We start from the raw sequence: 71,867 nt of genomic DNA, 5'->3' as shown, positions 1-71,867 counted from the left end.
ACAGTCTGGTGACAAACCAGAGCACACATTACACTTAGTAAGTAACTAATTATACTAGTAGATCACAGATCTAAGCATGTTGTTTTGCTGTTCAGTTAACAGGTCCCCAAACAGTATCACGTTTCATCTATCTAGGGTATTAACATTACTTGATACCCTTTTTTTTGTATTTTCTGAACAACTAGGGTTCAGAAAATTATTGGCGGGGCATAATTCAGGTGAAGTACATGTCCGCCATGCATGAGGTCTCAGGTTCAACCTCCAACATGGCAGATTTCTAAGGAAAAACCACGTTGCTGATTAGGAACAGTGTGGGGCTGGAGAGATGGCTCAGTTATAAAGAAATCTTAATGCTCTTGCACAAGATGGGCATTTGGTTCCAAGTACTCACAAAAGGTGCTTACAACCCTGCCAAAGCTCAGCTATTGGGGTCCTGGTGCCCTCTTGTGGTCTTCACGTGGACCTGCAAGCAGGCAGTACACACACAACAACAAGCTATATTAGTTACTTTCCCTCGCTGTGATAAAATACGGAGCAAAAACAACTTAAGGAAGACAGTCTGTCTTGAATGACAGTTCCAGAGGATAGATGTTTGCAATGCTGAGGAGGCACGGGGGCAGGAATAGGAAGCTGAGAGATTGCTTCTCAGCCACATACAGGAAATAGAGAGCAAATTGGGGGTGAGGTAAGGCTATAACCCCCAAACCTGTCCCCTACAATGTGCTTCCTTCAGCAAGGCTTCCATAAGAGAGGTCCCACAGGCCCCAAACAGTCCCACCAATTGGGGGTCACATTTAAATACCAGAGCCTGGAGGGACATTTCTCTTTCAAACCATCACAAAAGTACACAGAGATACACACAAAAGCTTTAAAAGAAACTCTGTGTGTGTGTGTGTGTGTGTGTGTGTGTGCATGGTGTGTGTGTGTGTGTGTGTGCACGCGTGTGCAAGGGGGAGGTGTTGCACACATCGATGAACACCCACATGTGGAAGCCAGAGGAGGGCGTCTTCCCCATAATTCCCCTGAAATGGGGTGGGCTCTCTCACTGACTCTGAAGGTCACTGTTTCAGCTCAGCTGACTGGCCCCTGAGCTCCAAAGATCTGCCTGTCTCTGCCCTTCACCCGCCCCACCCCCCAGCTCTGGGGTTACAGGCTCACACAGCATAACTGTTGCACGAGTGTTGGGAATTCAAATTCAGACCTTGAAATTGTAAATATCTGAAATAATAATCATGTTGTCATTTATTCTCTCAATGAGAAAATTAAAGCACTGAAGATCACATAACTTGTCTAATGTAAAAAGCTGTTGAATGGAGTTCTCAGGTCCTGACAACTGCTCCTCCAAGGACCAGGGGAAAGGTCGGATGAGAGCGCTCACCTGAGAGGCTGCCTTATTGTCTCTGTGTTTCCTTCACCCCTCTGGACATTTTGTGCTGACAGAGCTCTACTTTGCGAGGTACTGGTGATGAGCCCAGGTACATGCTAAGCATTCTGGCCTTTAGTGGGAAGCTGACTTAAAATCATGAGAGTTGGAACTTACACTGCCAAGTCTGTGAAATTGACACATGGCCACTGGTAAGGAAGTACTCATCACGTCCTTGCCACGGTGATATTTGGTAGTGTCTTTTCTTTATTACAATGTATTTCTTTAAGCTTGTGTGCAAAGCAATGAGTTGTATCACGGCCTTTTCATCATACTTTAGTCTCCTCCATTTCCTCCCCAGTGTGTGCTCCTCCCCAGGGTGCTCCCTCCCAGTGTGTGCTCCTCCCCAGTGTGTTCCCTCCCCAGTGTGTTCCCTCCCCAGTGTGCTCCCTCCCAGTGTTTTCCTCCCCAGTGTGCTGCCCTCCCCAGTGTGTTCCCTCCCCAGTGTGCTCCCTCCCCAGTGTGCTCCCTCCTCAGTGTGTGCTCCCTCCCCAGTGTGTGCTCCCCCCCCAGTGTGCCCCCCCCAGTGTGTGCTCCCTCCCCAGTGTGCTCCCTCCCCAGTGTGTGCTCCCTCCCCAGTGTGTGCTCCCTCCCCAGTGTGTGCTCCCTCCCCAGTGTGCTCCCTCCCCAGTGTGTGCTCCCTCCCCAGTGTGCTCCCTCCCCAGTGTGTGCCCCTCCCAGGGTGCTCCCTCCCCAGTGTTTGCTCCCTCCCCAGTGTGTGCTCCCTCCCCAGTGTGTGCTCCCTCCCCAGTGTGCTCCCTCCCCAGTGTGTGCTCCCTCCCCAGTGTGTGCTCCCTCCCCAGTGTGTGCTCCCTCCCCAGTGTGCTCCCTCCCCAGTGTGCTGCCTCCCAGTGTGTGCTCCCTCCCCAGTGTGTGTGCTCCCTCCCCAGTGTGTGCTCCCTCCCCAGTGTGTGCTCCCTCCCCAGTGTGTGCTCCCTCCCCAGTGTGCTCCCAGTGTGCCCCCCTCCCCAGTGTGCTCCCCTCCCCAGTGTGTGCTCCCTCCCCAGTGTGCTCCCTCCCCAGTGTGTGCTCCCTCCCCAGTGTGCTCCCTCCCCAGTGTGTGCTCCCTCCCCAGTGTGTGCTCCCTCCCCAGTGTGCTCCCTCCCCAGTGTGTGCTCCCTCCCCAGTGTGCTCCCTCCCCAGTGTGCTCCCTCCCCAGGGTGCTCCCTCCCAGTGTGCTCCCTCCCCAGTGTGTGCTCCTCCCCAGTGTGTGCTCCCTCCCCAGTGTGTTCCCTCCCCAGTGTGCTCCTCCCCAGTGTGTGCTCCCTCCCCAGTGTGCTCCCTCCCAGTGTGTGCTCCTCCCCAGTGTGTGCTCCCTCCCCAGTGTGCTCCTCCCCAGTGTGTGCTCCCTCCCCAGTGTGTGCTCCCCTCCCCAGTGTTTGCTCCCTCCCCAGTGTGCTCCCTCCCAGTGTGCTCCCTCCCCAGTGTGTGCTCCCTCCCCAGTGTGCTCCCTCCCCAGTGTGTGCTCCCTCCCCAGTGTGCTCCTCCCCAGTGTGCTCCCTCCCCAGTGTGTGCTCCCTCCCCAGTGTGTTCCTCCCCAGTGTGTGCTCCTCCCCAGTGTGTGCTCCCTCCCAGTGTGCTCCCTCCCCAGTGTGCTCCCTCCCCAGTGTGCTCCCTCCCCAGTGTGTGCTCCCTCCCCAGTGTGTTCCCTCCCCAGTGTGTGCTCCCTCCCCAGTGTGTGCTCTCCCCCGCGTGTGCTCCCTCCCCAGTGTGCTCCCTCCCCAGTGTGTGCCCTCCCCAGTGTGTGCTCCCTCCCCAGTGTGTGCTCCCTCCCCAGTGTGCTCCCTCCCCAGTGTGTGCTCCCTCCCCAGTGTGCTCCCTCCCCAGTGTGTGCTCCCTCCCCAGTGTGTGCTCCCCCCAGTGTGTGCTCCCTCCCAGTGTGTGCTCCCTCCCCAGTGTGTGCTCCCTCCCCAGTGTGTGCTCCCTCCCCAGTGTGCTCCCTCCCCAGTGTGCTCCCTCCCCAGTGTGCTCCCTCCCCAGTGTGTCTCCCCCAGTGTGTGCTCCCTCCCCAGTGTGTGCTCCCCCCCCTGTGTGCTCCCTCCCCAGTGTGCTCCCTCCCCAGTGTGTGCTCCCTCCCCAGTGTGTGCTCCCTCCCCTGTGTGTGCTCCCTCCTCTGTGTGCTCCCTCCCCTGTGTGCTCCCTCCCCAGTGTGCTCCCTCCCCAGTGTGTGCTCCCTCCCCAGTGTGCTCCTTCCCCAGTGTGTGCTCCCTCCCCAGTGTGTGCTCCTCCCCAGTGTGTGCTCCTCCCCAGTGTGCTCCCTCCCCAGGGTGCTCCCTCCCAGTGGTGCTCCCTCCCAGTGTGCTCCTCCCCAGTGTGCTCCCTCCCAGTGTGTGCCCCTCCCCAGTGTGCTCCCTCCCCTGTGTGCTCCCTCCCCAGGGTGCTCCCTCCCCAGTGTGTGCTCCCTCCCCTGTGTGTGCTCCCTCCCGTGTGTGCTCCCTCCCCAGTGTGTGCTCCCTCCCCAGTGTGCTCCCTCCCCAGTGTGTGCTCCCTCCCCAGTGTGTGCTCCCTCCCCCCCGTGTGCTCCCTCCCCAGCGTGTGCTCCCTCCCCACTGTGTGCTCCCTCCCCAGTGTGCTCCCTCCCCAGTGTGTGCTCCTTCACCAGTATGTGCTCCCTCCCCAGTGTGTTCCCTCCCCAGTGTGTGCTCCCTCCCCAGTGTGTGCTCCCTCCCCAGTGTGCTCCCTCCCCAGTGTGTTTCCCTCCCCAGTGTGCTCCCCTCCCCAGTGTGCTCCCTCCCCAGTGTGTGCTCCCTCCCAGTGTGTTCCCTCCCCAGTGTGTGTTCCCTCCCCAGTGTGTTCCCTCCCAGTGTGTGCCCCCCTCCCCAGTGTGTTCCCTTCCCAGTATGTGCTCCCTCCCAGTGTGCTCCCCTCCCCAGTGTGCTCCCTCCCCAGGTGCTCCCCTCCCCAGTGTGCTCCCTCCTCAGTGTGTGCTCCCTCCCCAGTGTGCTCCCTCCCCAGTGTGCTCCCTCCTCAGTGTGTGCTCCCTCCCCAGTGTGTGCCCTCCCCAGTGTGTGCTCTCTCCTCAGTGTGCTCCCTCCTCAGTGTGCGTTCCCTCCCCAGTGTGCTCCCTCCCCAGTGTGCTCCCTCCCCAGTGTGTGCTCCCTCCCCAGTGTGCTCCCTCCTCAGTGTGTGCTCCCTCCCCAGTGTGTTCCTTCACCAGTATGTGTTCCCTCCCCAGTGTGCTCCCTCCCCAGTGTGCTCCCTCCTCAGTGTGTGCTCCCTCCCCAATGTGTTTCCTCCCCAGTGTGCTCCCTCCCCAGTGTGTTCCCTCCCCAGTGTGTGCTCCCTCCCCAGTGTGTTCCCTCCCCAGCGTGTGCTCCTCTGTCTGTTCCCTTTCTTCCTTAGTTAATCCTGTAGATTAAATGTTCTGCTTTCTCATCACATGCATTTCATTACCCTACTTCCCTCCTCCCTGAAGACCTCCTTCTCTCCAACCACATCCCCTTTCTGGTTTTGTGACCCATGCACACATACATGTAATTGCACAGAGCAGTGCTGGGGCCCAAACTCAGGGTCCTTATGCTTGTACCACAATCACTTCACTGGCTGAGCCACTCACCAGTCTCTAGCTCACAGTTTTAACCCAGCCATTTTAAGTATACTCATTTAAGTTCAGCTACTTCTCTTGGCTGTATGGTATCTGCTTAAGAAACCCAAAGATACTGAAGCCCGTTTTTTCCCTTAGTTATTCCATGGTGTGAAACAGTAATCACCCTCTGGAGGTTCTTGAGACACAGGATCTTAAACTGACCTTTTAGGAAGTCACCAATACCTCAGCAAACGATGTCAAATGCTGAACATTTCTTATTTGGGTATTTCCTTTAAAATGTCCTGCTGTTTATCAATCTCACATATTTTTCCAAGAACTCAAGGGAGATTTGCAACGGGATAATCCACTTCACATGGTAAAACTGAAACCCCACAGACCTCGTGATGTAATAAGGAGAATGTAATAAAAGTGGCTCTGGAGGAAACCGGAAGATTTGGTATCTTAAAGAGAAAAACCACACTGATACAGCTTTGGCCTGCTGAATTGCTGACCCAGTTTCTCCACGCACAGAGCTGGGGTTTCTATTAGTAACTCTTGCCCTGATGTGTTGAAAGGAAAACCAACCACCATCAACCTATTGTGTTTCTGCATTGGAGAGGTTGAATGGCTTCTCAGTGTGACATTTTAAAACTATAAAATCTACTTTTAAAATATTTAACACTGAAACAGCAAGCGTGCCTGTGAAGTGTCTAGAGCCAGAAGGAAAAATCACTTTACTTTCCCAGAGCACACAGCTAGTGCAAGGCAAGCAAGCATCCACATCCCTGTGTGTGGGCTTCAACAGGATGGGGTGGGGGTGGGGTATCAGGCCGCCTAGATCTTTGGCTGAACTTTTTCTAGCATGTTAGTGGGAATTCCATAGGGGAACATCTTAGTATACCATTCTGTTAGACTGGTGGGATTCCTGCGTCCCAAAGGCTGACTTCTACTGTTCTCTGATTCATTCATTCATTCATTCATTCACTCATTCGTTTTCTCTCTCTCTCTCTCTCTCTCTCCCTTTCTCCCTCCCTCCCTCTTTCTCCCTCTCTCTCTCCCTTCTCTCTCCTCAGTCTCTCCCCCTTTCTTTTCTTCATTCCTCTTTCTCTCTTTCTCTGCACATGTGTGCCTATGTGTGTGCATGCATGTGTAGTGGCCACCAATTGACACCACGTGTCTTTCTTTATGGCTCTCCACTGTACTCTATGAGATAGGGACTATCATTGTACCTGAAGTGCTGTCTTGTCTAAACTGACTGTCTGTTCAGCCCCCAGGATCTACCCATGCTCTCCGTAGCCCTAGGATTTACAAGCACATACCACCTCGTGCAGATTTTGTATGAGTTCTGGAACTCTGAACTCAGGTTCTCATGCTCACCACACACATGACCCATCGAGCCATCATTCCAGCTCCAATCTAGCTGTTCGCAAACCCCCCACCCCATTCCTACTCCCACCCCCAGGCTCAGTTTAATCATGTATAAAATGAAGTTACTGAATTAAGTCATCTCTAGGCCTTTGCAGCCTGTGGGTTTCTCCCTACATCAACTAGTAATGGAACTGACTGCCCTCTTGATGCAGTGACCTTTGACTTAGGTCTTTGACATCTTCATGCCTCTGTGTGAGGGCATCTCAAAAGTTCCCATGACCCAGGAAGCAGAAGCATATCGGTCTCCACCCTTCTCTTTCTTCAAGTCCACATCTCCAGGACACGTGTCTCACAGGACATGCGTCTCATGTTGTAGTCTTATACACTCTCTTTATCTGTCCAGTCTCTCTCTGTCCCTGGTCCAGCTGTAGGCAGTTGAGTTTTGTGCACTGTTGTCCCCAGGAATGGACATGGTGACAAGCTTACAGTTTACACTCTACTCCTCATTGCACACCTGAATAAATGAGCAAGTTGCTTTTAAAGTGGCCCAGTGGGAGCTGGGTTCAAGCACAATTTCTCTATTTGAGAGGCAGAGAGAGACAGGATCAGGAGTTTGAAAGCAGTCTGTTCTCCATATTGAAGTCTAGGTAAGGCAGAGCTACATGTCCAGACCCCACCTCTCTGTCTTGGTTTCTGGGGATCTTTTCTACTTGTGTGTGGATATTTTGCCTTCATGTATACCTGTAGCCCTAGGATTGCTGGTGCTTGAAGGTGTTTGTTTCCCTGGGACAGGAGTCAAAGTCAGTTATTAGCTGCCATGTAGTTTCTGGGAACTGAACTCCAGTACTCTGGAAAAGCACCCAGTGCTCTTAACCCCTGAGCCAATTCTCCAGTCCTAGACCCTGTCTCAAAATAAAACAAAACAAAATTAAATTAAATTAAATAACACACTTGTAATTCTTACTTGCATCATTAATTTTATTTTAATACTTTTATTACATTTATTTGTGTGTGTGTTTATGTTTGTGTGCATACACGCATGCCATAGCACTCTCTGGTGACCAAAAATAGAGAAAAATGTTCAGTGGTCTGCTCTCCCCTTCTTCTATGTGGGTCCCAGGGACTGAACTCAGGTCTCCAGGACTGGTGGCGAGTACCTCTATCTGCTGAGCTATCCTGCCAGCCCAGCAAGGGTAATTTTAGAAGCTATAACTAGGATTGCAGATAGTAAAATGCTAATGTTTGTGCATCGTAAAGAAAATCACAGCGAAGTTAATGAAAAGGGTAAGAGCAGGTTTTGCTGGCCACAGCATAAGGGCTGGGAGTAAGTCAGCATCGTCGCCTTAATTTTCCAGAATGTCTATATAACCACGAACCGTTTTGTAATCAGATTTATATTTCCAAGAAAAGGAGCATGAACTTATGGTGGGCTCCCTAACTTAATGAGGCGCTCCCCTCATTTTCAGTATTTATAAAGTGAGTGTGTTAAGTCACCTCAAAGACCTTTGCTTACGTTGAGGACCTGTCCAAATCAATTCAAAACAAAACTGAACTTCAGAGGGAAATGATGAATCAGCATCTGGGAGTGAGGGGGGAACCTCAGAAATTTCCTCACCTTTAATTAGCTGGAGCCAGGAAGATGCATCTTCTTCAGCCCTGCCCAAACATCTGTGCCCTGTAACTGTGCTCAGGGAATCTTGGCCAGGAGGTTGGTGCTGGGAGGAACAGACCAACAGCTGACTTACCCAGCCAGGGTTCAAGCAGCAGGAGAGGGAGGATGACCTGCTGTGACTGACAGCAGGGATGTGCTCAGATGTGGGGAGGGAGAGCAAGGGTGCCTTCCTGTGCTGCTGTAGTCACTGGTGACTCTTGGCCCTGAATCAAAGCCCAGGGGCCTCACACCTGCTGGAGTCCAAGTTTGATTTTAGTGGCTTCATCATTTTGAGGTCAGTAAACAGGGTTAGAACTTTGGCTTTGTGTGTTATCTGAGACACTCAGATACTTACTACTGCTAAATGTCTAACTACTCAAAGATAAACCAGGGTTAGTGAATTATTATATTATTAATACACTAATTATGTGATTATTAATAACTAACCAGTAAGTGAAAGTGTTTTACTTTTCAAAAGCTCCCTATGAATGTGTACATTGATTTCACTTTCCTCCTGCTGTTAGAACTGATATTAGAAACAGAAAAAAGAAAACAAAATCACTTTTCTTTCTCCCTTTAATGTAAACAAAGAAAGCAAGGTCATAATAGTCCCAGATAATATAAAATACCTCGGTGTGACTTGAACCAAGCAAGTGAAAGATCTGTATGATAAGAACTTCAAGCCTCTGAAGAAAGAAATTGAAGAAGATCTCAGAAGATGGAAAGATCTCCCATGCTCATGGATTGGCAGGATTAATATAGTAAAAATGGCCATTTTATCAAAAGCGATCTACAGATTCAATGCAATCCCCATCAAAATACCAATCCAATTCTTCAGAGAGTTAGACAGAACAATTTGCAAATTCATCTGGAATAACAAAAAACCCAGGATAGCAGGGTTGGGGATTTAGCTCAGTGGTAGAGTGCTTGCCTAGCAAGCACAAGGCCCTGGGTTCAGTCCCCAGCTCCAAAAGAAAAAAAAAAAAAGAAAAAAAGAAAAAACCCAGGATAGCTGAAACTATCCTCAAAAATAAAAGGACTCCTGGGGGAATAACTATCCCTGAACTCAAGCAGTATTACAGAGCAATAATGATAAAAACTGCATGGTATTGGTACAGGGACAGACAGATAGACCAATGGAACAGAATTGAAGACCTAGAAATGAACCCACACACCTATGGTCACTTGATTTTTGACAAAGGAGCCAAAACCATCCAGTGGAAAAAAGATAGCATTTTCAGCAAATGGTGCTGGTTCAACTGGAGGTCAGCATGTAGAAGAATGCAGATCGATCCATGCTTATCACCCTGTACAAAGCTTAAGTCCAAGTGGATCAAGGACCTCCACATCAAACCGGATACACTCAAACTTATAGAAGAAAAACTAGGGAAGCATCTGTAACACATGGGCACTGGAAAAAATTTCCTGAACAAAACACCAATGGCTTATGCTTTAAGATCAAGAATCGACAAATGGGATCTCATAAAACTGCAAAGCTTCTGTAAGGCAAAGAACACTGTTGTTAGGACAAAACGGCAACCAACAGATTGGGAAAAGATCTTTACCAACCCTACAACAGATAGAGGCCTTATATCCAAAATATACAAAGAACTCAAGAAGTTAGACTGCAGGGAGACAAATAGTAAAAAATGGGGTCCAGAGCTAAACAAAGAATTCACAGCTGAGGAATGCCGAATGGCTGAGAAACATCTAAAGAAATGTTCAACATCTTTAGTCATAAGGGAAATGCAAATCAAAACAACCCTGAGATTTCACCTCACACCAGTGAGAATGGCTAAGATCAAAAACTTAGGTGACAGCAGATGCTGGCGAGGATGTGGAGAAAAAGGAATGCTCCTCCATTGTTGGTGGGATTGCAGACTGCTACAACCATTCTGGAAATCAGTCTGGAGGTTTCTCAGAAAATTGGACATTGAACTACCTGAGGACCCAGCTATACCTCTCTTGGGCATATACCCAAAAGATGCCCCATCATATAACAAAGACACATGCTCCACTATGTTCATAGCAGCCTTATTTATAATAGCCAGAAGCTGGAAAGAACCCATATTCCCTTCAACAGAGGAATGGATACAGAAAATGTGGTACATCTACACAATGGAATATTACTCAGTTATCAAAAACAATGACTTTATGAAATTCATAGGCCAATGGACGGAACTGAAAAATATCATCCTGAGTGAGATAACCCAATCAGCCCAAATGCTTGAATTACCCTAGATGCACAGAACACATGAAACTCAAGAATGATGACCAAAATGTGAATGCTTCACTCCTTCTTTAAAAGGGGAATAAGAATACCCTTGGGAGGGAATAGGGAGGCAAAGTTTAGAACAGAGGCAGAAGGAACACCCATTCAGAGCCTGCCCCACATGTGGCCCATACACATACAGCCACCAAACTAGATAAGATGGATGAAGCAAAGAAGTGCAGGCGGACAGGAACCGGATATAGATCTCTCCTGAGAGACAGCCAGAATATGGCAAATACATAGGCGAATGCCGGCAGCAAACCACTGAGCTGAGAACGGGACCCCCGTTGAAGGAATCAGAGAAAGGACTGGAAGAGCTTGAAGGAAGGGGCTTGAGACCCCATATGAACAACAATGCCAGTCAACCAGAGCTTCCAGGGACTAAGCCACTACCCAAAGACTATACATGAACTGACCCTGGGCTCCAACCTCATAGGTAGCAATGAATAGCCTAGTAAGAGCACCAGTGGAAGGGGAAGCCCTTGGTCCTGCCAAGACTGAACCCCCAGTGAACGTGATTGTTGGGGGGAGGGTGGTAATGGGGGGGGAGGATGGGGAGGAGAACACCCATAGAGAAGGGGAGGGGGAGAGGTTAGGGGGATGTTGGCCCGGAAACCGGGAAAGGGAATAACAATCGAAATGTAAATAAGAAATACCCAAGTTAATAAAGATGAAAAGAAAGAAAGAAAGAAAGAAAGAAAGAAAGAAAGAAAGAAAGAAAGAAAAGAAAGAAAGAAAGAAAGAAAGAAAGAAAGGAAGGAAGAAAGGAAGGAAGAAAGAAAGAACGAACGCAAGGTCTGGTGAGATTACGTAATTTGACCAGATTATGGGGCCAGGAAAACAGGCACACTGATGTAGCTTGAACAAATTCCTTCTCTTGGAGAGAAGTTTCTAGTTGCAGGCCCCTCACCCTTTGTAGAACTCATGTTTCATGATCGCAACCCTACACCTTGCTAAAGGAAATGTCGCAGGTGATAATTATTGTCGAAATCCCAGAGCAGCCACTGCTCAAGTCCTGTCCATCTGCAAGGTCTCCAGCTCCATTCTCCGTCCTTAATTCTGGGATCGCTGTTGCTCATGAGAGACAGACACCCTACGGGAACCTGCCAAGTCCACACACAGACTCCCCAAGTATCAAAGGCTGCTGGTTGCAACACAACCTCTCATCCCAACCCTATTATGGGTACCCCTCAATTAGATGTGTGTTACATGTTCCTTCCCCAGAAATCCCTTTGCTTTCCCAGAAGCCTGGAAATCAGAGACAGCATAAAGTGGTTCCTCCAGTGAAACCCACACCCTTCCTCTGAGACCAATTAAGAAAGGAATTCCAGACTCTTCCTCCTGTGCTGCAAATCTCATCACAGCTCCTGTTATGATACTGTCTGTCTGTCTATTCCCTTATTAAGTATTCTTCCTTTTTTTGATTTTTTTATTGGATATCTTTTTATTTATTTACATTTCAAATGTTATCCCCTTTCCCAGTTTCTTGTCCATAAACCCCCTATCACATCCCCTCCTTCTTCTATGAGGGTGTTCCCCCATGCATCGCCTCCCCACCCTGACATTCCTCTACACTTGGCAGCACAAAGGGCTTCTTCTCCCATTAGTGCACAACAAGGCCATGCTCTGCTATGCATGCAGTTGGAGCCCTGGGTGTCCGTGTGTACTCTTTGGATGGTGGTTTAGTTCCTGGGAGCTCTGGTTGGTTGATGTTGTTGTTCTTCCTATGGGGTTGTAAACATCTTCAGCCCCTTCAATCCTTTCTCTAACTCCTCCAATGGGGACACAGTTTTTAGTTCAATGGTTGACTGTGAGCATTTGCCTTTATATTTGTCATGCTCTGGCAGAGCCTCTCAGGAGAAAGCTATTATCAGGCCCCTGTCAGCATGCAATTCTTGGCATTAGCAATGTTGTCTGGGTTTGGTGGCTGTGTGTATATGGGCTGGATCCCCAGGTGGGGCAGGCTGTGAATGGCCATTCCTTCAGTCTCTGCTCCAAACTTTGTCTTTGTATTTCCTCCTATGAACATTTTTGTTCCCCCTTCTAAAAGGACTGAAGCATCCACACTTTGGTTGTCCTCCTTCTTGAGCTTCATATGGTCTGTGGATTGTATCTTGGATAATCTGAACTTTTGCTCTAATATCCACTCATCAGTGAGTGCATACCATGTGTGTGTTTTTGTGACTGAGTTACCTCACTCAGGATGATATTTTCTAGTTCCCTCCATTTGCCTATGAATTTCATGAAGTCATTGTTTTTTATAGCTGAGTAGTACTCCATTGTGTAAATGTACCACATTTTCTGTATCCATTACTCTTTTGAAGGACATCTGGGTTCTTTCCAGCTTCTGGCTATTATAAATAAGGCTACTATGAACATAGTGGAGCATGTGTCCTTGTTGTATGTTAGAGCATCTTTTGAGTATATGATGCCCAGGAGCGGTATAGCTGGGTTCTTAGGTAGTACTATGTCCAATTTTCTGAGGAATTGCCAAACTAATATTCAGAGTGGTTGTACCAGCTTGCAATCCCACCAACAATGGAGGAGTGTTCCTCTTTCTCCACATCCTTGTCAGCATCTGCTGTCACCTGAGTTTTTGATCTTAGCCATTCTGCCTGGTGTGAGGTGGAATTTCAGGGTTGTTTTGATTTGGATTTCCCTGATGACTAAGGATGTTGAGCATTTCTTTAGGTGCTTCTCAGGATTTGATATTCCCCAGTTGAAAATTCTTTGTTTAGCTCTGGACCCCATTTTTTAATAGGATTATTTGGCTCTCTGGAGTATAACTTCTTGAGTTCTTTGTGTATATTGGCTAATAGCCCTCTATCAGGTGTGGGATTGGTAAAGATATTTTTGTTCAATGGTTGCCATTTTGTCCTAATGACAGTGTCCTTTGCCTTACAGAAACTTTGCAATTTTATGAGATCCCATTTGCCGATTCTTGATCTTAGAGCATAAACCATTGGTGTTTTGGTCAGGAAATTTCCCCAGTGCCCATGTGTTCACGGCTCTTCCCCAGGTTTCTTCTATTAGTTTGAGTGTACCTGGTATTTTGTGGAGATCCTGATCCATTTGGATTTGAGCTTTGTACTGGGCAATAAGAATGGATTGATTTGCATTCTTCTACATGCTGACCACCATTTAAACAGCACCACTAGTTGTAAATGCTATCTTTTTTTCACTGATGACTTTAGCTCCTTTGTCAAAGATCAAGTGACTGTAGGTGTGTGGGTTCATTTCTGGGTCTTCCATTCTCTTGTATTGATCTCCTACCTGTCTCTGTATCAATACCACACAGTTTTTACCACTATTGCTCAGTAATAAAGCTTGAAGTCAGGGATTGTGGTTCCCCCAGAAGTTTCTTTATTGTTGATAATAGTTTTCCCTATCCTGGGTTTTTTTGTTATTCCAAATGAAATTGCAAATTGTTCTTTCTAACTTTATGGAAAATCAAGTTAGGATTTTTATAGGTATTGCATTGAATCTGTAGATTGCTTTTGGCAAGATGGCCATTTTTACAATGTTAATCCTGCCCATCCATGAGCATGAGAGATCTTTCCGTTTTCTAAGGTCTTCTTCAATTTCTTTCTTCAGAGACTTGAAGTTCTTGTCATACAGATCTTTCACTTGCTTGGTTAGAGTCACACTGAGGTATTTTATATTATTTGTAACTATTGTAAAGAGTGTTATTTCCCTAATTTCTTTCTCAGCCTGTTTATCCGTAAATAGAGGAAAGCTACTGATTTGTTGGAGTTAATTTTATATCCAGTCACTTTGCTGAAGTTGTTTATCAGTTGAAAGAGTCCTTTGGTGGAATTTTTGGGATCACTTAAGTATACCCTCATATCATCTGCAAATAGTGATATTTTGACTTCTTCCTTTCCAATTTGTATCCCTTTGACCTCCTTTTGTTGTCTAATTGCCCTAGCTAGGACTTCAGCACTATATTGAATAGGTGCTTGAGTGGGCAGCCTTGTCTAGTCCCTGATTTTAGTGGGATTGCTTCAAGTTTCTCTTCAGCAAGTTTGATGTTGACTACTGGTTTGCTTACATTGCTTTTACTGTGTCTAAGTATGGGCTTTGAATTTCTGATCCTTCCAAGACTTTTACCATGAAGGGGTGTTGAATTTGGTCAAATACTTTCTCAGCATCTAATGAGATGATCATGTGGTTTTTTTTCTTTAATTTTTTTTATAGTGAATTATCCTGATGGATTTCTGTATATTGAACCATCCCTGCATCCATGGGATGAAGCCTACTTGATCTTGATGGATGATCGTTTTGATGTGTTCTTGGATTCGGTTTTTGAGAATTTTATGGAATATTTTTGCATCGATATAAGGGAAATTGTTCTGAAGTTCCCCCTTTTTTAATGGGTCTTTGTGTAGTTTAGGTATAAGTGTAATTGTGGCTTCATAGAAGTAATTCAGTAGAATTCGCTCTGTTTCTATTTTGTGAAATGGTTTGAACAGTGTTGGTATTAGGTCTTCTATGAAGGTCTGATAGAATTCTGTACTAAATCCATCTGGTCCTGGGGTTTTTTTCGTTGGGAGACTTTTAACGGCTCCTTCTATTTCCTTAGGAGTTATGGGACTGTTTAAATGTTTTATCTGATCCTGATTTAACTTTGGTACCTGGTATCTGTCTAGAAAAATTTCCATTTCATCCAGATTTTCCACTTTTGTTGTATAGGCTTTTGTAGTAGGATCTGATGATTTTTTTTTTAATTTCCTCAGTTTCTGTTGTTATGTCTTCATTTTCATTTCTGATTTCTGATTTTGTTGATTTGGATACTCTCGCTGTGCCCTCTGGTTAGTCTGGCTAAGGGTTTATCTATCTTGTTGATTTTCTCAAAGAACCAGCTCCTGGTTTTGTTGATTCTTTCTATAGTTCTTTTTGTTTCTACTTGGTTGATTTCAGTCCTGAGTTTGATTATTTCCTGCAGCCTACTCCTCTTGGGTGTATTTGCTTCTTTTGTTCTAGTGACTTTAGGTGTGCTGTCAAACTGATAGTGTGTGCTTTCTCTAGTTTCTTTTTGTAGGCACTCAGAGCTATGAATTATCCTCTTAGTACTGCTTTCATTTTGTCCCATAAGTTTGGGTATGTTGTGCCTTCATGTTCATTAAATTCTAAAATGTCTTTAATTTCTTTATTCTCTCTTTGATCAAGTTATCATTGAGTAGAACATTGTTCAGCTTCCATGAGTATGTGGACTTTTTGTTGTGTTTGTTGTTATTGAAGACCAGCCTTTGTCCATGGTGATCTGATAGGATGCATAAGATTATTTTGATCTTCTTGTATTTGTTGAGGCTGGTTTTTGTCCTATGATATGGTCAGTTTTTTAGAAGGTACCATGAGATGCTAAGAAGAAGGTAGATTCTTTGATTTTAGGATAACATGTTCTATAGATATCTGTTAAATCCATTTGGTTCACAACATCTGTTAGTTTCACTGTGTTTCTGTTTAGTTTCTGTTTCCTTGATCTGTCCATTGTTGAAAGTGGGGTATTGAAGTCTCCCACTATTATTACTTGAGGTGCAATGTGTATTTTGAGCTTCAATAAGATTTCTTTTACAAATGTGGGTGCCCTTGCATTTGGAGCATAGATATTCAGGATTGAGAGTTCATCTTGTTGGATTTTTCCTTTGCTGAATATGCGATGTCCTTCCTTGTCTTTTTTGATAGCTTTTGGTTGAATGTAGATTTTACTTGATATTAGAATAGCTACTCCAGCTTGTTTCTTGGGGCCATTTGCTTGGAAAATTGTTTACCAGTCTTTTCCTCTGAGGTAGTGTCTGTCTTTGTCACTGAGGTGTGTTTCTTCTATGCAGTAAAATGCTGGGACCTCTTTATGTATCCAGTCTGTTAGTCTATGTCTTTTTACTAGGGAATTGAGTCCATTGATGTTGAGAGGCATTAAGAACCAATGATTGTTATTTCCTGTTATATTTGCTGTTAAAGGTGGAGTTATGTTGGTGTGGCTACGTTCTTTTAGGTTATTGAAATTAGATTACTTTCTTGCTTTTTCTAGGATATAGTTTCCCTCCTGGAATATATTGATTTCTCAATCTATGTTAATTGAGAGTTTTGCTGGATATAGTAGCCTGGGCTGGCTTTTTTTGTTCTCTTAGGGTCTTTATGACATCTGCCCAAGATCTTCTGGCTTTTATTGTCTCTGGCAAGAAGTCTGGTGTAATTGTGATAGGTCTGCCTTTATATGTTATTTGACATTTTTCTCTTACTGCTTTTAACATTTTTTCTTTGTTTTGTGCATTTGGTATTTTGATTATTATGTGATGGGAGGAATTTCTTTTCTGGTCCAATCTACTTGGAGTTCAGTAGGCTTCTTGTCTGTTTATGAACATCTCTTTCTTTAGGTTAGGAAATTTTCTCCTATAATTTTTTTAAAGATATTTACTGGCCCTTTAAGTTGGGAATCTTTGCTCTCTTCTTTCTATACCTATTATCCTTAGGGTTGTACCTTGCCCTAAAGGACAGCATATCTCAGTGTATCTTTCTTGAGTCCCGAACCCAAAGCTTTTTTTATAGGTTGATGTCATTATACAGGTAAAGGCAGGCAGAGGAGAAAACGAGGCCTGTTATTGAATGAGAAGGAGGGATGGGTGGGAGAAGAATTATGGAGAGGAGAAGACCAGAGAGAGAGGAGGATTACAGTCGATAAAATGTGGAGACAGATGTTAAGATTTCTGTCTGCACATTTATAGGTTGCCATGACTATTCTTAAGGGATGGATGTGTACAAGATTTTGTGTTCTTTAGATGGGCAATTATAGCTTATCAATTGGATCAGAGGTTATTGTGAAGTGTGTTCTTTCATGTGATAATTTAATTGAATTCAAGAGAGTGTGTGGTGGTGGGACACACTGGGCTGTCATGGAGTTGGGATATATATGTCTGGCATGGTGGCAACCTGCCTTGGGAATTAGATGGGTAGAGGCTGCCGGGCTCAGAAAGTAGTCATCGGCAGTGTGAGATGGGATGGAGCTTATCGGGTGAGATGCTTTGTTGACTGAGATGAAAATATCCCACAGATGCCATGTGGCCCTATGGAGCGAGCACTAGTGTGAGATAAAAGAAACCTTTTTTAAAGTTATACCTCAACATGTTTTGGTTAGGAGGCAAGCCAAAGCAAATTGACTTGATTCATCACTTTCTTGCTGAAACAGAATTATCTGTCGACCAGCTGAAGAATGATCAGGTCTACTTTAGCTCACTGGGTAGAGTCTATTACAGCAGGAAGGCCATGGAGACTGGAGCTGCTAGGTTGGTGATGGCAGGTGTCTTTTGGTACAGCTCCTTCACATCTTGATGGATCAGGTACAGAGCATGTGCTGGGGTGGGAGTGGGGCTAGGCTGCAACCCCTGAAGACCTGACGCCAGTGATCCAGCTGTGCCTCCCACCTAAAAGTTCCACAGTACCTCAGATTGTCCTTTCTCTTCACACAGGCCCAGAAAAAGAAAAGCATGTCTCCTCCTCCTCAAAGACACTCAGGAACCAGTGTTCCTTCAGAATATTTCTTCTTAGCTAGGCACATGACTGAAAGCCATGAGAGGTAGAGGCAAGAGGATCAGAGGAGCCTTAGCACGAAGAGGCTCAGAGCCTTGGAGAGTCCCCCAAGCAATGCAGGGCAGCCCTGTGTTCCTCCCACAGATGGTAAACACCAGCTGTGCAGCGGTGCTTTGTCCCATGTGTCTGTGGATGCAGGAAGTTGTTTGTTTGACTTTAAGGCCAGATGTACATGGTAGTTTCCTTTGGATTCTTCTTTAAATTCTATTAAAAGGAAAGTAGAGATGACAGTTGACGCCTCAGGATTACTGAAAGCTCAGAGGAGGCAAGATTTTCTGTCTAAATTGCTCAGGAGAGTGACTGGGGTGCTCAACTATTCAAAATGTAGTCCAGTTCAAATCTAATGTTACTTTACTGTTTGTTGAGAAAGGGTCTTGATTTTCAGCCCAGGAGATTTATCATTTGCTCTGTGGCTCACCTGTCCTCTCATTCATAATCCTAGTTCTGTCTCCCAAGTGCGGGGACTACAGGCACGAGCTACCACACTTCTGAATGCTATTTTTACCTGTTGGTGTCTGTAAAGACACCTCATAACTATGAAACAGGTAAACTGAAGCTTTTCTGTTCTAACTGGGAAAAATGTTCTGCTGAACATTAAACAATAAAATTTATTTTTAAAAAAATTTATTGGTTTAAAAACTTGCCACTCAAGTGTAAGGACCCAATTTTGGATCTTTCTAAATCTACGTAAATGCCAGGTGGGCATGGTGGTCCACCTCTAATTTCAGTCTCTAAGACCCCCAGAACAAACAGACTAGCAAGACTAGCAAACTCTGGGTTTGATTGAGAGACCCTGCCTCAGTGAATAAGGTGCTCTGAGGTTCTAAGCAGGTGTGGCCATACCTGGGTTTTCACATGGGTATTGGTTGTTTGAACTCAGGTCTTTAGGTTTTGTACAATGTGGTTTCAATGAGGATGGCTTCCATGAGCTCACTTGCTTGACTATTTGGTCCCCAATTGGCAGAACTGTTTGAGAAGGATCAAGAGGTGTAGGCTTGTTGGGAGAGGTGAGTCCCGAGGGGAGGGCTTTGAGGTTTCAAAACATTAATGCCAATGCCAGTGTGTGTCCCTCTCTGCCTCTTGGTTGTGCCCTAGGTTGTGAGCTCTCAGCTACTGCTCCAGTGCCTGCCTGTTTGCCTGCTGCCATGCTCCCTGCCACACAGACTCTGACACTCTGAAACTGTGAGCTCCTGGTCTTTGTTGTTGTTGTTGTTGTTGTTGTTTTGAAACAAAATATCAATGATTAGATTTTTACCAATGAGGACTCCAGAGTCAGATGCTGGGGTGAAAGTCTGTTAGCTCAGAGAGTCAGAGAAACCACTTCCTCCTCCTCAGCGGACATCACAGAAAGAAGGCCCTTCAAACCTCCATCAAACTGAATGCCCCTCCCTCTACTTCCTGTGCATCCTCTTGACTCCCTCTCACTCTCTGTTGTTCTTATTAATAATTCTATATTCACTCCCTGTCAACTGGCTGCTTGCTCTGCCTTTTAACCTATGGTTGATTTTATTTAATCCTGTTTATAATATTCAAGCAGAAAGCTCTTGTATTAAAGGTGCACGCCAAGGCTGAGCCACACAGCTAAAAACAGGTTTTTCCTGTAAACCCACAACACCAGGGTTCACATCGTGATTAAATATCCTGCAACAAGCCCCACATTAAACAGTTTCTTTTATAAGTTGTCTTGATCATGGTATTTTGTTAGAGGAATAGAAAAGTAACCAACACATACAGCAAATCTTCTTTCCCACTAAACCAGTGGCTCTCAACCTTCCACCCTTTAGGACAGACCCTCATGTTGTGGTGACAACCAACCATGAAATTATTTTTATTGCTACTTTGTAACTGCAATTTTGCTGTTATGAGTCATAATGTAAATATTTGTGTCTTCTGATGGAACTCAAGTGACACCCGTGAAAGGGACATTCGATCCCCAGAGTGGTCCCCACCCACAGGTTGAGAAGCACTGCACTGAACCCTCTTCCCAGCAGCAAGGATTTCAGGTGTCTGTTTCCCAGTATCACAGCCTTGGCTCTTTGTGCCTTTCTCCCATGCTTGGTTATACGAGGCATGGGTGTGTGTGTGTGTGTGTGTGTGTGTGTGTGTGTGTGTGTGTGTGTAAGGTTTCCAGTCTCCCTCTTCACTAGCCAGCTAGCTGTTTTTATTTTTATTTTTAATTTAAATGATTTTTGTCACTATTATTGTGTATATGTGTACACAGGTATCATGGCAAGGTTTAGAAGTCAGAGAACACTTGAGGGAATCTGTTCTCTTCTACCATGTTCAGCCCAGGGATTGAAGTCGGGTCTTCAGCTTGTGCTACAAGGCAAGTGCCTTTACCCATTGAGCCATCTTGCTGGACCCCAACTAGTTTCTCTCACCTGCCAGGCTTGCTTTGTTTTAGTCACCAGCCTCACTCTAGGGGAGTGATAGCAGGGGGTGGGGGGTGGGGGTGGCCTTTGAAAAGGGAAGCCATGAGGGTTCCTCACAAGGCTTTACAAAAGTGATGGAGAGGCACCATGCAGTGTTGGGCCTGCTGGCCTCTCTTCCTTCCCCATTTGTAAATGCAGCCTTAGCTCCTTTCAGCAGTAAGAAGGCTCCAAGTTCATTTAGTTCATTTGTGAATGTGCATATACCACAGTGGGCCTGTGGAGTTGGAAGACAGCTTCTGGGAACTTGTTTTCTCTTTGTGAACCCCAGAGATTGAAGTTAGGCTGACAGGCTGGGTGGCAGGGACCCATCTTGCTATCTTGGAAGCAGATATCAGACCCTTAGTAGGCACAGTACCCACACCAGACCCTCAGCAGGCACAGAACCTACATCTTCAGCCACTCAACAGTCAGCTGTGAGGATGTAACAAATTACCCACTCTTCGTGATGGAGCAGAACAAAATGTAAATGGCATAGGGAAGGAATGACAGAACTCTGGAACAAGGGACTGAAGTGCATAGTTTACATATCAAAGTAGACCTGGCCTCCAGGTTCTCCCAGCATCCCTCAGTCCCTTCCTGGCATACCCTGATCGGGGCCAGTGACCGGGCCCCGAGAGCAGTTTCCCAATAACTTGCCTTTGATATAATCTAATCTGGTTTGAATTGGTTTATTTCACCAGTGGAAAAATAACCTATCAATTAAAAAAAAAAAAACCAAAAACAACTCACTCTCTTGATTTAAAACAAAGCACCTAGGGCTGGAGAGATGGCTCAGTGGTTGAGAGAACAGAGTGTTCCTCCAGAGGACCTGGATTTGATTCTCAGAATCCACAGTGCTTCTTGTAACCATGTGTAACCCCAGTTCCATGACCCTGGTGATCTGTTGGCCTCCCTAGGTACTATACATACATGGTGCACAGACAAACATGTAGGCAAAACACCCCATACATAACTTTCTTAAAAAGACAACACCAAAACCCAAAACTTAAAAGGCCAACCAAACCAAACGCTGCATCTGTTGAGAGAGTCTCGAAGCTCGACTCTTGGGTTGCACATAAAGAATGCCAGTTTGATGGAGGTTTCACATCCCGTTGTTTTTGAAGGGCAGAATCAAGTCGTTGTTAGTGTTTTTCCCCTTCACTGACCATTTATGCTTGCATGAACAGAAGTAGGATCAACTTGTACAGTCTTTTCTTAAACAGTTCCTCCCCATACCCAATCCAAACACGGACAGCAGGTCCTTTCCATGGCGAACACCGTTCTCAGTGTGCCTCAGTTGCAGGTGCTGTACGCATGTGGGTAGAGAAGGTTGTGTGGAAGTGTAGGGGAAGAAGCAGTGTGCAGTGTACATGGCTGACGGTACAGAACCTGCACAAATCCAGGACGGGGCTGCTTTATGACACACGGCCCCAGGCTTTGTGGGAAGACAGAGGTTAGGAGGGCCACCACCCACGTTTTCTCCCTCTGTGAAAGCTGAATCTGAGGCTGAAGATGAGCTCTCCCCAGTCATGGGGAGCAGCCTGTCCTCTGTGGTCATTTTAGAAGGCCACGAGTAAGAAGTCTGCAGTTGAGAGGTTGAACGAAAAAGTCCACAGCAATCGTTTCTGTTTTCCAAGTGTGGCACAAGGAGCTCAAATTTGGGGATGTCTCGACAGTCGACTTAAAATGTAAAAAGCCTACGTTTTAGTTCTAGCAGCCAACTGGTGGTCTCTACACACCCACAGCCCAGGTCATAGGCCGATGGCAGCCACAGCTGAACACATTCAGGGGCACACCCCTTCCCTTCCCCTGCAGTTGTCCCTCAGGACTTCCCTTGTAACCTCAAGAGTCATCTCTGCTGGGGCCCTGAGCCCCCTTTCCAGTACGTCTCCCTGCTCTGCACACTGACGGTAAAAGCTGACAGGCTCGTGGAGGAAAGGGCAAAAGTGTCTGCTCTTTGCTACACTCAGTCCCAGGGCAGAGCTGAGGGGATGAGGAAAAGGGGGGTATGGCATACGTTCCCAAATGCACCCATTCTCTCGTCCCCAAAGATGGTCAGGGGGGAGCCCAAGCTCTAGGGTCTTTCACCTTCCAGTGCTATCTGTAGTCTTACTGAGCTGCAGGGGCAGAGCAGAACCTAATGATGTACCTTGTGGTCCTGTGAGTCTGCTGGGCACCCCGATTGCAGACCATGACTGAATAGGTGCTTTACCAACCAGCAGCTGAGGAACACACTTCTTACGTGATGGACAGGCGCACAGTGTGTGCTAGGGGAAAAGTTAATATATTTAGTGCCAGAGGAATAGGGCGAAAACCAAGGGGTGGGATACAGAACAGAAAGCCTTGACTCTTAGCTGGTGCCCACAGGATATCCCACCCTTGGGATTGTTGTGCCTTTTAAGGGTGTCCCAGGCTCTGACAAAATTTATGTGTTCTGCACGCAGGAGCTTTACTACGTCGAAACACTAAAGATAGAGTTTAATCATAGCTTAAATCCACACACAGTCACAAGAAATGTACATGCGTTAACGGAAGAAAAAGAAAGCCTATAGGATTTTTAAAATGCAGGTAAAACTGTTTAAACAATTTTAACAAGGTAATGGTTTTATATTTGTTATGTTTCCTTCAATATCTTGTGTTTTTGTTATAGTCCTAAACAGAATTTTGAATCATTGCTTCCTACCAGAATGCATATAATCATATTTCCTATTTGTCCTAGTTTATTTTTTTCACAAATGTCTATATTTTGTTTTGGTTTTGCCCTTTTGAGACGGGATATGGCTATATAACTGAGGATGGTATTGAGCGTTTAAAAATGATTTTTTTAATTTTAATTATGTGTATGTGTTGGCCTCTGTCTCTGTCTCTCTCTGTGTGTCTGTCTGTCTGTCTTTCTGTGTGTGTGTGTGTGTGTGTGTGTGTGCACGTGTACGTGCATCCATGCATCACATTTGTTGTGTATACAGGTGAAATGCCTATAGAGGCCTGAATAGGGCGCGGTTCATCCTGAAAATGATTGTAAGCCACCCAGTGTGGATGCTGGGAATCAAACTAAGTCCCCTGCAAGAGCAGTAACAGTTCTTAACCGGTAATCTATGCCTCTTGCCCTTGACATTGAACTTTTGATTTTTCCTGCCTCATCCTCCCCATGCCAGGATTACAGATCCTTACCACCTGTAGTGGTTTAAATAGCGTTGGCCCCCATAGACTCATGTGTTCGAATGCTTGGCCCACAGGGAATGACACTATTAGTGGGTGTGTCCTTAATAAAATAGCTGTGGCCTTAGTGGAGGAAGTGTGTCACTGTGGGGCTAGGCTGTGAGGTCCTACACTCAAGCTTTGCCCAGTGCAGAGGAAAGCCTCCTCCTGGCTGCCTTGAGAAGACAGTCTCCTGCTGCTGCCTTTGAATCAAGGTATAGAACTCTCAGCTCCTTCTCCAGCACCATGTCTGCCTGCAGGCTGCCATGCTTCCTGCCATGGTGATAATGGACTGAACCTCTGCACTTTAAGCCAGCCCCATTTAAATGATTATTTTTTTATGAGTTGCTAGGTAATGGTATCTCTTCTTAGCAATAAAACCCTAACTTGGTGTCTTATGCCTGGCTACAGTTTGTACATATGGAGAAGACTGGAAAGCAGTGCCTCAAAATAAATATATTACAATACAGATACATTTTTTATTACATAGATTAGTGGACTGGCAGGTTAGTTGTTGATCATTTTCTCTCTTGAATGAGTAAATAAGGAAACAAATTCAGATTTTCTAACTGCAGAATCACAACCCGAGGAAAAGTCTCCTCCAGGTAACTGCAGCAACTGTCTGCGGCCTGGTTTGTAAGTTTGTTCACTGTAGAGACCTTCACAAGAGCTGTAATCCCAGCACTTGGGCAGTAGAAATGGAAGTATCCCAAAGGAATCCAATGCCAACCTGAGCTGCAATAGCTAGTTACAGGCTAGCTTGGCTACAGAATGAGCCATGGTCTCAACACATACATGTATATGTACATACATGCATAAAATAAAACAGACTCCTCTGAGCCTCAGCCAGTGATCCTCCACACATTTGGAAAATTTAAAAGTCATTTAACCTTGGGTGGTTGTGCACACGTATAGACCCACGACAGGTACACACACACACACACACACACACACACACACACACGAACAATTTTGCAAGCATGGATCTGAAAAGATATGCAGGAAGAACAAGCAAGCTTCCTTCTTTGAGGTCATATTCTCTTTTCAGTCCATTTGAGGTTGCTAATTTCATTGTTTTTTTAGACTTAGAAAAATGTCTGAGTACCCAAATCTTGCCCTGAGAGAGCTGGTCTCCCAGGAGTGAGACCACTATTGCTCCAATAGTTGGCCCAAGAGAGACCCACGAGGAGCCTACAAGGCAAAGGAACCTCAGAGCAGCTGGGGACAGGATCCTTCCAGTTCCCATCAGTGCCTAGGAGATAACCCTGTGACACAGCTCTCCACACCCAAATCCAGCCAGGAGAGAGGTAGCCTCCAAGGAGTGCTGATACACCTAAGATCACAGGCTCACAAGGGACAAGCTGCAGTCAGAGACAGCAAGATAACCAGATGGCAAGAGGCAAGCAGTAGAACCTAAGTAACAGAAACCTAAGTAACTTGGCATCATCAGAACCCAATTCTCCCACCACAGCAAGCCCTGGGTATCCCAACACACCTGAAAGGCAAGATTCTGATTTAAAATCACATCTCATGATGATGACGCAGGACTTTAAGAAGGACATAAATAACTCCCTTAAAGAAATACAAGAGAACACAGGTAAACAGGTAGAAGCCCTTAAAGAGGAAACACTTAAATCCCTTAAAGAAATACAGGAAAACACAACCAAACAGGTGAAGGAATTGAACAAAACCATCCAGGTTATAAAAGTGGAAATAGAAACAATAAAGAAATCACAGAAGGAGACAACTCTAGAGATAGAAAACCTAGGAAAGGGATTAGGAGCCGTAGATGCAAGCATTACCAACAGAATATAAGAGATAGAAGAGAGGATCTCAGGGGCAGAAGATACCATAGAAAACATTGACACAACCGTCAAAGAAAATGCAAAATGCAAAGAGCTTCTAACACAAAACATCCAGGAAATCCAGGACACAATGAGATCAAACCTAAGGAAAACAGGTATAGAATAGAACGAACATTCCCAACTCAAAGGGCCAGTAAATTTCTTCAACAAAATTATAGAAGAAAACTTCCCTAACCTAAAGAAAGAGATGCCCATAAACATACAAGAAGCTTACAGAACCCCAAATAGATTGAACCAGAAAATAAATTCTTCTCGTTACATAATAATCAAAACACCAAATGCACAAAACAAAGGAAGAATATTAAAAGCAGTAAGGGGAAAAGGTCAAGTAACATATAAAGGCAGACCTATCAGAATTAAACCAGATTTCTCACCAGAGACTATGAAAGCCAGAAGATCCTGGACAGATGTCATACAGACCCTAAGAGAACACAAATGCCAGCCCAGGCTACTATATCCAGCAAAACTCTCAATTAATATAGGTAGAGAAAGCAAAATATTCCACAATAAAAGCAAATTTATGCAATATCTTTCACAAATCCAGCCCTACAAAGGATAATAGATGGAAAACTCCAACACAAGGAAGGAAACTACACCCTAGCAAAAGCAAGAAAGTAATCTTCTTTCAACAAACCCAAAAGAAGGGAAACATAATTACACCTCTAACAACAAATATAACAGGAAGCATCAATCACTATTCCTTAATATCTCTTAACATCAATGGACTCAATTCCCAGTAAAAAGACCTAGACTAACAGACTGGATACCTAAACAGGACCCAGCATTTTGCTGCATAAAGGAAATGCACCTCAGTGACAAAGACTGACACTACTTCAGAGAAAAAGGCTGGAAAACAGTTTTCCAAGCAAATGGCCTAAAAAACAAACTGCAATAGCCATTCTAATATTGAATAAAATTGCCTTTCACCCAAAAATTATCAAAAAAGATAAGGAAGGACACTTCATACTCAGCAAAGGAAAAACCTACCAAGTTGAACTCTCAATTCTGAACATCTGTGGTCCAAATGCAAGGGCACCCACATTCATAAAAGAAACTTTACTAAAGCTCAAAGCATATATTGCACCACACACGATAATAGTGGGAGACTTCAACACCCCACTCTCATTAATGGACAGACCATGGAAAAGAAACTAAACAGAGACACAGTGAAACTAACAGAAGTTATGAACCAAATGGAGTTAACAGTTATCTATAGAACATTTCATCCTAAAACAAAAGAATATACCTTCTTCTCAGCACCTCATGGTGCCTTCTCCAAAATTGACCATATACTTGGTCACAAAACAGCCTCAACAGATACAAGAAGATCAAAATAATTTCATGCATCCCATTAGATCACCATGGACTAAGGATGGTCTTCAATAACAACAAAATAACAGAAAGCCCACATAGCCATGGAAGCTGAACAATGCTCTACTCGATGATAACTTGGTCGAGGAAGAAATAAAGAAAGAAATTAAAGACTTTTTAGAATTTAATGAACATGAACACATACCTAAACTTATAGGACACAATGAAAGCAGTGTTAAGAGGAAAACCCATAATAGCTCTGAGTGGCTCCAAAAAGAAACTGGAGAGAGCATACACTAGCAGTTTGACAACACACCTGAAAGCTCTAGAATAAAAAGAAGTAAATACAGCCAAGAGGAGTAGATGGCAGAAAATAATCAAACTCAGGGCTGAAATCAACCAAGTGGAAACAAAAAGAACTATACAAAGAATCAACAAAACCAGGAGCTGGTTCTTTGAGGAAATCAACAAGATATATAAACCTTAGCCAGAATAGCTAGAGGGCACAGAGAGTGTATCCAAATCAACAAAATCAGAAATGAAAATGGAGACATAACAGAAACTAAGGAAGTCCAAAAAACATCAGATCCTATTACAAAAACCTATACTCAACACAACCGGAAAATCTGGATGACATGGAAAATTTCTAGACAGATACCAGGTACTAAAGTTAAATCATGATCAGAAAAGGCATCTAAATACTCCCATAATCTCTAAACAAATAGAAGCAGTCACTAAAAGGCTTCCAACCAAAAAAAGGTCCAGGACCAGATGTGTTTAGTGCAGAATTCTATCAGATCTTCAAAGAAGACCTAATACCAATATTCTTCAAACTATTCCACAGAAGGAACACTACCCAATTCGTTCTATGAAGCCATAATTACACTTATGCATAAACCACACAAAGACCCAACAAAGAAACCAAACTTCAGACCAATTTCTCTTACAAATATCAGTGCAAAAATACTCAGTAATATTCTTGCAAACTGAATCCAAGAACACATCAAAACCATCGTCCACCACAATCATGTAGGCTTCATGCCAGGGATGCAGGGATGGTTCGATATACAGAAATCCATCAATGCAATCCACTATGTAAACAAACTTTAAAAAACATAACCCACATGATCATCTCATTAGATGCCGAGAAAGCATTTGACAAAATTTAGCACCGTTTCATGTTAAAAGTCTTGGAAAGATCAGGAATTCAAGGCCCATACCTAAACATAGTAAAAGCAATATACAGCAAACCAGTAGCTAACTTTAAACTAAATGGAGAGAAACTTGAAGCAATCCCACTAAAATCAGGGACTAGACAAGGCTGCCCTCTCTCTCCCTACTTATTCAATATAGTACTCGAAGTCCTAGCCAGAGCAATCAGACAACAAAAGGAGGTCAAAGGGATACAAATTAGAAAGGAAGAAGTCAAAATATCACATTTTGCAGGTGATATGATAATATACTTAAGTGACCCCAAAAATTCCCCAGGGAACTCCTAAACCTGATAAACAACTTCAGCAAAGTGGCTGGATATAAAATTAACTCAAACAAATCAGTAGCCTTCCTCTACTCAACAGAAAAACAGGCTGAGAAAGAAATTCGGGAAACGACACCCTTCACAATAGTAATAAATAATATAAAATATCTTGGTGTGACTCTAACCAACCAAGCAAGTTAAAGACCTGTATGACAAGAAAGTTGAGTCTCTGAAGAAAGAAATCAAAGATCTCAGAAGATGGAAAGATCTTTCATGCTCATGGACGGGCAGGATTAATATCATAAAAATGGTCATCTGCGGAAAGCAATCCACAGATTCAATGCAATCCCATCAAAATTCTAACTCAATTTTTCATAGAGTTAGAAAGAGCAAATTGCTAATTCATTTAGAATAACCAAAAACCCAAGATCGGGAAAACTATTCTCAACAATAAAAGAACTTCTGGGGGGAATCACCATCCCTGACCTCAAGCAGTATTACAGAGCAATAGTGATAAAAACTGTATGGTATTAGTACAGAGACAGGCAGGTAGATCAGTGGAATAGAATTGAAGACCCAGAAATGAACTCACACACCTATGTTCACCAAAGGAGCTAAAACCATCCAGTGGAAAAAAGATAGCATTTCCAACAAATGGTGCTTATTCAACTGGAGGTCAGCATATAGAAGAATGCAAATTGATCCATTCATTATGGATTTGTAAACAGCTCAAGTCCAAGTGGATCAAGGACCTCCACATAGAACCAGATACACTGAAATTAATAGAAGAGAAAGTGGAGAAGAGCCTCAAACACAGATACAGGGGAAATTTTTCTTGAACAGAACACCAATGACTTATGTTCTAAGATCTACAATTGACAAATGGGACCTCATAAAATTGCAAAGCTTCTTTCTATAAGGCAAAGGACACTGTCAATAGGACAAAACAACAGCCAACCAATTGGGAAAAGATCTTTACCAATCCTATATCAGATAGAGGGCAATATCCAATATATACGACGAGCTCAAGAAGTTAGAGTCCAGAGAACCAAATAACCCTACTAAAAATGGGGTTCAGCACTAAACAAAGAATTCTCAACTGAGGAATATATAATGGCCAAGAAGTACCTAAAGAAATGTTGTTCAACATCCTTAGTCATCAAGGAAATGCAAATCAAAACAACCCTGAGATTCCACTTCACACCAGTCAGAATGGTTAAGATCAAAAACTCAGGTGACAGCAGATGCTGATGAGGATGTGGAGAAAGAACACTCTTCCATTGTTGGTGGGATTGCAAGCTGGTCAAACCACTGTGGAAATCAGTCTAGCAGTTCCTCAGACAATTGGGCATAGAACTACCTGTGGACCCAGCTGTATCACTCCTGGGCATATACCCAAAACATATAACAAAGACACATGTACCACTATATTCACAAGCATCATTTATAATAGCCAGAAGCTGGAAAGAACCCAGATGTCCTTCAACAGAGGAACAGACATATAAAATGTCGTACATTTACACAATGGCCTACCAGCTATTGAAAACAATGACTTTATGAAATTCTTAGGCAAATGGATGGAACTAGAGACTATCATCCTGAGTGAGGTAACCCAGTCACGAAAGAATAAACACGGTATGTAGTCATTGTTATGTGGATATTAGGCAAAAACTTCACAATACCCACGATCCAACTCACAAACCATATGAAGCTCAAGAAGGATGACCAAAGTTCAGATGCTTCAGTCTTTCTTAGAAGGGGGAACAAAATACTCACAGGATGTAGAGGGTGAGAGGAAGGGGGAGGGGGAATAAGGGGGCAGGACCAGGTATGGGAGGAGACAGTGAGAAGTATAAAGAGTTAGGAAATTGAACAGAGATGTGTTGCAATCAGGGATGGGGAGACCCTGATTTCCAGAAAGTCCCAGATGCCAGAAAAGTAAGAAATTCCCAGGGCCCAATGGGAATGAGATTAGCTGAAATGCCCAACAGCTGGGAGGGAGAACCTGTAGACACCGTATCCAGAGGTTAGGCAAGGGCCCCAGTTGGATGATGGGGCCACCTACTTATCTCCAAATTTTTAACCCAGAATTGCTCCCATTTAAAGGAAATAAGGAGACAAAGTGTGGAGCAGAGACTGAAGGAAAGGCCATCCAGAGACTGCCCCACTTAAGGATTCATCCCATATGTAGACACCAAAATCCAGACAATATTGCGGATGCCAAGAAGAGCTTGCTGACAGGAGTCTGATATAGCTGTCTCCAGAGAGGCTCTGCCAGAGCCTGACAAATACAGAAGTGAATGCTTGCAGCCAACCTTTGGACTGAGCTCAGTGACCCCAGTGGAGGAGTTAGGGAAAGGACTGAAGGAGCTGAAGGGGTTTGCAACGCCATAGGAAGAACAACAATACCAACCAACCAGACCTCCCAGAGCTCCCAGGGACTAAACCACCAACCAAAGAGTACACATGGAGGGACCCACGTTTTCAGCTGCATATGTAGCAGAGGATGGCCTTATCTAGCATAATGGGAAGACAGGCCCTAGGTCCTATGAAGGCTAGATGCCCCATTGTAGGGGAATGCTAATGTCCTTAGGTGGGACTGGGGGGTGTGTGTGGAGCACCTTCACAGAAGCAGGGGAAGGAGGGATGGAATAAGGGGTTTGTGGAGGGGTAACTGGGAAAGGGATAACTTTTGAAATGTAAATAAATAAAATTAAAAAGTCTGAAAGTTGCCAGAGGTAGTTTATATATACTTTTAACCCTAGCACTCCGGAAGCAGGTTTCTTAGTTCGAGGCTAGCCTATGCTTCAGAGTAAGTTCCAAGCCCAGCCAGGGTTGCAGAGAAAAACCCTGTCTCAAAAAGACAAAATATAAAATGTCTGAAAGTAAGTTTTCTAGTTCACCCCACAACATAAAGTCCGTGGCTACTTTTGCCTTAAGCAGCCATTAAAGTACAGCTGTACTGAGGAGCCTTCTGCAGGGAACTCAGAAACTCACTTCCCAAAATATGCAGGGTGTAATGAGCTCATCCAACGGGGCGGGTCGGGCGGGGCGGGTCGGGGCGTGGTTTTAAGATTCTATTTTTGAAGTGTTTATAAACCCATCCTTTATTGCCTAAGTCAGCAGACAAGAGAGAGACGAATCTCACACAGCAGTAGCGGCAAACTCATTTCTAATCTGGGGTTCTGCAGAAAATCTAAAGGGTATTTTAGTTTCCACAGAGACTGGACCGATCGGCTCTCTGGCCAGTTCTAAAACCCAAGGAGTGATGTCCCAGGACAGCGAGGTGCAGGATGCTTTTGCAAATTCCTGGGCTGCTTGTTTGGTGCAGGCTATGCTAGCTAGCTCTCTGTGAGAAGAGAAAGGTCATGTTGTCCAGAAGGGGAGCTACAGAGATTCCTGTAACCATCAAAGTATGTCAAGTCACACAATGCTCTCACATTCAAAGTAATTGCAGACGGGCCAGGCAACTTTCCTCGCCAAGTAAATCTAGTCTTGCTTGTATGTACCTTAAGGTTCTATAACGTGGGTGCAGTTCCTCACCCCAGCTTTCTGTCCTACTTCTGCCAGAAATTTTCTTAGGATATTTTTTTTAAGGGCAATTCATTTTGCAGAGGGATCATAGAAAGGTCATCATAAGGGGTTGAACCTGGTGAGGACCATGAGCTTGGACACTGTAAAGGTCAGACTGAACACCTCAGTCAAGGGAGTGCTGGCTTCACACCTTAGCCAGGGTCTCACAGGTCTCACCAGTGGGATGCATATTAGATCAATTAGATCACTCTCTTGTTCTCTGGGATCTTGCAAAGTACCTGGCTGCTAGTAGGTCATCGTTGATGGGTGGGTGGGGGTGGGTATTTGAAGGGAGGAGCAGGAAAAGCGGTGACTGGAGTTTCTTGAAGGCGCTTTCCTTCAGTAAACTTTCTAACAAAGGAGCAAACTCCTAAATTATTACCTGGAGCTAAGGGCCAGAGGGATCCTAGTAGGCAAGCTCTAATAGTGGAACTGTGCCATTGAACAACTGGTTCCAGGAGACTAAAAATCAAAACTAGTTGTGCTAGCAGAGACTACCGCAGGCGACTTTGGCCGAAACTTTTAAGCACAGCCAGTGCACCTGAATTGAATCAGGGCGAGACCAATCCTAGCTGCTCAAAAGACTCCCGCAGAGACTGGGAGAGCGCGTCTTCCGGGCAGGTCCTGGGGAGGATCTGGAACCGCAAACTCCGGTAGCGAGGACGCGCTCCTTACACAGATTTGGAACACAAGCTCAGGGCTGGGTGGATCCGCACGGCCGCGCCGCCCAGTTCCGCCTTCATCTCCACCCCGCGCCCCGGGGCCCAAGGGTGGGAGGACGGAATTTCCCATCGCGGGGGCTCCCGTGTCCTGGGCCAGCCGGCAGGGCCTTTCTGTTTACGGAGAGAAAGGGGAAATGGAAAAGGCGGGGAGGACGCTGGCGTCGGCTGCGCCGCCCCGGGGCCAGTTCAGACGCCGAGAGTCCGGGGTTGCAGCGTACCGCTCCTCCCGCTGCGGATCGCCGGGCCTTTGGTCCGCCGCCGGTCGTCCGGACGCCCGTACGTCTGGCTCCCGCTGGCAAGCCACCCGCTGCCCACCAAGCCCGAGCTCCGGGCGGGCACACGGAACACTCAGGTAACAGGGCTTGGGGTACCCTGAGTGTGTTTCGGGGGCGTTCCACCTGGATGCCTGGGGGTTCCCACTCTAAAACGGTGCGTGCCTCCCACCAGGGGACACTGGGGTGGCCCGCTGCACGCAGGTACATCTGGAAAGCACCTTGCTGAGGGCCGCGGGAGGTGTGGACTCGCGGCTCCTCCCCCTTCCTCCTTCTTCCCGGATTCCGGGTGACCAGTCAGTGTCGGTCTAGGCTGAGGTGGTGGACGGGAGCACACGCACTCACCGCGTCTCCTGCGGGGGACGCTGCCTGGACGGCTGCGTTCTGGTTGCTGAGCCTGGGTGAGTGCAATTTGGAGGCTGTAGGATCCCACTGTGGTTGCCCATCGCTGGGCTTCTTTTACCATAAGCAAAAATTGCTTACCTGAAGGGGCCAAGTGGGTCGAGAAGGAGTTGTAGGAAACATATTTGGGACCAGAAGAAAAACAAAATCCGTTTTTGATAAAATGGAGGTTGGGGGGGTGGTAAAGCTAAACTTGCTTAGCATTATAAGACTTCTGTTGAGGCACCCGACTTTGATGGATTGAGGCTTGTGTGTTCTGGTCCTTAAAGACTTTATCCTAGGAAAATAGGGTCAGGAGACTTGAGGCATCTTGAAGTTTTGTACCAGAGTGAATTTGATTCTGCAAGGCCAGAAAGCATGTTTCTGGGACTTTTTCAAAAGAAAAATATATTAAGAGATTATGTCCTAAGGAGCAATGGGTTGTTTCAGTGGGGGAAAACCCCTCTTTAAAACGGGAACTAACACAAGCATCACCCCCCATTGTAAGGCAGAATATCAAGATGCTAACAGCCCAGAGCCTTACATTCCTGCTTTGGGTTTTTACAGTTGCTTTCTGAAATAATGCTAAGTTAATTTCTAGTTAATGTTTTGAAATTTAATTACCAAAAAGCCAGTCTCTGCATTTGGAATACCGATCTCTAAAACTGCACTAACTCCGTCCTGATGGCCATTTGGGTTTTGGTGAGGATTTTTACCTGACTCCGGGATCAGGCACTTTAAGCTGAGCGTGTTTGTCACTAAACTGAGGTGGCTTCACCATGCACGGAAAGAGGTGCTGGTCTTGTGTAACTCAGAAACCATTAGCTAGTGTGTGGTCTGCTTAGTTGAGCCAGGAGGGTGCAGGGCCTTTTTATGTTCCAGAGGCACCTTTTCATGATGTTGGGGCATCGGGGCATCAGATCTTTGTGACAAGAGCCTCTCAGGAACTGAGCAAGCTCTATAGAAAGTTTCAGAGTTAAATACCCCTCCATCTCCCTGTCCTCCCCCGCCCCCGTCTTGTCCCCATTATAGTCCTGTGTGTGTGTGTCCCTTTGGTGTGTATGTATATATGTGTGTGTCTGATGTCTTAGGCTTTGAGGAAGGCCTATAAAAGCACACATTTTGTTCAAGCCTTTCTGCAGGCTTAAAAACCCAAACTGGTCTCCTTTCCAGAACAGTGCATAACTTGGAATTGTTTGAACCCCCTCCCCATTTTCCTCAAGTCACAGACTTTATTGCTTTCTCCGCTCGTTTATTTGCCAGTTCAGTTTAGAGCCTTTACCCAGGGGGCCTTAACGCCAAATGATTTTTAACTTCTGTTTTCTTAGTAAATTCTACAGTTGAAGAAACTGCAACTAATGGTTGTATGAAACTGAGGTTAAAGGTTCTCTCTCCTATCAGCTTACAAGACTTCCTGTGTAGCTTGACACATAGGGGACTTGAATCACAATCTTCCTCAGCGATGTCTAAGACATCTGGGAAGGGATCGTGTGGACCATAGTCTCGATTTAAGTGTGGTGAGAACCAATACTGGTGGACTTTGAGGTCGGGGCTCGCCTTCCCTCTGTGTTTCAGCGTAGGCACGATCTTTAAAAACTTACCAGTCTGGGGAATAGGGAGTCAAAAGGGACTGGCAGATGAGAAAGGGGGCCCAGCATGGTGTCCGCTGACCTAGGTCTGTATCCTAGTGCTTGGCACAGTGTAACTTACTGCACGCCAGACACCAATTAACTTTTTGCACGGAGCCTCTTTAATTGGATGGTAGGGGCTGTTATCATCTCACACCTTGAAGCTGAGGGAAATCGCGGCACAGAGAGAATGAGAGACAGTGCCCAACCATCTCATAGGCAGAGAGGTTGGTGGTGAGATTCGGGCATAAGGACAGGAGTATTTTAGTGTGGGATGGATGCTAGATGCCTTCTTCAGTCACCATTTGTACATCAGAAGCACATGACTCGATCACGTGTGCAGATGCCCCTGGTGGAAATTTCCAGGAACTTTGAGCTGAAGCTCCAAGTTGATACAGGTGCCTGGCTTTGGTGGAGTAATACTTTGTTACTTTGTATGTGAGTATTGGTATACTGTATGCATGTGTACATCCTTGTGTGTGTGTGTGTGTGTGTGTGTGTGTGTGTGTGTATCATACAGGTATACATGCATAGTACATGTGTGTGCTGGTACATGCGGAAGCTGTACGAAGTCAACATTGGCTGTCTTTCTCAGCTTACTTTTTGAGGGAGATCCTTCATTAAGCCTAGAGCTCATGGGCCCAGTTGGAATTGCTAGCTCGGGGGCCGCCTGCCTCCACACTCCCAACACTACAGAACTTGCCAAGTACCCGAGCTTTTACAAACCTGACATATCTTCCAGAGAGGCTGAAGTCAGACAGGTTTAAGTTTGCTTAATTCTCGTAGGTGCTCTTATTTTATTCTCATATGTTGTGGAGTGGAGTTATCTTGGGACCCAGAGGGACAGCATCACTTTTCATTGTCACTTTTTTTTTAAAATCAACTTGCTTGACTTTTGTCACTTACATTTCCTAAGTATAGCACCTGACCATGTGGGACTGAAGTGTCACTTTGCCTGGTGAAGTCAGTTGAACTGCACCGTGGCTTGCTTAGAGCAGGTTTGATTTTCCTGGGCTCTTTCTCCTACGAAAGCCTCTCCAGGTCAGTTGATCTAGGTATTAAATTAGCTTTCTGGGACCCTGAAGATGTGTGCTTTGCTTTGTGGTGTTTGGAGGGAGCTGTGACTCACAGGTCAACGAGTCACCTTGCTGATACTTGTTTATCTTTGGCACATCTAGGATCCCAGCTCCTGCCCCTTTCTACACAGCTGTTTAATTTCTTCCCACCAGGTTTTTCCCACAAACTTAACTTCTTACCATTTCATGTGCTCTGATTAAACTCTGTTTCACATGCTTCCTTCTCTCTGGGACTGAGCTTGTTTGCCAAGTTAGTTCCTGAATTTTAGTCAAGTGGTTCTTTCTCTTTCAAGTTGCTCTTTCTTTAAAGCCACACTGAGCTTGGGCTGGGGGCAGGCAATGAAGTTGTGCGAGGTCAGTGATTATAAAAGGCAGGAACCTCAGTCTGCAGAGAGACCCGTACTGCTCTCCGCTGTGTTTGTGTGAAGTGAAAGTTTGTTTTCAGTGGCTAAAGCGGATGCCAGGGTGAGTGGCTCCCAGGCCCCAGCATCTCAAGTTTCCCCTACAAAGCGACCTGGGCTAAAGACTAACTGAGGTCCCTTTGAACTTGGCACTGTCCACTCGAATTCCCATGTGTGAGCAAAGAAGAACCCACATTATGAACAGAGGCACGGAGGAGCTGATCCCCAGGCGTTGTGGTCTCCAATACAAACACCTTAGAGTGAAAGAAGTGTTTGTGTTTCCTTCTGTAGACTCCCCAGCAGGCACCACAGTGATGGAGTACATGAGCACCGGAAGCGACGAAAAAGAAGAGATTGATTTATTAATTAACCATTTAAACGTATCGGAAGTCCTGGACATCATGGAGAACCTTTATGCAAGTGAAGAGCCGGCAGTGTATGAGCCCAGTCTGATGACCATGTGTCCAGACAGCAATCAAAACAAGGAACATTCAGAGTCGCTGCTTCGGAGTGGCCAGGAGGTGCCCTGGTTGTCGTCTGTCAGATACGGGACTGTGGAGGATCTGCTCGCATTTGCAAACCATATCTCGAATACGACGAAGCATTTTTACGGATGTCGGCCCCAAGAATCTGGGATTTTATTAAATATGGTATGTTTCTTCTCATCAGTTGAGTGCTGTGTGTTCAGCTTTGTGTCCATTGATGGCACTGAACTTGGCTTAGAATGGCTGCCAGATGCAAATCTTAAAGAATGTAGTTACTGGTAAGACTCGCCTCTTAAAATGGGAAGGGAATCTCAACGCAAGTTCCACTGTAGGAGCCTGTGATTTAGTAGTGATCTTACGAAGAAGCAATTAGGAATATGCTTTGTTTATTAGTGGGCGTGGAAGGTAAGCATTTTACCCTAACTGTACCTTCAACCTTCCAGATTTGTTTTGACAATTCACTTAAAGGCTTATGCATTATACACACGAAAGAGAGGGTCTTAATTAGAGTTCATCGGCCAGGAGACAAATGACTGCTGGCTTAATAGTTTTGAAAGTGGAATTATTCCCTTCTCACCTTCGGTTAAATTTGGTTCTTGTAGAACTGCAGCTTACAACTGGCAAATAGCTACCCGCGGATTCACTCCCTTTAAGTGGCCATGACCCACGGTGATGGAGGTGCTTAGTCATCGCAAGTATGCAGATACTCCAAAAATATTGTGACAAGTCTTGGTTGCCACAGTTGTCGGTCAGGTGGAGTGTTTAGGTGTGTCTGGCATTCTGTCAGGTCCTTATTGTGTCAGAGGTGAATACGTGGGCGATGGTTAGAAGGTGATCTAATTTTGTAAAAAGGACAGTTTGCAAAGGAGTAGGTGGAGAGTCACAAACGTGCCTGTTGGTAGAGATGGCTCTCTGTTGCTCGGTGCGTAGCATGGCCCGTGCTGGGGGTCTTCCCAAAGAGCCTGAGTTGGGACAAAGGACATCGCAACAATAGCAACAGTAATAATAATCTTAATCGTCTCGTTTATTTAATGAAAAGTAGCACAGTAATTTAGGTCAGCTGTGAAGGGAGTTGTTTGTGACCTGTGTTTGGCTCAGTAAGACGCAAGCTCGCGTGCTGCATAGGGGTGTGACTCCCTTTGGTGTGGGTCTACCACTTAACAGTGGACTAAATGCTTTGTCTGTAGGATATGACTTCATTCTATAAATGGGAATTCGTTATTTGAAGCAGTAGCCATCTCTGATCTTCTCAGCCAGGGTAAAGCTAGAGGAGTGTGCGTCAAGATAGCACAAGTGGTCCATGAGAAGTGCAGTGTGCACGCACTTCTTCCATTTCCTTAAGTATTTGATAAATGAGGACAAGCGGAATTAACTAATCGTCCTTGCTTGTAAATACATAGAGACTTGGGTGTGCTCGCCCTCACTGAGGAGAGATGGACCATGGTCCGTGTACACAAGGACTACTGGGATATTTTAGAGATTCCCAGAAAGTGGTTTCTTGTGTCTCTTTGGGGTAGAATCAGAAGAGCGAATGCAGGATGGGCCAGAAACCAGTCATTCGGAGGACAGACAAACTTGACCAGCAAAGGTGCGAAGGAACAGTTGTCATTTCCTGCTAAGGAGCCCATGCTCAATATATGAGCAGATCCAAACTAAAAAGAAAATTACAAATCAAAGATACCGTGAAGGCAGGGTGCTTGATAATGTTAAAAAGCACTTGTATTTTCTTTTCATGCTGAAGAATATAAAATATAAGACAAGAAGACCAGAAAGAATGGGATGATAGGAAGCAGTATCGCTCATGGGCAAGTGGATCTGTCTCCAGGCCTCTCGGGACTGTGTTTGACTTTCCTGATACTGGCATTAAAAACGAAACTGTTTCCTGTAGGTGGTGGTAATCTGTCACAGCTGTGTGCCTCATAAGTGGTCTCTGGTCAGAGCTGGTCTGGCATAATGGCCATAGGCGTGGCCTGGCACCTTCTGTGGAGCCGTCTATCATCTAGTCAAGAGCTTTCTGTTTTCATCCTTCATCTACAGGCTTAGCAGAGCTGTGTGCTTTGGGCTAGCTTTGCTGTTCCTTATCTCTCTGTGTTAGAGAATCAGCTGCCACCTAGGTTGGGTCCATAGTGAAATGTGTCTGTAAAAGCTTCCTACATAGGGATAGAAACCTTTCTTTACCTCCTTGTTCATTTGGTAGACATACCTGCTAGACAGAGTTCTGATAGTCTGTGCCCCGGGGAGCTCACTGCCTTGTGCTGCAGTAGTCAAGTGAACAGGTAATATAACAGCACACTCGGCCACAGCGTACCTGTTTTCTGACAGCCGTGGGAATGCTTAGACAAGATTTCTCACAGGGGAAGGAAAAAGGAGGATGTCAGCACAGGCTTGCAAGAAGAACTGGCACCCATGCCAAGGTGTAAACATCATGTTGGAGCCATCTAAATGAAGTAAAGAGTTTTCTGTGAAGGAACAGCATGTGCAAAGGCTCACAGGCATAGAGACCTGCGTGTTCCGGCTGCCAGCACACAGAGTACTGCAAAGTTAATTAGACAGGACGGAGAACTACAGATTAAAATAATAACCCAAAGCATGGATATGTTGGCTGGTTCTCCCCAGGTGTGTGTTTACATGCATGCTACTTCCCTTAAAATAACATATGTTAACGATTGCACGACGAAGCCAGGGGAAAAGCCTAGGAACTGCTCTGTGTCAGAGTGCCAAGTTATTTACAACCAGTTTCCATGTGACCTGGAGGCAAATAAAAATGAGTCCCCAGGCATTCGACCCTGGGGATTGTATGTGGACACCCCCTCCGTACCCCACAAAACACACCTCCCCCTGAATTCATTCACTCAGGGTTACTGGTGTGGCATTCGGAATGATGACCCTCTTGGAGTTGAAGAGTTCAACCCTCCACTTGGTGCTTGAACCAGGCTGTTCACAGCTCTGGTGGAATATTCTGGTTTGTTCTTCCAGACCCACTGGGAAGAACCATCACCTAGCACACTCAGTGACGCATTTGTCAAGTTCTGACCATAAGAAAGTTTGTTTTAATGTATAACCAAATACATCTCTGACCTCCCCCCGCCTCCCCAAAAAAACCTTAGATTCTACTCCGTGCCCCGTTCCCATCCTCTCTAAGTATATTTGATGAACCTCTGAAATTCTCACTCCCTGTCTTACTAACCAGGGTCTGAATATATGTCCTCCTTCATGTCCCCAGGAGGGTAGGAGAGATGTAGCCTAGCCTTTGTTTCAGCTAATGTGTCTCGATGGATTTAGCCAAGCCCACTCCTACTTCAAAGAGACTGGGGCACACAGCTCACTCAATAAAATACCCAAAAAATGTTCTCAGGTACCGCCCTGTGTGGTTTAATATAGAAATGAGTGTCTGGGTGGGAGACTAGATGGCATAAGTCAAGTGTCTGTCCTGGAAAGTGACTTTGGTACATTGGAGAACGGGCAGAAATAAAGGCGCAGGCTCCCTTGAGGTTGTTTGGAGCCCTAGGAAAGGTAAAAATCCATGGCAAACCCAATCAGGAAAGGCCTGGAGCTAAGGAGAGAGCCAGGAATGCTATGACTCGGTCACTGGCTGGGACTTGGCCCTCGCCTGGATGGCTTTGAAGAACTGAGTCTGCACTCTAGCGTGGCTTTAATTACAGCCATCTGGAACTCTAAAGGCTCTTACACAAAATGTGAGCACTCTGGCTGTGGGTAAGGCAGAACCAAGTGCAAAACCTAATCCTGGCACCAATCAGAAAGTTGCTTCACGCCTTGGAGCCAGCCTCAGCTATGCAATGGAAAGAAAAATAGAACCTAGCTCAGGCTGGCCATAGACTTTAATGAAATGATGCAAAACAGCTAAGTAAGTAAGCACAGGTCGTTACTTAGCTCCCGGAGTGCAGTGGCCGATCCTTCCGTATGTCCTCTTGTGTAGAATAAGATGGGTGGAGTTGGGTCATAGCACACTTAGTTTGGTACAAAGCCAAACTTTCATGAACATGGGTTAAACCCTGAGATGGTTAACTGGAGCATTCCGTGATGACAAGAAGGAAGGGGAACCCAAGCAAGTGTGGCCAGGGCCCTAGCCCTGTCTAAATGTGGAAGAGACTACCACCACAATGTCCTCAGCAGTGAGGTCTACAGTGACAAGAGGTAATACTTCTTTGGGGAGTCATATTTTAAATGAGATAAGACCATGGTCTCTCTTTATTTCTTGGAAGGATCTGTACTTGGTTCCACCTCAGCAAAGGCACCCTGTAAACATTGTTTTAAATTTAGTGATTTTTGCATACCCAAGTATTGGGTTATTTTTCACTTCCTTCTTCCCTGGCTAACGGCAAGCACACGTTTGTGGACTGTGGAGCTAAATTGGCAGTTCTGGAGGCTGAGGGAGCAGCCCTTTGGTCTGCCCCCAGTGGTGAGCAGACATGGCTGCATCGACAGTGGCATCAAGTGCTTGTTCTTTCCTGGGGCAGGCTTAGGGGCTGCACATTCTTCTTCAGTTCTTAAGGCAGCTCAATGCTCTTTCATTCCTAAGGCCTGGAGTGATAGCTCAGGCCATAACATCATTAACCACACTGAGGAAACCACTGGCGTTTTAGGAGACGGTTCCTCAGAACAGTTTAGATCAGTGGTTCTCAACCTGTGGGCCACAAGCCCACAGAGGTTGTATGTCAGATATCCTGCCGATTAGATATTTACTTTACAATTCACAACAGTAGCAAAATTACAGTTATGAAGTAGCAGTGAAGTAATTGGGGGGAGGACACTACAACATGAGGAACTATACTAAAGGGTCAAGCATTAGGACAGTTGAGAGCCACTGCTTTAGACATTTTTAAAACATGTTCCAGGCCATGTTTCCCATGGACTAGCATGTTATTTCCATTAGGGTGTTCACTCTTCATTTATTTATTTAATGTTCTTCCCGTGTTGCCTTGGCTGACCTAGCCCTCACTATTGTCTTGCCTCTGCCTTCTCAGTGCTGGTATTTCTGGAGTGTCCCGCCATGGAGGACTTGGGTGGACACCCTCTCATCCCACGTTGCTCTCAGGATATAGCTCTTGATGTTTCGATGGGACTGGTTTTGTTCTTGTTCTTTGCGCCAAAGCGGGTTTTGTTTGTTGTTTATGTATGCGGTGCTGGATGTCAGTCGCAGGACCTTAGGAGAACTAGACCGGTGCTTTACCACTGAGCAACACTCCCAGTCCCAGGTCCGCTTATCCTGAAAGTCCTGAGTCTAAAGGTTTTTGCCCATGAACCCTTTGAGGTCTGGCCCACCAATCTCTACTCATGACTACCTCCTCAACACCACGCCCATCCCAGGGCACATAGTAGGCAGGCATTAAATTAAGCAAGAAAGCCAAAGAGAAGCAGCTCTGCCCTTCCTTATTTATGTCGCATTGCCAACTCATGACTGGTATCACATTCTAATAGACTCGAGTCAACCGCCAGGCTGAGGTGTAGCCTTCATTTCAGTCTTTGGGTCACTGTCGTCAGACTCCTTAGATAAATAAATTTTCAACTTCTATTTGGCAGCTAGCTACTCCTAAGCATTTGGAAATATGAGCAGGTTGGACCAGGAACTTGTGTCTGTTACAAGCAAGCTTTCTCTGGCTTGCTCAAGTTCTAAATATAGCCTGTAATGTCAGAATTACACACGGAACCACTGCACGAAGGGCTGTGTGTGAGCATGTTTCTAACCTCAGCATCTGTATTTCCTGACAGGTAATCAGTCCCCAGAATGGTCGCTACCAAATCGACTCAGATGTTCTCCTTGTCCCGTGGAAGCTGACGTATAGGAACATTGGCTCTGGTTTCGTTCCTCGGGGGGCCTTTGGAAAAGTGTACTTAGCACAAGACATGAAGACGAAGAAAAGAATGGCGTGTAAACTGGTGCGTGCAGCCACACTGTGTGTCTGACTTCCTGGCTTAGGGTTATTTACCCTTACACTAGGTCTTACCTACGGTTCCTACCCCAAAGTGTCTGTCACTTCTGGAGTGGCTTGTGGCCCGGGACCATTCAGCTCCTACATCTCTACTTAGGTGTCTTGTAGCTTGCAATCTAATTAAAAGAACATTTTGGTGTGTATGGCAATGGCTTAGATAACACCATCTCCCTTAAGTAGGAGTATGGGAGCTTGCCTGATATGGAAGATATTGGCTGCTATCCTGTGGGGAGGGGTACATGGCAGGCAACAGAGACTAGGAAGACAGGGTGTTCCTCAGGACTACAGAATTATAGGGCTGAATTCAATCGTACCGATTGCCAATATGACCCCATCTCTTGTTAAGCAATGACTGTTTAAAATTAATGCTTCAATACTTCAGAGCACTCCTGGGCAGGCTGACAGCTAAGAATGTACACATCTGGAGAGGCCCAGTAACTCACTGCCTAATGACACCCAGCAGAGGTGTGTCCACTTGTGGGACTATTCTGGGCTGTTCATTTGAGCACTGTTTGCCAAGGTAGCATTCTGAGAGCTGTGCAGGTGCTGACAAGTGAATGTTTATGGTCTGGAACACTTGATCACAAAGAGAATCTTCCTGATGGAGGCCTGAACTTTTGTGGGATATAGAGATGGGTGAGCGCTTATCTTCTAGGCTTGAGTCTGAATTGATCAAGGGACCAGTGACTTCTTCATATTATCACACAGTGAGGGGGAAGATTGGGAAACAGATTGTTCTAGGAACCATGGAAATGAAGGGTGTCCATCATAGGAAATTCTTACCTCAGTCACTATTCTGGAACCTTGTTTGGATTCCTAAATTCTAAATAAAGTGAGTTTTTCCCTACTTTGTTTTTTAATGTCTGAAAAAGTTCATATCTAAGGATGACATGATATATGTAGAAGTGGGTCTGTGGTAAACATTTCTTGACACCACAGTGCCCTGTCGTACACATCAAAGTGTCCTTGTGTTATTTTGGCTTCTGGTTTTTGGCTTGATCTATATTGTCTGATATTCGTTGGTTTGTTTTATTGTCCTGAAGTTGTTTAGACCCTTGCCCCTGTTTTGTGTTGCTAGATCCCTGTAGATCAGTTTAAGCCATCAGATGTGGAAATCCAGGCCTGCTTCCGGCACGAGAACATTGCCGAGTTATACGGTGCGGTCCTATGGGGCGACACTGTCCATCTCTTCATGGAAGCCGGCGAGGGAGGGTCTGTCCTGGAGAAGCTGGAGAGCTGTGGGCCCATGAGAGAATTTGAAATTATCTGGGTGACAAAGCACGTTCTCAAGGGACTTGATTTTCTGCACTCCAAGAAAGTGATCCACCACGATATCAAACGTGAGTAGTGGTGTCTGCCTTGTTGCCGTTTCATGGGGCAAGTGAGATGCTTTGACCCAAACGCACTCAGCAGCAGCCAACTCCTGCAGACACAGATTCCTTTTCTGTGCTCCTGAAGAGGCTCACAGAAGGAAGGCCAATTGCTAAGAACGTTAGCAGTCAGAAGGGAGGCTGAGGACCGGAAACCGATACAAGGATTATGACCACGTGTCTCTTGGGTGCCTGCTGCCTCTGTCCTTGTATTGTGATTTAAAAACAGTGCAGAACTGAGGGTGCACCTTAGTGGTAGATCTCCTGCTTAGCCCATAGGAGGCCCTGGGTTTGATTCCCCCCACACACACAGAGAGAGAGAGAGAGAGAGAGAGAGAGAGAGAGAGAGAGAGAGAGATTATATAATGCAAGCACGTAGGCATATATTTTTGAGTTAATTTTCTCTTAATTTTGAGCCATAATTTGGCAATAATTCATTAAACATTCTCTTAAAAAAAAAAAAACCAAATTGTTAGAACTCGGATATAGTATAAAATAAACCAGAGAGACCCACTATAAATCTTTAATACTTGATGCTGAATTGGACATACACAGCTTTGGTCAGAAAAACATATTTATTTTTCTAGCAACAGTAGCTTGTGTATGTCTTAGATTTCGAAGCCGAAGCCTTGAGCTTTCCTGATGGTTGTAGCTCCTATCCACCCACACTAGGTGGGTTCCTGGCAGGCCTCGGGTGGTTTCCGCTGACCTCTACCCTACTCGTCTCTTCTGGGTTGAAGGCAAATATCATTATCAGAAGCATTTCTTTCTGTTTTGACTGAACTTGCTTTTCTAGATGAGGTTTTCTTGTTGGGTTAGTTGCATTAACTCACATTAAAAACCCCTCTCTTTGCAGCTAGCAACATTGTATTCATGTCTACGAAAGCTGTGTTGGTAGATTTTGGCCTGAGTGTTCAAATGACAGAAGATGTCTATCTCCCCAAGGACCTCCGGGGAACAGAGGTAACTAATTGTATTGGTGTGAAAATTGTTACTGTCTTGTTAAGAATATAAGTGATGGTCTGGAAATTCTGTGGCAAACAGCAAGGAAGGGGAAAAAATGACAACATTGAATGATCTTTGTCACCAGAACAAACTCATTTTACTTTTTGCCTTTTTCTATTTATATGACTTTAAATACGCATGGTTATATTTATAGACATTATTTATTACTATGTTTATTTATACAACACAAAGCACTTGCGGCCAATCCAGTGCCAAAACGGAGAACCAGTTGAGCGTTCCTAATCCAAAAGTCTAGAAAGCTAGGCAAGAGAGAGGTTGCTGAGTAAAGGCAATGCAAGCCTGAGGACCTGAGTTCAAATCCTGAGAACCCACACAAAGCCAAGTGTGATTGTCCCAGTGCGACTGTGGGTAGATCCAAGGAGACAGAAGTCTTCCCCAAGGCTCACAGGAGAGTAGCCTGGAATAGAGGGCTATGAAGAAGAGATCCTGGCTCAAGATAGAAAGTGTCACATGTGCAGTGTTGTATATATTACATACACAGACAGACAGACATGGTGAAAGTGAAGCCCACAAATATACCGAATATTCCAAATATGAACTCCCAAATCAGAGATGTTTTGGTTCTAAGCTTCTCAGGTAAGGGGTACTCAGAATTTAAAACTATAAAATTGTTAGAGAACAATAGTGAACTTATAGTTTGCTTAGTACTTTGAATGAATCATTTCTTCCTTAGAATTATTGTGTATAAATGCTGTTACTAGAGCATTTAGGTGACTGCGTTGTTCTATTTTATAAAAAGACAATGGAGAGATTGTGGCATGGTGCCTGATGGGACCCAAGTTACCAGCAGAGCCTAAAGCTTGAATTCTTGGAGAAGAAGGATTTAGTTTCTTATTTTCTAAGGATTCGGGCTCTAAATTATGGGTAACTTTTTAAGCGGAACTACCACATTATTACATATCAAATTATGATTAACTACTGCAACCCAGTATGTCTTCCCTGCCCTGGTTGTTAGCATTTACTGAGAACTAGCCACCGATGCCTGCCTGTCTTTCATCACAGGATAGCTTAATCCTGAAGTCCTGAGCACAGACACACCCTGTTTGAATCTGTAGTGATAAAATGTAGCCAGTCTGCCGGTCAAAATCAAAGCTCAACAAGAAAGCCCTTCCTGGGTCTAAATAAGCTCCTATGATTCCTTTGTTTTAATTTCTATGAGATAGGCCTCACTATACAGCCCTGGCTGACCTGGAACTCATAATCCTCCTGCCTCAGCCTCCCTGGTGCTGAGGTCAAACTAGCTTCATAAGCCTCTTTTAAATTAAAGGATGTGTGTTTCCTGCTTCTTAAGAGAGCTTTGCTACAGTAGCAAGTCTGATTGGATTTAATGCTCAGGACGTTGTCTTTGGAAGGTGTCTCTGCACTTTTTGGCATTAGTCAGGAGTACAGTTCTGGGATATCCCACCCTTTTCCCTGGAACCAGTTTGAGAAACAAAACTATTTATGGTACTAGAGAAAAAAAATAGCTTTTGCTTCCTGGCAGTGCAGTCAAGTTGAAAATTATGCAATGTTGGGGAAAATCTTGTGTGTCTGAGATTCTCCACCAGGATGGTTGGGTATAGAGTCACAGGTCTTGGTCATCAATAGAGTTTCTTTTTAATTGAGTTTGGGACAGCTCAGGCTGGCCTCAAATGCACTGTATAGCTTAGGCTGGCCTTGTATTCAGTATCCTCTTGCCCCTGCCTCTTGTGTGCTTATTAGAATTATGGGGCATATGTCACACCCATCCAGCACCTGAGTAGTATTTAGATGAAGTATTTTCAGCTGATGGTAATTTCCAGCTATTCAGTTCAAAACTGGTCCTGGTGTTTCTTCTCATTCCCCACCCCCATCAGTTGTCTCCCTTGTACTGGGTGCAGCACAGTACTCACCGTGGAAGTCTGATTGTGATCGCAAAGGATAATGAAGTCCTGATGCAAACTTTCAGCAAGTCTGCTTTTACTCCTTATACAAAAGAGCAAATTAGATATTTCTAACTAGGCAAGTGGGCAGGTTTACTTCCATTAGAACATGTGATTGTTCCACCGCTGGGAAGGCAGTGTCTGCTTCAGATTTCTGTAGAACAGTTCACAAGCTACAGACCGCACCTCTGGATAGTGCTCTCTCTGTGTCTCTGTCCCTCTCTCTGTCTCTCTCTCTGTCTCTCTGTCTCTCTTTGTCTCTCTCTCTCTCTCTCTGTCTGTCTCTCCCTCCCTCTCACTCTCCCTCTCTTTCTCTACATTAATATTCAGAGTATTAGACAGTAACTTGAGTGGTATACTGTAACATGTCATATATACCCAAAGTTAATCTGGTGTATATTTACTGGTTTTTAGTTAGATGGTTCAGAGCGGGGAAAATAGGATCTATAAATAACATACTAAAATTAGTTTGTTGTGTTTCTTTGTTTTTGATTTTTATAGTTCTTACTTTTTTTCTAAGTCTAGTATTAACTTCTGTAAGTTAACATAGAATGATCATGTGCACATGTGTTCATGCCTGAAGGTTAAAATAGGATGATCATGTGCACATATGTTCATGCCTGTAAATTAACATAGAATGATCATGTGCACATGTGTTCATGCAGGCATTACATGGCAGCCTCTTTTCCTTGCTACAAAGCACAAGGCCTCAGCTCTGACCTCAAGCTCCCCTGTGCTTCCCTTATTCCCGGGATAGGGGGTGTGTTAGACAACTCCATGACCAGTGCGTCCGCTCTGACCCAATCCTTCCGGGCAGCCAGCTCAAAGATGGACCTTTCTGACCTGCCCGTTCTGGTTCTTTCGGAAGGAGGAACACTGAGCTGGAAGCTGCTGGCTGTGTGCCAGAGGGCCTGCATTCAGCTCAGCATGGCCGACTGCCAGCTCCAGTCATAGGCTGGGAGTGTGAGCATAGAGAGTTGTGACACTGTCCGTGTATACATTTGCTTCGTCCCTACTCTGTATCTCAGAGGGGGAGGAGGCAGGCATCCTCCACTGACGGTCAGCACATATCATCTCTTAACCATATTTGGTGATGGTGTCAACAGCAGGAATTCCACTCTTCTTGGCAGGCTGTACATGTGTAACTCCATGTTGGTCACAGGGTACAAAGTTGAATATTTAATTTTAATTCTGAGACTGCGATTGTGTTTATTTTAAAAGTGAAGAGACACATACGTGCACTGTCTGCAGGGACAGTGGGTGGACACGGAGCCCGGCTGCAGCCGGCTGGCTGTGGGCAGAAGGAAGTGTGTTTTAGGAAAGAGTTGAGCCTGCGAAGATGGGGAAACTGGGCAATTTCCCCATTTTTGTAAGCTGATTTTCTACTTACTCAGAAATAAATTCTGAGAACACCCTTTCCCTTTCCCCATATTTACACAGCAGCATAAAACCTTTCTAAAGCTAAAGACAGGCTGCACTTCGTACCTGAGGGGCCAGGCATCTGGAGTGGTTCACACTTTTGAGATCTCCTCTCCTGACCTCTCCCCTCCCCGCCCTTCTCCTCCTTCCCTTTCCCTTCTTTCTTTATTCTGCTTTCTTCCCCTCCCCCATCTCTTCACTTTCTCCTCTTTTGTTGTTTCATCTTGGAGCATTTGTGTGTTGGTGGTGTTGTGAGGTATCCTGAGGATGGGACCCAAGTAGAGACGCAGGGTTCACTAACCTAAAGGATATTAGGTAGGCTATTTTAAGTGTGGCTGTGTTCTTACTGTGGCTGGTCATATGAGGGCAGATGTGGGAGTTTCCATTCATGTCATCATCCAGCTCAAAAGCTTTCGATTTCGGAGGGCTTTGTACCTTTACGAGTTATGCAATCTGTATTGTTAATTAGAACACTAGCGCTCTGCATCTGTGATGGTCCTATACTCTGTATCTATGGCAGCCATACATTGTGCCTGTGACAGCCCTACACCCTGTGTCTGTGAGGCCAGCCCTACGCTCTGTGTCAGACATAACTATAGATTATTGGTGACCAGGGCTTTCTTTAACATTTGCATCTTAAATTTAGAAAAGTGAAATTTAAAGAAACTATCCCTACTTACTCAGCATCAACTTGGGAAATCAAATGCAGATTATGCTCTATTTTGTTTATCTTTTATCTCGATTCTTTTGGGGGGGAGGGGGGACAGAGTCTCTGTCTGTAGCCCAGGCTGTCCTTGAGCTCCGCTCAGAAGGCACCCACTCTTGCTGTGTCAGGCACTTGCTACGTAGTCACTGGGTTACTTGGCAGGAATAAGTGGCTCACTGGGTCATTTTTCCAGCTTTACGCTTTATTTTTCTAGGCGCTTCCCTTCTAATCCATTGGTGGAAAAACCCTGCAGGATTCTGCTACCAAATGAAGGGATAAATGGGAGAAGTGTAGGTCTAGACTCAGCTAAGTCTAAAAGCATTGGTGTCTTAATAAACAGTTGTTGTGTAACTGATGAACGTCTACCAATGGCAATCAGTAGGCTCAGATCTGTTGTGTGTTCAGTCCAGGGACAGAGCTGCTCTTCATCGTCCTGCAGTGACGGCTCATCCAAATTGTCCTGACTCTAGAGAACATGTTCTACAGAACATGTTGGGATTTTCTTTGGCTTGAGGGATACTGCAGTAGCATTCCCTCTGAAAGCCAGGGCATGCAGCAAATACCACATAGGTGAAGGAGCCAGCTTCTAGTACTGGACAGGGAGAAGAAAGGCAGATAGATGTAGCTTTTCTTTTCTTTTCTTTTTTTTTTTCAGATCTACATGAGCCCTGAGGTGATTCTGTGCAGGGGCCATTCCACAAAAGCAGACATCTACAGCCTTGGAGCCACGCTCATTCACATGCAGACAGGCACCCCACCATGGGTGAAGCGCTATCCTCGATCGGCCTATCCCTCCTACCTGTACATAGTAAGTGAGAGTCAACCAAAGACATGGTGCGATGGGAGAATTGTGACCCACAAGAGGTGGCTGCCAATTCTGTTACTGATACGAAAGGCTGTTCAAGTGCAAACTGAAATGAGACAGAATTTATATGCCACCCCATTGTGTGACAAGACACACTTAGAAGCAACAGATTCTGACAACTTGTCAGTTCTTTTTAATAGAAGAAAATACAGTAGTTATTGATTTCTGTTTCTTCCAACCCCCCTTTGCTTTGCTGAGTAGCCTGGCATAGACTAGAGCATGGGAGGAGGCAGATGCAGGTATTTTCCTGTTGTTGCAGCCACTTCTGGACTCCCATAAGAAGCTGTCACAGCTAATTTAAACCCAGCTTTATTTAAGCCAAAGCTGATTGAACCTCCCCTAAAAAATTGGAGAGCATTTGCTAGGCCATGCAGTGGGACATAGGTCTCTCATGAAGCCATTACTGCTGAAGATATGTCTCTACCTCATCCATGCTCACAGAGCTGGTTTGTTGACAGATCCACAAGCAGGCACCTCCCCTGGAAGATATTGCTGGTGACTGCAGTCCAGGCATGAGGGAGCTGATAGAAGCCGCCCTGGAGAGGAACCCCAACCATCGCCCAAAAGCAGCAGACCTACTGAAACACGAAGCCCTGAATCCCCCAAGAGAGGACCAGCCACGGTGTCAGAGTCTGGACTCTGCCCTCTTTGACCGGAAGAAGCTGCTGAGCAGGAAGGAGCTAGAACTTCCTGAGAACATTGCTGGTAGGACACCGTGCTGTTTGTGAGTGGGTGTAGGCCTGTGGGTGTGGAGCCACTGGTCTTTCTCCTCCTGCCCACAGGAAAGCTCTGATGTGGGTCCTGAAAACACTCGCCTGGTGTGTGTGTGTGTGTGTGTGTGTGTGTGTGTGTGTGTGTGTGTGTGTGTACTCATGCACATGGAGGAATCAGGCACATCTCCAGAAGTTAAGACAGGAACATTGCCCAGATGCTAGCACAACATAGTGACCCTTACCCAAATGAAACAGAAAGGGGGTGGCTTCCTCAGTATCATGCAATATCTTCTGAGAAACTGAAGAAAACCTTCAGGCAACACTTTGGATCAGCTCACCCATGGCCAGAACTCTAGCTAGTTTCACTGTGAACTGAGGTAACACAGTCACTGGATGTTGCCTTTGATTTGCGTTATTTGAAACAGAGACTATCCTTTGACTTGAGAACCAAATGGAGAGTGGCGGCCTGCCGTTAGGGATGGGCGGGCTTCTGGGAACATTCGGACTTGGCCGAGAGTACCACCTTGCTCTTTTGTCTTCTGCTTGAAAGTCTCCATGTTGGCTATGAATCCTTCCCACCTAGGAAGGTCAGTGTATCCCCTCCCCTGAGCCTGGAGAAGGCTTCTGTTCACTAAACGTAGGCTCAGAGTCAGAGGTCAAACCTGGATGGAGTGCCTATCTTTCTTTATACCTGTCTAGTTTTGCTAGATCTGGTGGGGGGAATTGAGGTACTGAAAAATATGCCAGAGTTTCGACACCATTCCTTGTCTTCCTTGACCCCTACTTGAAGCCTACGACCTATGTGCTATTCCATAAGTAGCCCAGGGTGTCCTTAAGGCCGTCTGTGTCAGAGCCACAGCTGGGGACTGTCTCTTGAGCTCCATAGGGTTATTCCTTAGCAGAAGGGACATGGAGTTGTTACTTGCTGGGCTGTTTGATCATTTATGTCATTTTCCCATTGTTTCCATGTTGCTTCTGCAGATTCATCATGCACAGGAAGCACTGAGGAGTCTGAAGTGCTCAGGAGACAGCGTTCCCTCTACATTGATCTCGGAGCTCTGGCTGGCTACTTCAATATTGTTCGTGGTCCACCAACCCTGGAATATGGCTGATGGATGGCTTTGTTGGCAACACAGTAGGATGGATATTTCTCTCCTGGATGTTGGTTTCACAGACCCTACACAGCAGCTCTGGATAGTGAATTTTACCCAATTTTTTTAGGAAGCAGGGAGACCTCTAGTGACACAGGAATGTCACAGCCCTGGCCCCCTTCGTGAAGCTACTCTGGCATGTTCCAGAGCCCAAGGTTCTCATTTCTCAGGTGGTGGGACTGGACAAAAGGGAGTGGCGAGCTCAGGAAAGAATCATTTCTGATGACAATTCTATTCACTTTGCACTTTAATGGACATTTAAAAAATAGCTCTCACAAGATAGTAACCTAAAATACCTGTTCTTGGTTCTTATATAACCATGGGTTCTTCATTCAACTCAGAAGACCTGACCTGTGTATATATTTGTGTGTATTATATGGTAACTCTTTGAACCTTGGTTGGTAGACTCTAGTATAAGTTTAGTTAATAGTATTTTGGGTGGATAGAACAACTCTAATATTACAGCAATTCACTGAACTAGTGTCTGATTTACTCAGAGCCATTAAGCAGCAGGCCACTAGTGAGAGTTTCTGTTATGTTCCTATGGAAACACTGTGTACTGTACATGCTATGCTTAAAACATTTAAAACACAATGTTTTAAATGTGGACAGAACTGTGTAAACCACATAATTTCTGTACATCCCAAAGGATGAGAAATGTGACCTTCAAGAAAATGGAAACATTTGTAAATTCTTTGTAATGATACCTTTGTAATTAATGAAACTATTTTTCTTTAAAGTGTTTCTATATTAAAAATAGCATACTGTGTATGTTTTATTCCAAATTCCTTCATGAATCTTTCATATATATATATATGTATATATATTTTAACATTGTAAAGTATGAGTACCTTATTTAAAGTATATTTTTACATTATGCAAATGAACTTCAACATTTTAGTCCAATGTGACTGGTCAAATAAGCCAAATAAACTGAGTGTTTTGTCTTAATTTTTGAGATTGTATATTTCTCAGCCGGGTCACAGGCTTGGGATAGATGTTGGAGGGAGGGGCACATCTCAGGCACTAGAAACTTTGCCATTTGCTGACTCCTCTGGTGCCGCCATGGAATTCCTTCATGCTGATTGGTAAATGCTCTATCCCTGGTTGACAACACTAACACAGAAAATGGCTGTGAGTTGGGGCGAGTGAGAGTGTGTCCTGTGTTTATATAGTTATGCCACCTCGAGTGCAGACTTGGGAGTTGTTTACTCATGAGTGCTAACACTACTAACTAACTTGCTTCTGAGACGAACCACATTCACCAAATTCCAGCGGAGACAGTTGAATGGGAAGGCAGATGAGACTTCATCCCCTAAGTGAATAGGATGTGACCTTTCCATATGTGTTGGACACGGTGCACTGTATTTCTGTATGCTAGTCAGAATCCAAGCACTGAGGAAAAAAATGCCCGAGATACCTGGTTTTCAGGAAGGAAAGGTTTATTGAACTTTGGTTCAAGGTTTCAGAAGTTTCTGTCCATGGATGCTTGACTCTGTTGCCTTTGAGCCTGTAATGAAGCAGTGTCATAGAGGAGTATGCAGTGGAGAAGCTGCTTACTCAATGGCTCCTGGGAGAGAGAAGGAGAGAGAGGAGAGGGAAACTGGAACTCAATATTCTCAAACATCTGACTTTATTCCCCTAGGCTGCTCCATCTAAACAATGCCATGGGCTGGGAATATGGCAAAACCATACCATGATGTCGTGTAATTCCCATGACATGCACGTATGATATGTGTTCTTCTTAGGGAACAGTTTGAGTTTTGTTTGTTTCATTTTTTTTTCCTCAAGAGCCCAAAACAAGTGAAGGCTGGGGCCAATGTTTGAGACTTGATCTTTCTGATTCCAGAATCAGGCTCTTCTTCAGTCTGCTGCTCGGGGTGGGATCATCTGTGAGGGAAAGACCACTCTGCTGTAGGAGAAGCTCAGTACGCAATGGAATGCAATGCCCTCGTTAGGGGCAGAGGCGAGTGTACCACAAAACTGATGGAACTCCAGGCTCAGAACTCTTCACTTCCATGACCCCAGAGGAGGCCTGAAAAGACTTGGATCTGCCCTTGATATAGAGGTTTGTGTAAGGGTGTCTGAATGAAAAGGTTCCTGGGATCTCTTGGCCTTGTCCTCTGCCTGAGAAATACAGTAACCTGATCTTCCATTGATGATGCATTTCTGCACTCAGAGGAAAAGCCCGTGTTTCCCCTGGAGAGCCTGAGGAGCCATTCTGTAGGTCTGAGGACTGCTTCATGCCAAGTTCCACTGGCAGCCAGGTAGAATCTGCCTAGTTAGATGGCAGATCTGTTGATGGAGAATGACGTCTCATGGGGTCAGGGGTGAGGAAAAAACTGCTGGGTCCTGCAGGGCACACAAAGATCCTGGTGTTCTGTGCTGTCTAATCGCAGCAGAAAGGAAGCACGTTCCATTTTGGAATTAATTGTTAGAGGAGTCTCAGTTTCAATTTGTATCATTCATTAAAAAAAAGACATTTCTAGTCAAGTGTTAATTGACATTTTAATTTTTGCCTAAGTGCCAATTTTTATTGTTTTTTAGTATAAGAAATGGAATTGAGGGCCTCACATGTGCCAAGCAATTGTCTCAGCTATAGAAAGTTGCTTTTAAAGGTCAGTTTCATCTGTGTGCCTATGGACATGCCCATTGGCAGTGACAGGAGCAGGCACCTACACCGGCCTCCCACATCTTGCTCTGGGCCAGACAGGAGCAGCATCAAGCCGTACCCATCTCACAAGCATTTGTGTACTTGTGCATGAACAGCAGGGGTTGCACCTGCCACTGGGGAGGGGAGGTTGGGTACATCAGAAGGAAAAAGGGGTGTGGTGCCCCTACTCCATAGGACACATCCTCTGCCCAAGAGCAGCAGCAGCCTCTTCGACAGCTGGCTCCTGACGGACACATGTCTACTTCCTAGTAGGAAATAAGCTGAGCTGAGGGCAGCTCATAGATATTTCTTGGAAGAAGAGAGCATGCACTTCATTGAATTTTCCTGACGACTTGACCAAATTTGATACTTCTGCTCCACTACATATGGGAGAAACAGATGTGGAGACCTGCTTACCCAGACGTCAGTGAGGGACCCCAGGGGAACGTTGTCTGAACATAGAAATTGACCTTCAGTTGACTGAACGAGTAAAGCAATCTCTCAGTACAACTCTTCATGAAGATGTCATAGGTTGATTCTAATTGGATCATGCTGGGAAAAAAAATCCCTAAGATTTTAAGAATAGGGAATGATTCACTAATTTAACCATTCAATGAAGCTTCACCTTCCCAATTTCTTTTTGCTGGGTGTGTATGTATGTGTGTGTGTGTGTGTGTTATGTATGTAGACAATGGTCGTGTTGTGTTCGCCCCTCCCCATCACACTCCACTCTATTTTTTTGACACAGAGTTTCTCACTGCATCTGCTACTTGTTCATTTGGCTACACTGGCTGGCCGGTAACATGGAGGAATCTGCTTGTGTCTACCACCGAAGCGTTGTGGTGTTGACAGGCACTGCTGCATCCGGCTTTCTCTGTGGGTGCAGGCCATCTGAATTTAGGTCCTCAGGCTTACACAGAAAGTATTTTATTAACAGAGCCATCTCCTTAACCCCACAAATCTAAAACTTCACAGAGCATTTTATTTGAATGTGTTTTGTAGTGGTCCATGTACAAACGCAAATATTCTTGGGGTTTTTTTTGCCTAATTAACATACATCTGAATGATCAAAGAAGTTGAAAAGAAAGAATATTTTCAGCGCAAAGAAGATTAATGGATAGCACTGAAGCCTTGGAGCTAGGAGTGGAGGACACTTCTGGTTCATCCTCCTTCTTGAAGATCCCTTCTCTTAACCCAGAGACTGAGCGCAGAAGAATGGCCTTCAAAGAGCAACAAGATGGTCCTTTAACTATTTTAGGTTTGAATGAAAAGGAAAGAGCACATACACATTTGTACACATGTACATATACACACATGAACACATACACACACATACACACATATGTGCACACACACACAGACACACACACACACAGAGTCAGGTCCCCTCCTCTCTCTGATTGGATGTTTTCTCTATTGGGAAATCCAGGTCTTGCCTACCTTTTTATCCCCACAGAACAGTGTCTGAAGAGCTGCTTAAGACATCTTCCAACTCTCTGTGTGGACTTACCTGTAATTTAACTAGGAAAGCCAGAAACAGAATATAAAGAAAATTCGTTCCAATTTTCTTACTGAAACCCAGGAAGTACCTTTGTTAGGTCTGGCCAGAAAGCAGGAGAGAGCAGAACATTTGACATTTGCTGTCGTGGCTATTCCTGGTTGTCAACTTGACTATATCTGGAATGAACTATAATCCAGAATTGGAAGGCTCATCTTTGATCCTGATCTTGAGACTGGGAGATACAAGTTTCTGACCTGGATCTTGGCATGGAGATCTTGAGGCACGGTGGCTATGAATTCCAGGAGACCAAGGCAAGGAGATCTCTGAGTTCAAGGTCATCTGGGACAAAGGAAGTCCCAGATCCAGGCATGGTGGTACACACCTTTAATCTGGAACACACCTTCTGCTGGAGACCTACCTAAGGACATTGGAAGAAGGAAGATGCTCTCTTCTTTGCCTGCCTGCTTGTGGGACTGAGCCACTATTAGATCCTTGGACTTCCATTCACAGCTGCTGATGACCATTGCTGGGGAGTTGGACTACAGACTGTCAGTCATCAACAAATTCCCTTACTGCATGGAGACTACCCATAAGTTCTGTGACTCTAGAGAACCCTGGCTTGCCTACCCAGCTTCCACCCACTCCTGTTACGTCACCCTAACCGTCCTCCAGTATAGCCCCTGCTAGTAACCGCAGGTTGTTCCAGCATCCACAAATTGGTGATTCTATGCCAGCAAACATGCACGCAGTAACATAGTTTATACACATCTATGTGTCCTTTTGCTAGAACACTTTCCAAATATTACAGAGAGAAGCATTTCCCTAAGCTCGGCCCTTAGCATGAGTCTTCCTTTCTAGGAAAACTATCCTAATCATTTCTTCTACACAGTGGGGGCCTCTAATTTTCCTTGTGCATTTCTTATTTCTTCTGAAAACTGAGGGTAGAGTTGCATCTGGCCCCTGAATCATTTTTTTTTTTTTTTTTTTTTAGGAAACAAAATTGAATGGCAAACAAGTTATCAATCTGTCCCAGGTCCATATTTACTTGTTTAGAGAGCAGGGGTAGGAACCAGAGCCACTTAATTCTAACTGCAGGATTTTACCAGCAGGATGCAGTGTTGTTTTCTATTTACTGCTTCTTTCCCAATGTCTTTGCCTGGGAAACGCCAGAGCAGAAGTAAGGCATCACATCATACTAATGCTAACTTCAAGGTATGGGGATTGATAATAGCTCTCTGGCTAGACTGACCAAGGTTCTCTTGTAAACACAGTGAAGGACTTGACCACTGAATGTCACCAGTTAATTGAGAATTGGCTGGAGGAGGAAGAAGCTAGGGAAGAAAGGACAACTCCAAGTGATATTACAGAAATGATACTGTTTGGGGATAGAAAACTACGTCATGATCTCCCCACTGAAGTTAGTGGGAAGAGATGAGAAACCATGTGTACTGGCTGGTTTTGTGTGTCAACTTGACACAAGCTGGAGTTATCACAGAAAAGGAGCCTCAGTTGTGGAAATGCCTCCATGAGACCCAGCTGTAAGGCATTTTCTCAATTAGTGATCAAGGTGGAGGACCCAGCCCCTTGTGGGTGGTACCGTCCCTGGGCTGGGTTTAGGGTTCTATAAGAAATCAAGCTGAGCAAGCCAGGGAAGCAAGCCAGTAAGTAACATCCCTCCATGGCCTCTGCATCAGTTCCTGCTTCCTGACCTGCTTGAGTTCCAGTCCTGACTTCCTTTGGTGATGAACAGCAATGTGGAAGTGTAAGCTGAATAAACCCTTTTCTCCCCAACTTGCTTCTTGGTCATGATGTTTGTGCAGGAATAGAAACCCTGACTAAGACACCATGTATGCCCAAGGGTCTCTGATACTCCATGGTCACATTCCATTAGCCAACTCAGTGGCACTCAAGGACTTTGTCTTAGTGTTACTTTTGTTATTATAAAACACCATAACTAAGGTTCCTGGGGAGGAAAGGGTTTATTGGGCTTACTCTTCCATTACTGTTCATTGTTTAAAGAAGTTAGAACAGGAACTCAAACAGGGCAGGAAACTGGAGGCAGGAGCTGAGGCTGTGGAGAGATGCTGCTCACTGCCTTACTCAGTCTTCCTCCTCATAGAGCCCACGACCAGCCTTGGGATGGCACCACCCCCATGGGCTGAACCCTCCCACACTAATCACTAATTAAAAATATGCCCTACAGGCTTGCCTGCAGCCTGATCTTAAGGCATTTCCTCTATTGAGGTCTCCTCCTCTAAGATGACTCTAACTTAGGTCAAGACTAACCAGCACATAACTTTTTGTGGTAGCCATAATGGAGTGTTCTAGTTCTGTTTAGGAGAAAAAGAATTTCAGAACTCTATGACGTTGGCAATCTGCAGTCCTAATATTCTCAGAGGAAACCTCTTCCAAACTTGTTTTGCATTAGAGTTAGCAGGTGTGTCAGGAGTATTGTTTCCTTGATTACCAAAGCCAGAGTAGGACTGTACGGGAAAGCCTAGGTGCAGGTAGGGGTTTACAAAAGCCCATGCTTGAACATTACAGAGTTGGTTCAATTAGAAACAGTCACAATGTGCCTTGACTTCTTATCCTGTGCAGCTTTCATTTCGCAAAGCTGGTGAACAACCTCAGAGAAAATGAGCAGGTTCTTTATCATGCGCATGATTAGCGACAGTCCTTAGCCAGTGGAAGACTGAAGCTGCGAGAGGCTGTGCGTGTAGCAGGTAGACACTTGCTAGTGCTTCTAGACCTGAGATTGAGGCTCAGGTCTATCTGGTTTCAAAATTTTGAGGCCCTTCCACTAAATAATACAACTCTGAAATTTCTGGAGGAAAAGCGAGAAAGAAACTCTTTACCAAAACTTATGAAAATAGGAATTCAAGCTGGGCAAAGGTCGCCTGGTCTACAATCCCAGCACTTGGTTGGTTAAAGCAGTAAGACTGTGAATTTAAGCCCAGCCTAGACTATCTAGTGAGACTGTTTCAAAAACAACCAAATAATGAACGAACGAATGAACAAACACATGGATAAATCAATAATAAAATAGGAATCCAAGTATGGTGACATAGTATTCAAGTTTTAGAAGCAAAGTTATTAACATATTAAAACAAAATCGCTGTCGAACGTGTTCTCCATTCCTAAGTCTTTACCGATCTGTTGGCAGTGATTGCAGGACCCATGAGAACAGCAGGAGTGGGGCATGGGATGGAGTTACTGACAGATGTGAATGGTGTATGCTGGGTGCAGCTTTGTAGAATGTAAAATGGAAGTGGTCTGGGCTGTATTTGTTCATTGGCGAGGAAGGATCCACACTGTCAGCATAATTCTTAGGCTGGCCTTCCTAGAAGCCCAACCATGAAGTGGAGCTTATATGCATGTGTTTTATGGGGGTTTGGCTCCAGGGAAGAGAGGCTCAGAGTACAAGACAGGGAGATAGACTACAGCAGAAGGAGATGTCCGTATCCCTGAACACTGCAGTGAAGGGAGACAGGAAGGAGTTTTTCTGTGTCCTTTCTGTCATTTGTTAAGTGTTTCCCAGGAGTATTAATTCTCTTGCCCTTTGGGATTTTATCTAAAGATACCTTTGGGAAGTTTCTTGGGAAAAAAAAAGTTTCCATGACCAAAGTTTATCACCTCATCTAAGTTTATGGGAGAAGAGACCAGAGGCTCCTGGGTCTGGTCATCTCTAGACAATGGAGCTTCTGTGGCTCCTGGTGACATAGTGGTAATGGTCGCTCCATGTTAAACTTGCTAGCTTGTGGTGCTTGGGAAGGTGGTGGACCCTTCAGGAGGACCTTTTAGGAGAAGTGAAAACACTTGGGAGTTCTCCTTGAAGAAGCACTGCACCACTATAGGCTCAAGAGAGCAGGGTTAGGTGACTGCTACCAAAACCTCTGAAACCCCCAGCTAGAACCTTTAATCTTTCAAAGCTGGCTGTCTCTGGTGTTCTGTCACAGCAACAGCACAGTGTGGCTGGGTGACCAGAGAAGAAGGGTAGGAAAATTACCACCATCAGGAAAGAATGAAGACCTTATAGAACACTACAAGAGTTGCCATGACCCAAAAGAAGGGAAGGAATATAAGAAATACTGGCATGTTTGGGATTGTATTTTGATAAGTTTGAAAATAAAATAGACTACATTCGCTTTAGTTGCTATTAAACTTAGAGATGAAAATAGCATCTGTCTTGGGCTGAACCTGTCTAGCTTTAGGAAAAGGGGAAGCTGAATTCAGGAGTGTACCTATGAAACTGTTAAGGAAACCAGAAATGAGGAGTGTACCTGGGTGCTGACATAGCCTACGTGCTTGTCAGTGTAGAGCAAATAGTCATGTTTTCCAAAGGGGAAAATGATAAGAGGTGCATTCGTCCTATTGCTAGACAAACAGCAATGATTTTGGCAGAAAAAAAATTGGGCACCATTCACAGCAGTGCTGTGGGCAGGGGTGATGATAGGTTTGGATGGGACCAAGTTGAGAGGGAGGAGATCCATTACTTAAATTTCTCCTCTAATGTTGACATGTGCAATCATCGGTGTTATTCATGAAAGGACAGAGCAGCCCTGTGCCAAGGACAGTCATGGGAGTGGGCTTCCAAGGAGCAGGTCATAATCTGCATGCCTGCAGATTTAAAATGAGCATGCTTAGTGTGCATGGGGTCTTAAGTTCAATTTCCAGCACCAAACATTAAAAAAAAAAAAAAGTTGGGAAGGGAAGAAAGGAGGGAGGGAGGAAGGAGGGGGGAAACTATAATCAGTTTGAGAAGCTGATAAAAACTAAGTCTTCAGTTTCCCAAACATGAGATTTCCAAGTCAAATCTCCCCTAATAAGAAAATGGCAACATCTGGCAGGGGGACAGAATGTCCTAAAAGCTGCTGGTCAGTTCCATCAAGAGAACACCACAACCAACACTGAGAATGTCTCTGGCATCTTCGCTAGCCACTCGTGCTCGTCATCTTTGTGGGTACACTTGTGTTTTTAGCCAAGCTGAATCTTGCTCTTCCCCTTTGGTTCTAGAGGAAGTGGCCTCAAGTTGTAATTGGTTTTGTCTGCTTGCTTGCCTGTTTTGTTTTCCTACTGTGGGGACTGGACCCAGGGTCCCTATATCTTAATCTAGCATTGAAGACTTGCTGTCCCTTTAGGTGGTTTTATTCCTATTTTCTTCCTACCTATTAAAGTCAGAATTCATCCATTTATCTTCAGAGAAGTTGTCTCAAGCCCTGAATAAGTAGTAAAAGCAATGCATACTGGCGTTCTTTAGCGAGACAGAAAACAGTCCGATGGTTGTTAAATCCTGGACTGGGTGACATTGCATGCTCTGCAGCCATGTTTATACTGATATTCAAGTTCATTTTGAGGTATCTTTCCTTTTGGTAGGAGGTAACTATCGAATGTACAATGTCCATTGGAGCTTCTGAATAGTGTTCAGCTGAGCATGAACCTTTGTGTGTTCCAGCCAATTGTAAGACCCCATCAGCGTAAAGTATAATTCAGCAGAGACCAAAGAAACTGAAAGGCGTTCTCAGAGCCTTCTGCATAGAACTGCGTGCACTGTTGTAGAGTTTACAACTATGGGCTGCGGTGTGCAGGCCAGTAAGCCGGCTCAGCAGGCAGGGTAGATTGTCACTAATTTATCTCCAGGACCCGTGATAGGGAAGAGCCAACTCCTGCAAGTGTCTTTTGACTTCCACACATATGGTATGGCACACACAGGCTCAAGCATAAACATTGATTAATTAATTAAAAAAACAAAATAATAAATACAAGATTTATTATATACTATATATTTATTATATATACTATATGTTTATTATATATAAAAATAAACTAGTAAAATAAAAATAAATTAACTTTCCAAGCAAGAGGAAAAAATAAAAAATAATAAAAATTTAAATTAATATGTAATATCCCCAGCCAATTGCTAATAAAGACAAGGTATTATACATGAATATGAAGAAAATAATTTTCTCAAAGTCGTTGACAGATTTATAGGAGTTAGAGTAAGAGACCAGAAATGAATTACCATATCAATAACTTTTCCTTTCTCAAAAATATATCCATGTCATTAAAATGAATCATTTGCTTTTGCTTGTTTGTCATGTTTATTTTATTTATTTTTGCTTTTTTAAAACTGGCATTAGCATTTATTTTAATTCAATAGAAGAACATTTTGTTGTCTGTCCTTCATTTCTGGCTGTAGTTGTAGTCTACTTCATTCCATAAGTATGACTGAAGAGAATTTTGTCCTAGACAACAAAGACGTGTTACAATGACTTGCCTTGTGGATGAATCATGTAAGGTATGCCACTGTATAAGGAGGCTTTTTCTGGAAAGATACTCAGGTAATTCAAAGACTTCTAGACTGTAGATCAGAGTTTGAGTCTTGGGCTGGGACTTAACTCCTACAGAACCTTACCCAGAGTCAGGTAGATTGCAATGTGACCAGAAAGCTCACAAGAGTTGGAAACTTTAATTTATATGTCTCAAACAAGCGAGTGCACAGAGGCTTTTTCTGTGGGAGTCCTCTGTGTGCATAAGGGAACATGGGATTCCTAATAGAACTTAGAGAGTTTGAAGACATACTAAAGAGAGACCAAAAATAAACATGGTTATTAGGGCCATAATCCTGAAACAGTTGTAAAATTTGGTATGGGGGTTTTAGTGTTTTGTTGTACACAGACTGGTTCTTAAGAAATTACAAACCATGAAAGCAGACTTGTTTCCTTAATGAACAAAACACCTTTAATGTAAAAGGAAGTACATGGTCGGAAAGGATGACAGAAAAATGGAGGGTCCCACTGTCCCCACACACCCACCATTGAGCATCGTGCACATTGGCTCTTTGAAGCCAAAGCTGAGAGATGAGATGTGGTGATTACGACCTCGGCAGCTCGATGCAACCTCAGCACTGAGCATTAACCAAGGCTCCAGCAGCTCATCTGACCAAAAATACCCCAGCTACTCAAGAAGGAGGGCTACTTGTTTCCTTCCTCTTCTAGTGCACTCACTGCTGGTAATTAAGAACTGAGCTGGAATAACTTTATAAAGGCCTCAGAGAAAGAGGAAGTGCTTAAAATGAGTTCTTAGCAGACCAAGGGCTTGCTGCTGTCTCCCCTGGCCTTCTCCAACCAGGATACCTAACTGCAGAAGGCTGTAAGGGCACTGGGTAGGTCTCTCCTTCCCCTTCCCCTCCCCTCCCTCTCCCTCTCTCTGGTGTGAAATGTAGTGCTTGGCTCTTTCTCATAGTTTCTGGAGAGCTCCACTGGAAGTTCTGTAGTGGATATAGATAGATAAACATCAGTGATTCTGTTCCGGTATTTGGATATTAGTTTTTCTTTTGAAAAAATATTATTTTAACTTCTGAGGCATATTTATGAGCTGTTGCTGCTGCTTCCATCCAAGCACACACTGCATAATGAACAAATCTGGGGCATTATTAGATCCGCCACCTCAAACTCTTCATTACATCCTCTCTTATGATCTCAAATACACAAAGTGTTCTTATGAATCAGCATCCCCATTTTGCCCCACATAATGTAGGACCATGTTCCCCCTTCCATCTATCTTTAGCTTTGTAACCCATGACCAACCTCTCCTTAACACTGTCAATACCAAACTAGCATCAGGTAAACATTGTTCTAGGATCTAGACTTTCCTTCCCGGAAACCAATGTTTATTTATAGATTCCTCATCTGAGTGGGGTCATAGAGAACTAGTCCTTTTTCTGGCTTGGTTCACTTAACCTAGAGCCAGTTACAACACACACACACACACACACACACACACACACACACACACACACACACACACACACATGCACACAGATTTTATGTCATCAACCTAAGAATTCTGTCATGAAGAATTAATGATAAAAGGGGTTCACTCCTACTCAGCTGTCTAGTCAATCAATCTGACAGTGCTTAATGGTCAGTCTCCCTCGCTGTTCTGATGGACCACAAGGTCAACGCCTGACTTCCAGGTCCTTCCCAGACCCTTTCAGTATTTGAAGTATCCTTTGCCTTTCTCCCCTCTCGGCTTCATGCAGTTCTCCCTCAGCCTTCAACAGTCCTTCCCTACTGCACAAGGGAGCCCTGCAAATTTTTCAGATTTTGCTTGGACCTTCTTTTTCTGCCCTCACAAGACCCATCTGGGGAACAAGGGTTCTAGATTCTTCAGTGCCACAACTGTCCTGTTTCCTCTGCTGCTATGGAAGTAGACTGGCCAGGAGTGCTGTATTCCCAGGGTGGGACTGAGTCCTTCACATGTGCAAATACTTGATTAAGTACTTGATTAATGGCTTTAAGCACGGAGTGAAAATGCAAAATCAACAATCATCACATGATTGCATTATTTTACTAAAAGAGTACATTTTGAACAACAAAGCAATACAAAAATGTTAGTATTATCATCACTAACTAATGTTAGTATCATCATCAGCCCTTCTATTGCAGTTAACTCTTTCCTTCCTTCCTTCCTTCCTTTCTTCCTTCCTTCCTTCCTTCCTTCCTTCCTTCCTTTTCCTTCTTTCTACCTTTCTTTCTTTTCTTCTGTTATCAAGAACTGTTTGGGTAGTTCACTTGTGTGACCAAAAGAGGAAGGCTATAAATTCAGCACTGCACTTAGGAACTGTTTCAAGCATAGTGCCTGTAAGCATATTTTGAGGAAAAAAAAATGTAAAAGGCTAGGAAGTCTGGGGAAAAGGCAATTCAGGTTTCTATAAACTACCCTGCTGCAGGCCACAGCAATGACAGGCTCTCTGAGAGGGGAAAGGAAACCTGTCGCAGGGCCACCCTGAGCCTGCTGGAAAGGTTGTGGGTAAGGAGGAGATAGAGGGAGAGAAGCAGGATCTTTGGATACAGAAGAACTAGAGACAATGCTAAGTATGATGGGAAAGAAGCCAGGGATAACTCGAGTGTGGCTGTAGGTGGGAACAATGGTTAGCTCGCAGCAGATTTCATGCAATGAGAGGAGAATGGGTTCCTAGGCTTAGATGAGGAAGGGAGCAGGACAGAGATTCTATGTAAATCAGATGGCACCCAATGTCCTATTTACATGGGGACAGACCGGTTTGGCTCCTTGGGTGTGTAGGGAGCAAGACCCTGGACAAACATGCCTGGTCCTTGACAGAGGGAATGCCAGTTAAAGCTGGAGGTGTCAGAAGGAACAGTGTCAAAGGTGAAGGGCATGTGAGAACAGAGGGAAGATGAGGAAATGGACCCACGTGGTGAAACTCAGCTGAAAGTTGACATGCTCATGACTAATCTAGTGAGCAAGGGACACAGCCTGACCCCAGGAAGAACTGGAAGAACGGGCACTGAGCGGGCGGAAATGAGAAGCTGTTTGTTGTGCTAGAAGAAACTGGGCGGAGGTGCGTGTCACAGTCAGCCGGCTTGTCTAGTGGGCTGGGGCAATAAAAAAGGACAACTTGTCAGGGCATTCCCAGAGGCAGCAGGAGCAGCAAGAAGAGCTTTAAGGCAGCTGGGCCCTTAGAGGGCTGCAAGCATGCAGGGACATGAGGGTGACTGGCTCGAAGCAGAGGGAGCCTTGGGTGGCCTTCCCTAGCTTTGATGGGCAGTACTAGGTTCCAGGAACTCATATCCTGGCAGCTACATTCTCTCTTCAACCACTCCCTCCTTCTTCTGTTCTGACCAATCAGCTTCGGTGGGTGTCAGAAGACAAACCCATGTAGGTTTCAGAACCTTTTCTAAGACGCAGTATGCTGAAATCATTCTCTCTAACAAATGCCTTAAGTTGTGCCAGACATCGATCACGTGCCCCAATAGAACAAAACGAGCACCGTCTTTTATGCAGCCATTAGCCATTGCTGACTAAAGACTTCAGCAAAGACCTTGGCAGGGACCGGGCCTTGTATCTCACCCCAAAGGCCAGTTCTGCTGATGCAGAGACTGTAGAGTACTAGGAAGACACTGGTCCAAGCAGTCTCTCACAGGGATCCAGACTAAGGTGTCTGCCAAGACTGGCTGCAGGTCCTCCCAGCCAAGCATGACCTCAGGGCTACTGGGATTTCATGTGTCAAGCACACACATAAGTAATGATGAGCTATGAATCACACACACACACACACACACACACACACACACACACACACACACACACATACAGCTTTGCTCCTCATTTGTAGCCTTTAGAAGAAATCAGGAAACAGAACTCAGTGAAGAGCGTGATGTCTAGTTCCCGTTCCCCATTTCCAGTGGCCATCTTAACATTTATAGAGAATCATTAAACAGAGGCCAGGGATGCTTCAGTTTAGCTGGCCCTTTTCCTGGAAGTGACTCAGGCCCAGGCTGCCACCACTGTCCTTTTCTGTGTCAGAGACACTTTTGTTGTTATTGTTATTTTGTTTTGTTTCTTGCCACTGTTGTTTCAAATTCAAGTCTTAGCCTGGGAAAATCAGATAGGTGTTATGTCTTAGAGAACCCCTATTTTTGAGAGGGGAAGAGTCAGACTTTGGGGAATGGTAGATGGAAGATGGAAGGACACTTTTCCCATGGGTCCTTTCCTTGTTGGGGTGGGCTAGGGCAGATGCTTTTAGTATATTGTCTTCAAGGTCTGTTTCAAGCAGTCTCCTTCATAAGCATTAAACACATTAAGTGAAAACAGAAAGGTGCTACTTCCTATAGCCAGGAGGAGGGGCCCAGGAGTCTCTCATAGCCATGTTTTGTTTCCTGTCCAGATGAGATCATGGTTAAGATGAGGCTAGTATCAGGACCTCAGGAACTGTGTCCTGTGCTCCATGGGAAGGTTGCTTATCTAGGGGACAAACATGGAGGCCCAGGAGCTCTAGGATCTCTAGCCGTACTTTTTCTAAGTTCAGCCACATCCTGGACCTCAAAGTCCCATGAACTTTCTTGGATGTTTGAACTCCCTTTTGAACTAGCCTGGTTTGAGTTGGATTCTGTCTCTCATCATCAAATTGGTACACACAGACCAGCAAATCACGGTGCTAGCATTTAGTAGTAGATCACAATTCTGGGGGTGAGGCCCTACAGGAGCAGACTGTGGGACATGGGTATTTATAGCTCTCATCTCCTTTGAGACTGGTCTGGTGAGTCCTTTGGGAGCTGTCTGCAGGAGTTCTGGGGTAAGACTTTGAGTGAGAGGTGGAAGGTTGGGGCAGGTGGGGGAGGGGTTATCTATAGTTGTAGAGAGGGCAGCAGTGCGTGAGTGCAACCCCCATGGCCTTGGCTGTGATGTCACCACAGGTTTAACCACTCCTTTCGGGAGCTTGTCCTTTAAAGCAGAACTTTAACTGGTCTAAGGGACAGGCAGAGACCTGCAGTACACATAACCCAAAAGACATGAATGTATCATGCAGGCTAAATGACTGCTTCATTCTGACAAGATCTGAATGTAAGTGGAGCTCACAAAGAGACCTGTGGCATTTCAAACGGCTGGCCACAGGTCTGCAAGTTGTGGGCTCACTCTCAGTCTCGCTTGGGACCATCTTGTCTTATGCCTGCTATTTTGGTATAAGTACTAACAGCACTTACTTTCACTCTCAAAATATCTTGATTTGAAAGGTAAAAAAAATCTACTGTCCCCTAGTGAACAGGCAAGAGGATGTGGTATTGTAACTGAAAGGAGCCTTGGGTTCAAGGGCCCAACATGGACGCAGATTAGAAACCACTGCCCAAAGAGTAGAAGGAGATGGAAATGGTGGCTTTGGCATGAGAGAAAAATAAAGCTTTGTCCATGGTGGTCAGGAAGAGTTATGTGGGGGATTCAAACAACAGCGAGGTGAAATCAAATCAGAAAAGTGGCAGATGGCAGACCTAAGCTTCCGTGGTCAGGCCTGGTGAGCTTAGAACCATGGAGCCTCACGTTCCTGGCCGAGCGGGGGCAGAGAAGGGTGACCTTGGAGGACTCTGGAGTGTCACTAATGGAGATGAGGCAAGGCGAGTCATGGAGGTAGAACTGGATTGGGTGTAACCCCGCTCTGAGTAAATCAGGGCAATTGGATCAGCATGTGTCACAGTCTGACTCCAGAGCTCTGATGAGGATGACAAAGGCGTTGGATCACCATGCCCTGAGCCAAGGTAGAAAAGGCTGCCAGCAAGTGCTTGGAGGAGGTGAAGCTCTGAAGCTTTGTGACTGACTCATGCTTTTACCACTGGGAAATCTGAGCTCATTGGTCAATGCTGACTTTAGGACAGACACAGGTTACTGTAAATATAAACATCTCAAGTCAACCCCCTTCACTTGGGCACAGAAAAGGAGACCAGGGGAGATAGCAACTTGTGTACACATGCAGTGAGGTGGATCTAGACTTGGACTCCCCCAGCTCTCTCTGGGGGCTCCCTAGAATAAAGAACACATTTCCACAGCCCCGCACGAGTTGCTCCTTTAGGAAATTAGTTGCGGGAGCAGTAGAGCTAGAAGCCAATGAGACCTGGTAGAGAAATGCAGCTTAGTTCAGGATTTTCTGACCTTCACCACTGTGGGAGAAAGGTCTAAAACCATACAGTGGAAATGAGAGACAGGAGGTCATTGACTGCCTAGACCCAATTTCCCTGCATCATGAGCACAGTTTCACCCCAGAAACCATGTACAGTAGGTTTGGACATCTAGCTGAATATTCTTGACCTTTAGAGTCCCAATAAGAATGTGCATTATGAATCTTACTGGGTGGGATGGTCTACAGGCTGTGGGCTCTACATGTGCCTCTCTACATCCCTTCTCCAGTACTGCCATATCCTTGTTCAGCAGGCTAACCTATCCGGACCAAATCACTGACCTTGTCACCTCCCTGGCAGGAGAAGTGAAGCCTGCCTGTGTAACCCTTTCATCAGCCAACAGAAACAGTGGATTCCAGAGAACTGCAAGTTTCCCAGGAATCCACAACTGGCTGTGGAATGGAAAGGTAGCTCTGACAATGGATCACACTACCTTGTAGGGTAGAATGGGTCACCACAAGAATGTGTCTGTGATGGTCAGGACGAAACACTGATCAGAGTTTGCTTAATTATATATTCCTCCCTCCCTTTCTCCTCCCCCCTTACCCACCTCTTTCTCTCTCTCTCTCTCTCTCTCTCTCTCTCTCTCTCTCTCTCTCTAATACTGGGGATTGAATTTATGGCTCATTGTGCACTTCAGGCAAACATTTAATAATATATATAATATATAAGACATAACATATATTTGCAGCACCTAGTCTTCTGAAAATTCTCCTTTTCCAATGCTCCATGAATAAGAACCAAAAGCCATGTATTTTTAAGCTGGACTTTGTAGGAATCACATTTTGTGCCATGTACCCTATCTGGTAGATGGATGCTTGTTCAGATTACCTGTGGTGGTTTGAGTGAGAATGGCCTCCATAGGCTCATATATTTAAGCGCATGTCCCTAGTCAGTAGAACTGTCTGGGAAGGATTAGGAGGTATGGTCTTATTTGAAGATGTATATCACTGAGTGGGCTTTAAGGTTACACACTGTCCCTAGTTAGCTCTCTCTCTTTCTTCACACAACAGACACTCACTGTCCTTAGCTCCAAGTTCTACACCATTCATGCCAGTGGCTCTCTGCACTTTGCTCACACTTTTGTAAGCAGGCTTTTTATCACAGTCTTCTCAAATTGGGACTTGTGCTTCTGGGACTTTGTGATGCAGACCTCGTTGCTGAATTCAATTCATTCATCAGCGAGTATTGATGGAGTGCCTGGGGTGTGAAGACATGCTGCCAGGGACAGGAATTCAATAATGCACAAGAATGGACAGGAAATAAAGTATGGGAACAAATCAAGCTTATCTCAAGGTTGATTGGGAAGAAAATACTGTACTGTCCTTGAGCATGGAAACCATTCCCATCTAGTTAGGCACATCTGAGATCTACAGGTAGAGAATGTGTAAAAACCAAAGAACTCTCTAAGGATAGGAGAGACAAAGGACATTATAGAGTGCAGGTGGGTCTGGGGATATGAAGATAGATTGCAAAGGACTATGGGACAGAGGGAAGCTTTGAGTTTATCATTTGCCCCACTTCATGCCCGAGTTCTCCACCTCTGCATGTGGCCCAGACATTGCTTCCCAATGCCTTTTCTCTTCTCTAAGCAGAATAGCAGATAGAAGGAGTGGGGCCTGTGTCATGAAGCAGTGCACTGCAAGCCAGACTAAGATGTGGCTGAATATATTTACTTCTAAGAAGAGATTTATTAGCCTGGTTTTCACTTTAGAGGCTGCCCCTTCCATTGCATGGCACCCCTTACCATGGATGCTACTGTGCAAATCCCCAATGCCATTTGTGAAGGTCAGTCCGGGCTGAGAAGCACCTAGGAAATCTGGTACTCTGGGCAAACTTCCAAAGAGAACTCTCACATGCTTGGTAGAGTGAGTGGAGAAGCCACCATGAATATGAGTGCACTATGGGAGCAGGGGAGGGGGCAGGGGATGCAAGAATCGGAGGAAGGGAATTGATAACGAGCAGCTAGATCCTTTTATGTCGATTGGGTTTCTTTTACTGCTGTTGTTCATGGCAGTAGTCTTCGAATGTAGACTTGTATCAGTGATTCCCCAGGGAGCAGCCAGCCCTTCCACTCTGGACTGGGGCTGCCTTCTGGATCTCCTTGTTCTTAAGTTTCTGGGATGGAGTGGCTACTGATTTCTCAGCTCTCGAGCTTTCAGACAGCCATCATGGGACATAGTCAGTCTCTGATGGGGAAGCAATCTAATCTATCCCTCTTATAGTTAAATGCCTTCCATTGGTTCTTTCTTTTGAAAGACTCTGCCTAAGACACCAGTCTAGGCCCTAACTGTGCCCACTTCCCTATAGTCCTATTCTATCTCTGCAGTGTACATTGCATAGCTCTCCCCTCCTCTGCCTTCAATCATCTTCCAGGCCCTTCTAAACACATCATCCTTCCTCAATGCAATGGTTCCATGTTCTTCTAGCATGAGCTCATGTTCCCAAAGCCCACAGTGGCCTTGCCTCTGCCATCTGCCTTCTCCCTTGAACCCTGTTCATGGTATCCAGCCCAGCACATGGGCCCTCGTGCCTCCTACTCACACACTACATTGTCAGCCTGCAATATCCCTTCCTCCTTCTAGATCTCGCATCTCACAGACATGACATTTGCTTCTTTAGGAATGGGCTCAAGAATATCCTGAGAGCCCCTGTCTCTCCTATCTTTTGTCCTCAACTGAACTCCCTTCAGAAAGACCGTGATATTCCTTTCCTGTATTTATGTGCTGAGGACATAATGCATATCTGAGTTGATAAATAAATTAATATCTTAAAAAGTGAAGGAAGAAGACAACAGACTAGAGCTAACACTGAAGCACAGAAAGTAGGAAAGGCAAAAAATGAAGCAAAGATCAGAAGAGGAGCAGAGACCACTCACCTTGTGAAATGCTTTCCACTGGAATCTGAGTCCGTGCACACAACTCAGGGAAGGCTAGGGGTGTGTGGTGGTCAGCCATTAATCCAAGCACTTGTTAGGGGAAAACAGGAAACCTCAAGAACATGCTTAGTAGCCTTATTAGCTGAATCAAATGAAAGACTTACCTGCGTATCTAAGGTACAGGGTGCCCGATGTCAACCTTTGACGTCCATATACATGCACACACATACTTGTGTACCTCAAGGTGTTAACACATGTATAAACATATACATAGAGAAAAAGAAGTAAAGGTTTTGAAGAAATAGAAACCCTCACTCTCAAGAAGTCGAGAAAACTGAAGGGGCTTAAAGATGGGACCACACTGGTGTTTGATAGCTGGTGACAGACTATAGGCCTGGGAAGCCTTTTTAAAGCAACATGGAAAAAGAATGCTGGTGAAGATTTTTTGTTTGGTGGGACTAGTGAAGACAGCAGGTTTATTCCAAATGAATGGAAAAATATTTAAAGATATAATAAAATAATGTATATTAAAAAGTAAAAGTAAATGCAGAATGAAAGCAAGGAACGTCACCGTCCACTGTGGTACAAGCTGCCCTGGAGAGACAAGGAACCCCTCCACTGTGCTAGTGGGACAGC

At 45.0% G+C, this 71,867-nt stretch overlaps 1 protein-coding gene across 1 annotated transcript; it reads left to right on the top strand.

Annotated features, from left to right (window-relative positions):
- Window positions 1-32,415: 32,415 nt before the first annotated feature.
- Map3k8 (mitogen-activated protein kinase kinase kinase 8) lies at window positions 32,416-52,680 on the top strand. Its single transcript, XM_032885201.1, has 8 exons — window positions 32,416-32,736; window positions 36,434-36,792; window positions 42,358-42,525; window positions 43,657-43,918; window positions 44,805-44,911; window positions 49,656-49,808; window positions 50,324-50,570; window positions 51,560-52,680. The coding sequence occupies exons 2-8, from the start codon at window positions 36,457-36,459 to the stop codon at window positions 51,688-51,690; spliced, it is 1,404 nt and encodes a 467-aa protein (XP_032741092.1). The 5' UTR covers window positions 32,416-32,736; window positions 36,434-36,456; the 3' UTR covers window positions 51,691-52,680.
- The last annotated feature ends 19,187 nt before the right edge of the window (window positions 52,681-71,867 follow it).

This window comes from Rattus rattus, chromosome 14 (genome assembly GCF_011064425.1).
Source record: "Rattus rattus isolate New Zealand chromosome 14, Rrattus_CSIRO_v1, whole genome shotgun sequence".
NCBI classification, from domain to species: domain Eukaryota; kingdom Metazoa; phylum Chordata; class Mammalia; order Rodentia; family Muridae; genus Rattus; species Rattus rattus.
Note: the sequence above shows the minus strand (reverse complement) of the source record. Positions and strands in the feature narration are given on the sequence as shown.

Bases quoted from the DNA above. Each gene is read 5' to 3' on its own strand.
- Map3k8 (XM_032885201.1), top strand. From the start codon at position 36,457: ATGGAGTACATGAGCACCGGAAGCGACGAAAAAGAAGAGATTGATTTA. The intron at 36,793-42,357 runs GTATGTTTCTTC...ATTTCCTGACAG, and splicing joins CTGGGATTTTATTAAATATG to GTAATCAGTCCCCAGAATGG. The intron at 50,571-51,559 runs GTAGGACACCGT...TTGCTTCTGCAG, and splicing joins ACTTCCTGAGAACATTGCTG to ATTCATCATGCACAGGAAGC.